The following is a 72,089-nucleotide window of genomic DNA, read 5'->3' as shown; positions in this document are numbered from 1 at the left end:
TTCTTTACTTATAACATCAAAAGCTGATATGACCCATCTTTATAGGCACCATAGAAAGTGTCTCTTACGACCCTTTCTTCACTTATAATATCATCTGCTGATATGACCCCTTCCTAAAGGCACCATAGAAAGTGTCTCTATCGACCCATTCTTTATTTATAACATCACCTGCCGATATGACCCCTCCCTATAGGCACCAAATAAAGTGTCTATATCGACCCATTCTTTACTTATAACATCATCTGCCGATGTGACCCTTCCTTAAAGGCACCAAAGAAAGTCTCTATCGACCCTTTCTTTACTTATAACATAACCTGCCGATATAATACCTCCCTATAGGCGCCAAAGAAAGTGTCAATATCGACCCTTTCTTTACTTATAACATAACCTGCCGATATAATCCCTCCCTATAGGCGCCAAAGAAAGTGTCAATATCGACCCTTTGTTTACTTATAACATCACCTGCCGATATGACCCATCCCTAAAGGCACCAAAGAACGTGTCTCTAAAGATCATTTCTTTACGTATACTGACCTCCAGTCATGCAGTGAGGCTCGGATAAAAAAAGTTTTAAAAAAAAGCCAAATAAAGTACGAAATGCTTTTCATTAGAAAATGTAATAGCTATGGCGCGGAATCAAGGTCATAAATACTGATATTAGTTCATGCTAAATTCAATATTTATAAACTTGACTTTACGCCATATATAGCATATATATACATGTATGTACCTATTATGGCCTGACTACAACATTCCAGGTTGACAACTTGGAAAAAAAAGTAATCCCATTTAAAACAAAAATAGATGAAAAAAATTAGTGTTAAAATTAACCTGATTGATATAAACAACTACAGAAAATAGACTGGGTACATGTACGGACTGTAGTAATGCCATAGCGAGATATGATGTAAATCATTTTGAAATGTATTATTTTATTATGTTGTATTGGAATATGCATTTCTGGCAACCATGCTAGAACAACATTTTCAAATTTTATATTTTGTCCGAGGATGTTGCATACCTCTATTTTAGTATTTCTTGTTGCGAAAAATGTAGAATACATAATTTATTTTGTTTGTATTAATTTTTGGGACTGTATACTATAGTTTCTTTTGGTGGAACACAGTTAGTGTCATCTACCTGAGGTTTTGCAGTGAAATAAAGGTTGATATTTATTTTGAACGTGTCTTCAGTCTATTAGTCCCCCCAGACAATAGAAGGGTTGAAGCCCTCGATACCTGTATTGTGATTTGGGTTTCTCACTTCTATTTCATTTGGTATCTGGTGAGGAGTTGTCTCTATGGTACTTATGTCATTTCTTCTTATTGTTATACTGAATACAAATATAAAACAAACTTTGTGAGATTTAATGTGTAAGTTTGGAAGCCAATACATGAGGGTTCCATGGTGGGCCTGGATGGGGTTTACAGAATAGAGAATAATGACAAAAATAATTAATGAGTGGAGAAAAATGAGCGCAAAAAGGGAATAACAGGGTACAAAATAGAAAGAAAAATAAAAGAATAACATTAACCAAATTTTCTGCTTCAGATGCTCATTTCGACAATTAGAGAATACAATAAAATTGAGAATGGAAATGGGGAATGTGTCAAAGAGACAACAACCCGACCATAGAGCAGACAACAGCTGAAGGCCACCAATAGGTCATCAATGCAGCGCGAAACTCCCGCACCCGGAGGTGTCCTTCAGCTGGCCCCTAAACAAAAATGTATACCTGTTCAGTGATAATGGAATGCTTGATACAGAAATTTACGATGTACAGTACAATAAAGAAATCATATATTAATTACAGATAAATTTAATAGTAAATTATTTTCATGAGAATTTTACAGTATAAGTGGTTAAGACAAAGAAAAATACCCCAAAATTGATGGGTATAGAAATGAATAACCCCTCATCCAGACTTCATAAATAATGGGAACATAGCGGTGTTCAGTAGCTACGTTCTATTCGGTCGTAAAAAAAATCAACAAAGATACCAGGATTATAATTTCATACGCCAGACGATTTTCGTCTACAAAAGACTCATCAGTGACGCTCGAATAAAAAAGTAAAAAAAAGTATGAAGAGCTTTTTTAATAGATGTAGTGGCTATGTCATGGATTCAAGGTCTTAAGTACTGATTTTAGTACATACTAAATTCGATATTTATGAACTTGATTTTACGCCATATATAGCATATATCTTGACAGCTTGGAATTTAAAATAATCGCATCTAAAACAAAAATAGATGAAAAAAATTAGTGTTAAAATTAACCTAATTAAGTGTTGTAGTTATGCATATAGAAAACATCGGGTCATGTGTTACATGTATATGGCGTGTTTTAAGTTTATGTTAACACGGTTACCAGTCTATGAAAAGTGCGAATCGAGAAAACCGTTTCTTATGCGCTGTAGCGATATTTTCTGTTTTAAACTAATGCATTATGGAAAAACCGCAGACGAATGTTTACATTTTAAGAACACAAGGAGATATCCTTTACGTTAAAGTTTTTTAAGAAAACGGTATTTCACATCATAAATTTTACGGTAATTTAAATATTGTACTAAAAGCGCAAAAATCACTATGTGATCCGTGTAAACTCATCGAACCTTTAATCAAACTTATTAGTAAAGGTTATCTTATTAATGTAATAAGATATTTGAATATTGTTTACATTGGCACTAACATCGATTTTGTCATCAACAAATTAAAACATAACCAAATTTGTATTCTTTTCGAATGGTTTTGGGATGTATAAATACACATCCACGTTTATTTTCTATTTATAGATTGCTTTATCTATATGGTACATATTTATTATACGGTTAAATCCTTACTATCCTATTGCCTGTCGATACTTTTATTTTGGCATTGCAGAAGTCATGTCTTCTTTGACTGTCCATGGCGTAAAAACACTAAATTCCTGGGATGTGTTTTAATTGATTTTAGTCTCTGATGCATGATTTTTTTATTATTAATTGTTTTTGGCTTTTAGGTAGCTTTCAGTAACTGCGAGTACTCTCAAATCGTACTTTCTTGTTAATTTTACCTGTTGACAACAGTTTGTAATGTATTTCTGTTATTCAATGTTTACTTATTTTGTGTTATATCTCGTCTTACTATTTTTAATATGTACCACTTTTTGATAAGTATTTAGTATGACGATAAATTTACACTTATGTACTCGTACTGTGAACAACACATTTATTTATTTTGTAAAAAATGTTTCCGTACTCCTAACAACAAAATTATCATATTTCAATTTACCTGTGTACGTTATTTTATTTAACGACATTTTGTCCCAGGTTAGAGTTATCTTGTTCATTAATATTGTATCTATATTGTGTCATAGATCTTATATTATTCGTTCAGTGTATGTTTACTTGTTTTTGCTTATATGTCTTTTTGATCGAGTTAAGCCATTTCAATTGATATTTTATAGTGTATTTGTTTTCAGGTTAGGGTGAAGGTTGGCGTCTGTTAAAACGTTTAAGCCCGCTGCATTTTAAGGCACATGTCCTAAGTCAGGAGCCTGTTGTTCAGTGGTTGTCGTTTGTTGGTGTGGTTCATAAGTGTTTCTCGTTTCTCGTTTTTTATATAGATTAGACCGTTGGTTTTCCTGTTTGAATTGTTTTACACCAGACATTTTTGGACCCTTTATAGTTTGCTGTTCGGTGTGAGCCAAGGCTCCGTGTTGAAGGCCGTACTTTGACCTATAATTGTTTACTTTTTATACATTGTGACTTGGATGGAGAGTTGTCTCATTGGCACTCATACCACATCTTCTTATTTATAAATAGTTTGACACACATATAGCTATGACTGTGGAATACCATAGGCGGATTTAGGGGAGGGCAGGGGACCCAGCATAGACTGTTTACTTGTCCCATTCCAACCATTGCCTAGTTTGCTCTCCCTTTTTCAAAATCCTTGATCCGCACTGAAAACATATTCAATGTGTTTGATTACATATACGCCAAAAGCACGTGTAAAAGAATGATAATGGTATATTTTCTTATATGAGTGCGATATTTTTAATAGAATAGCGATGTAATTTTTTGTCATGAAAAACTTATTAAATTGCTATATTTTTCTCATAGAAATTCGATATTTTTTTCATGTGAATTTTCGTTTTTTTTTTAAATAAGATGTGGTATGATTGCCAATAAGGCAACTATCCAACAGAGTTGAAAAGACGTGGATTTAATGAATTATAGGTGAAAGTACGACCTCCAAATGTGATCAAAACCTACTCCGTATATAGTCAGCTATGAAAGGCCCCGATTCCACATGACAACAAGTGATTCAATTAAAGCAAAGACAAATAAAGGCATGCTTTATGACAAAACATTAAAATAAAAACAGATGTAATAGACAGCAACCAACAATTCCACTGCATAATAGACACACAGATTGTGCGGGGTTAATTATGTTTGTGAGCGCTCAACTATCCCTAACCTGGGACAATGGAGTAACGGCACAGCATAAAAATATAAACTGTGACAATCCCGGTTAGAAATAGCTTGACTCATCAGGTCGGTACGAAGCACAAAAAACAACTAACATGAAGACAAGTATGTTATCTAAGAATTGAATGCTTCTTTTTGTAAATTTATTGGGGTATAAAAGCGTTGACCGAAGTACATTTTGTATGAAACGCGGAAGCTTTTACAACCCTATAAAATTACTAAAAGAAGCATTCAATACTTATAATTACAGTTTTTTGCTATAGGATTATGAAAACACGATTTCTATCAAGTTTTTCTTTTATTTACCTGTGCACTTTATTGTGGAAGCAATTTCATTTAGAAATGAAGGTTAATTTCAAAATGACGCGAGATTGCTGTTAGCCAATCAAAATAACGTATTACAATGAAACATACATGTAATGTAATTATGAAGTAGTAAACACAATGTAGAAGCTCCATGTGTGTCGATAAATTTTGTTTTCCCCTATCAACATTGTACAGTATTTACCATCCTCCAAATCCATACTACACGTTCTCAGGTTATACTGAATAATTCTATTATCAGTGATGGTACTTTGACGCAATTTTTTTTACCTCGGTTTTTGACCAATCCACTAAGTCTAAATGAGTAACAATGCACGATGGACTACTATGTGTTTACGTTCAACCGAGAACTATGCACGTGCCATTTACTGAAATACAACACATTTTTCATGCATTGCGGGATAATCAATTTCGCTTAGTTTATCATCTTTTTTATCTACATTTAGTTCATGCTCAGATCAACGAATACTAAGTCTTGTTTCTATGCGAAAAAACGAGTGTTTGAATTACCCGAAATATAGCCATTAATCTTATTGATGATTAAACGAAGATTTCAGATATTCGTCCACAAGACAGCAACGAAACAACAGTGAAAAACATGATTACCCTAAGATGAACTTTCATTCACATAGTTAAAATAAGGGATCCTGGTATTTTGAGTGGGTGAGATTCGTAAAAGGGGGACGACTTAGAGTGTGTCAAATATCTGTTTGGGTCACTAAAATGTCCCAACTTTTCACATAATTGATGAAATGATTTTGCACCTACTTGTATGATTAAAAGGGTCATTTAAATCGAGGAAGGGTACTATGTATTTATTACTTTGTCTGTAAGAAACAAACACAAACACCTTTCAGAAAGATTGGTTTTCCATTATTTTGAAAAGAGATATTTACTATAGAATTCTGTGTAACATTTATATATTTATAATTTAACAGGTACAGTACATGTATAAAACCTGTATCAACTTTGATCATAATTCATCGAAACTTTTCAAGACATTTCTCAATTCTTGTCTGACAATGTTAACAAAATCTATAAGAATTGATACTTTGTCACATGTCATTTTTGGGATTTTTTTCTATCTCAAACTGTTCCCTTTGTTGTAAAGGGAATGAAGCAATATTGTCTCTGATCATTGCAAGAAGCTGTAGTTTCGTGTTGTTTTTGTCTTTGCAAAGATTGGATTTTTTTTATACATAGCCAGAAATTAGTAGTACTTTTGCTAACTAATATTCATAATATGTAAATGAGAATTGTACCACGTGATAATAGTTTGAACTGGACTGGCTTGATATCATTAAAATCTTTAAAACACGGATATTATAAGTTGCCCGTCACAGAGTCCTTGTTTATAGTCACTCTGATATTTTCCGTAAAGATGTCAGGCGGTCAAAATCAAAACAATTATGAACGCAAATTTAGTGATTTTTTTGTGTTTTCGTGAGTTTATTCTTCTTGAAATAGGGGCATTTTAACTTTACGTGGGAACCTAGAGTTCAACGACTACACATACAAGGTTTGGACTTGCTTATTCTTTGGACATTCAAGTTTCAAGTTTCATCCCCGCAACCTGTTTTTGTAATGACCTTGTTAGCAAATTTTCAACACGAAGTTTGCAAATTTGACGTTTCAGCCATTTTAGCCTGTATTTTATACTGCAATGTTAAAAGCCTCTCGCTTCGATTTTTGAAATAGCTCAGGAACCTTGATTTTTGCAACGACAGTCATTATGTTTCGTTAAAATGGTGTATAATGTTGTGTATATTTATTTTCTGTCCCCGCAACCTGTCTATCACTTAAATTAAAGTTAAAACAGCCATTTTTTTTCATAATTCCCTATCATTTCAATATAATTTCCGTGACCCGTATCCGATTTCTTTAGTATATAAATATTCAAATAAGCAAAGTGGCGTTGATTTCTGGATATGATTTTTAACGGACTCGGATATTTGCCAATCTTGATAAAATCATTTATGATCCATGTTTATGTGCGACAAGGACGTGAACTTTGATATGTTTTGTGAATATTGCAGCGTTGAGTCTAACCTAGTATATGTCTTTCATTTATTGGATACAGATATTTGTTTTTCTTAATTCTGCTCGAAACAGGCCCCTTTCGGATTTGAATTCCTGTATTTGTCTCGGTTGCTTTATATATCCCATTCTTCCAAGTAAGGAGTTAATGTTCTCCGTCAAAATTTCAAGATTATCGTAATGCTTAGTTAATGTTTCCCACTTTATACTGTTATCCTCCACAGCAGGGGCGTGTTTTTTTTTTTTGTTCTTCGGTAGTGAGCCAGAATAGGTCCATTTCTGCTTTGTTGCATTTGGAAAATCATCTGTCTCTCTTCTACCTCTTCCTTTTAAATAGTTAGTTTAGACGACAGAGGCATATAACAAACATGGCGTCGTTTAGTCTAAGTAAATTTATGAATGCAGATATAATAGAATGTGAGCTGTACGTGTGATAAACGTTTTTATGGTATAACAGCCTTATTAGGACATTCCTGTCGGGACGATAAGCTGAATAAATATAAGAACTATTCGGACAATAACAGTAATGGAACGACTATTTGATATTCTGGGAAAGGGGGGGGGGGGGTGCAGGAGGATTTTTTGCGGATTTATTATTCATTTTAATCTGTCGCTAAGCATGCCTTTACCAGGCCACTATATTCATAATCAAAATCCTCCTGTCCCCCCAAAAAAAAATATCAAATGGTTATTCCCTTATTTAACACGAGTTAAAATTGAAAGATTTTTGGTTGCATATTTTATCGTTCAGTGACAAATATTTCATGCATGTTCAGGAAAACACGAGTAAAAAAGTCAAGTATATAATAAAAAAAAATAAGGAGATGTGGTATGATTGCGAATGAGGCAACTATTCACCGGAGTTCAAATGAAGCGGATGTAATGAATTATAGGCAACCATACGGCCTTCAACAATGACAAAAACCCATACCATATATAGTCGGCTATAAAAGGCCCCGACATGAACAATGTGAAACCATTCAAACGAAAAAAACTAACGACCTAATTATATATAACAAAACAATTTACAAAAATCATATCATGAACCAACGACAACCACTGAACTGCAGGCTCCTGACTTGAGACGGGCACATAAAGAATGTGGTAGGGTTAAACATGTTTGTGAGCGCTCAACCTTCCCCTAAACTAGGAGAGTGGTGTAACAAGATACAAGATACAAACTGTACAAAATCAGTTGCAGTTGGATTAACCCAAAGATCGATACGAGACACAAAAACAACTAACATAAAAACAATAGACACAAAGCACCAACATAAGAGTATTTGCAGTTACCTAAAGTTTGTTCAAAGCCAATTACAACTGACAAATAAATCTTGATCTCCTAGACTAAAGTATTAATCAGTACATAACCAACGGTTTTATTCCTAAACAGTCTACGAAACGCCATGACCTTGTATGCTTTGTATACATATACAGTTAAGGTTCTGGAAACGTAGTGGTCCGAAGGTTTTGACCATCGAAATTTTGCAATAGAAATAGTGAGGAACAGCAGAAGTAGATGTAAGAAGATGTGGTATGATTTCCAATGAGAAACTCTCCATCAAAGTCACAATTTGTAAAAGTAAACAATTATAGGTCAAAGTACGGCCTTCAACACTGAGCCTTGGCGCACACCGAACAGCAAGCTTTAAAGGGCCCCAAAAATGACTAGTGTAAAACCATTCAAACAGGAAAACCATATATAATCTATATATAAAACGAGAAACGAGAAACACTTATGAACCACATCAACAAACGACAACCACTGAACATCAGGTTCTTGACCTAGGACAAGTGCAAACAAATGCAGAGGGTTTAAATGTTTTAATAGGCGCCAACCTTCACCTGTACTAAACAATAGTGTAACATCACAACATAGAAAGACGCACTATAAAATATCAATTGAAATGGCTTAACTCAATCAAAAGACATATTAAATAAAACAAGTGAACATACATCGAACGAATAAATTTGATCTATGACATAATGTCAATACAAAATTAATAAAACAAGGGGATTAGATGTTTAACAATATCAGAAAGACAACCATAACATTGGAAAAAATGCAGCCAAATAAAATAACGTACACAGGTGAATAAAAATAAGGACCACCAGGAAAAAAAGATTTTGAGAACACTGCGATATCTTTAATATACAAAAATCATCCAGTTTGGTTACTTGAAAAAAATTTGGTAGACAAAATGTCCTTTTCGATCAGACAAACATTTACAAATTCCTGTACAGTTTAAGATTATTTCTGAAAATCAAATGGTCAAAGCTTTAAGCCGGATTTGTTTTTCAAAATTGAGTTAGGAAAGCACAAAGAAAAATTGTCAAGAACACAGCGATATCTTCCAATCAATTTTCTTTGTTTTTACACTTTTTGTATAATTACTTCAATGCCAAAACAGAGCACACTATTACAGTCATGTCTACCGAATGAACTGACGTATCTTAATTTTCTAATAAATCATCATAAACTTCATTTATGTCATCCAACATAAAACATTCTGCTATATTCGACGGCAAATTTAATTCTTGTTTTATTGCTTCTTCTACAGGATATCTCCAGAAGAGGTGCAGTTTCATTTTTTGTTTTGGACTCTTCATCAGAAGACATCCTGGAGATGTACAGAAGAGACCAATAAAAAACGCCCCAGATATATGATTTTTAATGTTACGATTATATCCCTCTAATATGAAATCTAAACCCTGATGAGCATTGATGAGACCACTAAAAGGTCTCGTGTATTTAAACAATTTCGAATTCCTGGTGGCATGAGGAATCTATCGCAGTGATTTTTATACTGAACAATTATGGTTACTTCATTGGAAATTTCACTGTTTCACATGAAATAAATGCACCTGTACAATGCACAACAATGGACAAAACCTGTTCAACTACTTTTACAAAGAGAAAAAGAAGGTCAAATCGTCTAGCCAGTACACCACATTTTTAAATCTGTGCAGGCAAATCGAAGAGTATGTTATATATTTTATTTTTAATACAGTGGCTGAACAAAAATATTTATTATGAGAGTCGTAGACACTATATAAGTTGACTGTTTTTCCACTAATTCCATGTGTTTTAAGTGGTAGTAAACTCGTAGAAGCCCATAATGCATTATAATTCATTGAGTCGATCGGTCAGTTGACATGGTCATGTGTACCTTCTTTTTTGGGAAATAATTACGCAAGTATATACTGACGTCAGGAAATCTAGTGGTTCTGACCTGTTAAAAGGCAGGTAACAATCGATTTCAGACTCGATTAAAAATAATTCATAAAACTCTCCTATTTGTCGCGTGAAGTAATTCCGGGCTTATTAACGTATATTTTTTATTAAACATATTCTATTTGCCAATCATATTTTTCTGATGGAATGTATGCAAAATTATAATTACAATTTCATAATGGAAAATAACGTTACTCCACAATCTTTTTCTCGATTCGCACTTTCCATAGACTAGTTACACATTTTTTAAAGGCATTTGTACATGTAACCATTCCATTGGTCATGCGTTCAGCCTGACATTTCAGCTTTCATTAACGTCAACTACATGCACTGACATTTTAGCTTTCATATATAAAGCAACGGTTTATACGACAGTTGTATTCGGAAATTTTATAAAAATGATTTTTTTATCATCAGTTAAAATTCTTGTACTATCGATTTGTTTTTTAAATGAAGGTAAGATTTTCTTTCGTATGGTATACAAACTATTTCTGCAAGTTAAGTTACATAATTAAATTACTTTGATGTGAAACACATTCAGCGAAATGCCATGATTTACTAAATTTAGCTGCAGAAATAGATACACAATTGCTTTGACATTTGTCAACTCGGACACATTATTTTGACTACGAACCGACCAGTCTCTGTTCTTCTCCTACATGCCGCCTGCTTAGCGGAGAAGCAACAATTACCAATTTTCAAGACTTTGGTTTGACCCGCCTGGTGATCAAACTCACGACTTACTACATTCGAGATAAGTTGGCTTTGCTAATCACTTACAACAACTATATTGTCAGATCGATGTCTAGAAATAGTAATTCTAATGATCTTAAAAGAAATTAAAGTATTTTGTGTGATTAAGGGATATTGTTTTAGCAGTAGCTGATTTCAGTTCATTCGTTTTCCGAAGCGAAATTTATAAATATATATATATATATATATATATAAGTCTAAATTGAAAACAACGTTCAAACCTATGATTGCGTTGGATAAAACCCGTATTTTTTTTACGTGTGCATGCGAAACAAATTTCTTGGTAGAGGGGTCTAAATACAGCACAAACAACATTTTCCAAAAGACCAAAAAAGTGAAAAAGTATATTTTAACAAAACGCATTTGACTAACAGGTCGAACAACGAATGTTCTTAAACCCTGCTGACTGCCATTGGCAATTGCCAAATAAACGGATCACAAGATGTTACAAAATGGATCTGTATCATTAAATTAATACCAAACAGAAAATGTCGTACTGTTTCACCAATGTCTCAGGTTTGCGGGAGGGTTTGGCGCCAACAAAACATAGTTAACCCCGCCACATTCTGTATGTGTCTGTCCCAAGTAAGGAGCCTGTACTTCAGTGCTTGTCGTTTGTTGCTGTATATTTCATTTGTTTTTCGTTTAATGTTTTTTTACATAAATCAAGCCATCATTTTTCTCGTTTGATTTGTTTTACATTTGTCGTTTTGGGGCTTTTTATAGCTTGCTATGCGGTTAGGAGAATGCTCATTGTTGAAGGCCGTATGATTACCTATAGTTGTTAACTTCTTCGTCAGTTGATCTTTGGTGGAGAGTTGTCTCATTCGCAATCATACCACATCTACTTAATTTTATATCTGTATTATTTAGAGTCTAGAGGATACATGTACACTCAATTATATAATAGTTTTGCTTTCTTTCACTTTGGATTTCATGTCATTTTGAGATTTAAAGTTACTGAATTTCCTGGTATCATCAAACTTATCATGAGAATTAATTTTGTTTTCAGGCAGCAATTAAAAAAAACAGTATCTCTGCCTATTTTGGTAAATTTATGGTGTACGAGTGCTGTCTTTTTAACGATTACGTTTATCAAATTATTTTTGTTATGATGATAGGATTTGGCATTCTTCAAAGAAAATACAAAAACAATAGACGTCACAAAACAGTTTCCGGTAAAACAGAAACAGAAAAACAATCCAAGCATGCGCCAAGATCTCAGTTTGTGTCCGATTCCATAGAGGGACATTATAGATTCGCTGCAGTGGCATCTGATGCTGGACCTCCATGTGCAAGGATCGGAACGTAAGATTATATATTTACATTTGATCGGAACGTAAGATTATATATTTACATGTGATCGGAACGTAAGATTATATATTTACATTTGATCGGAACGTAAGATTATATATTTACATTTGATCGGAACGTAAGATTACATATTTACATTTGATCGGAACGTAAGATTATATATTTACATTTGATCGAAACGTAAGAATTTATATTTACATTTGATCGGAACGTAAGATTATATATTTACATTTCAAGAATTAAAACAAAGAAGTCGCATGGTAAGGCCCGTTATTTTACCTCCAGATCACATAAACATAAACTAGCACTTTGGAAATGTAACTTAAGGGCCTATCATAGCTTACTATACGATATTGGTTTTGTCTCTTAGTTGAAGACCGTACGATGGCCCATTGTTGTCCACATCCCGTGACGTCATTTGGTTGCAGGTAGATAGGTGTATGATTGGTTATCATTCAAATTTACCACATCTTTTTTATAATGAATTCACGAATGTGCAAAGCGCATGAGTTGATTTTCAGTGTTGTTCGGACACCAATGTAATAACATGAAATAATACTTTAACATAATACTTATCAAAGATTAATAAACTACTAGTATATTAAAAGTTTACAAACCGAAGAAAATCAAGTTTAATTGTATTGTAGCCATATCATGAGAAGACGGCATGGGTCAGCTGTAGATGCAGCCATTGCCACTCTACTATGCCAGTGTATTTCTAACTTTCAAAGCTGTGGCATAGGAGGTGGCTTCTTCATGACAGTTTATAATAAGTAGGTATTTGTAATAAACTAAAACAGATCGAAAAATCAGCTAACACTTAAAATTGAAGCTTTATAATACGAACAATAAAACAAACAAACAAACACACAGAAAACAAAAACAAACAAACAAACAAACAGAAAACAAAAACAAACAAAGAAAATCTATAATACCAGAAATCGGGATTGCTATCACGTGTTTTATAAGGATAAACATGTTTGTGGTGCTCGTGTAGCACTGGTTGTACTGTCCGGAAGTCCATAAACTACGGCTTCCGGTAATGAGTCATATCTGGCTTGTGAACAAGGAACATTATATGAATATGCCAGTCTCCAGTCATTTGTACAATAAAAAAATATTTAGAAAATGCATCAAAAAGCAATTAAGTTGGTTATTATACAAATATAATGTGATAGAGGTCAGTTTTTAAAGTCAACTCAATAATAAGTAAACGTTTAGTGTTTTATTGCAAATACATTGTCAAATTTAATTCGAGACGGTCTATCAAAGCAGGAATTGAAAATCATCCTTTCAACAGTTTTGTACATACAAGTTAACGCAATCCGTCGGGGAATCGGTTCACATTTATTATTGCCACTAACTTTTGTATGAGAAAATGTATAGAAGAGTTAACTTATCGCAGACAACATCTTGATTTCAGGGAGAGAAGATCTGCATACACGATCATAGCTCGTGAAACGGCTCCTGGTGAAGCTAATGAGACCATGTTTGTTGACAGATCATCTACAGAAGGTACCAACACTTGGAGAACTTATGTTGCTTTACCATAATGGCATTAGTTTAATGAAAAGAATGTATTCATATTTAAATTGAATTTGGATCGTTTTCTAGAAGTGCAATTAACCATTTACTTTGTAAACCCGTTTTGTAGATATCGACAAAAAACCAAAACGAATATTCCTTTAATAGAAATTTAAAGGGCGATACTAGTAATTGCGGCGGACGACATTTTAGCGCGAAAGTATAGCCCATTTTAGCGCCAGATTTTTTACCTACTTTAGCGAAAAGTGAAATTATCAATGCCCATTTTAGCGAAAGTAATTCATTCATTGTAGAATAATTAGCTCTAATAGTATCAAGACCGCATACTATAAAAATATGTCCATAAAAATACATCACTTAAAGTCTAAAAAGTTAACTTAACTTAAATGTTTAACTGTCAATTTATGTACACACTTTGTACCAATGAACCTACGTAACTGTCTCTTGATATACCTATTGTACTAGATTGTTCATAAAATTGCGATAAGATCTGTTCCTCTTCTTCACATCTTGTATAGATTGAAGAGCAGATGCATTGATACTTCTAAATAGAAGTTGTTGTTTGTAATTTGATGATAGTATCCAAAAAACGAAAAAGGCTAAGTGACGTCAGCAATCACATGTTACACTTTTATTTCTTCTGTTTGTTTCAACAACAATTATTTCCATGATTATCCAAATTGTATATGCAAACAACTTAAACATTAACCCAGCATAAATTACTGTTCACGGTTTATAGAATGGCGAGTTTCATTCAACCAGGTAAGTTGGGCTACCGAAAATACAGATGAACGGATTAATTTGGCGCTAAAATGGGCTAACATGTCTGCGCTAAAATGGCCCCTAGTTGTTTAAAAGTTTTCGCTAAAATGTCTTGCACCCAGTAGTTGAGTATTGGTATAACTAGGGTTTTTTTCCCCGCAATATTTGTGGAGAGTCTAGTCTCGTCCGTGCTTGTACCTTGTTGTATCTTTATCTTTGGTCTGTCTTTCGTGGAATTAAGTGTCAATATTTGATATTATCAGGTTATTATTACATCTAATTATAAGTGTCGGGTCACGATTTGCTTCAAACGATTTCTTTTGAAATTAAAAATAAATATATATATTTTTTTTTTTTTTTTTTATTCTGTTAGTAATACGCATAGAAATAAATAAAAGTGCATCAAGATGTTTTTGATTTTAGGTGGATTGGCTGTTGGTATTCCTGGTGAGATACGTGGTCTTTGGTTAGCTCATCAGATTGGAGGCAAACTTCCATGGAAAGACTTATTTCAGCCGTCAATCAAATTATGTCGGGAGGGTGTTGTGGTAGGAAACCCCACCGCCTTTGCTATATCTCGTCAAACTGAAAATATTAAAAAATTCCAGGGGTTAAAGTGAGTATATTGTTGCCAGCATATCTGATATTTATTGGATCTCCGCTGTTTGCACTGCGTTTAAAAATACCAAACACCTGATTAAAGAGAGCATGCGTAGTTGTAATGTAAACCATCTGTTTCCATGTCAAGATTGCGACGATTTATTGTCTGCAATTGTTTGACAAATGGTCTATCAAGCTCAATTTTACTCGCGGAAGCTTAAACTCAATTAATCTTTAGTTACCTTTGGAAAGAAAGATAAAGATTGAATTCCCCAACAAATTATTCAAATTATTCCATCATTGTTTGTATTCATTTCTACCGAAATACTTATAAGATTATTAGAAATAATTATCACTATTTACATTTTCTTGAACAAAATGTACTAAAATACAATGTAGATCAAGCAACGTTCAATCTGGTAAAATTAATTAATTTAAATATAATTATGTGATACAAATAATGTTTTGTCTCCTCTGGGATTCAATAAAAAAAAATTATTCAAAAGAGACATATTTTTATTAAATATTTGGACTTCTAAATACACTTTCTTTGAAATCGTTTATATTTTTGCAGAGATTTAGTAGTAAACCCAGAAACAGGGCTTTTGTATGAGGCTGGGGATAAAATAAAAAGGCCAAAATTAGCCAGAACTTTAAAAATCATTGCTAATGAAGGTGTGGATGCATTCTATAATGGCAGATTGAGTAAAGATATAGTGGCGGACATACAGGATGCGGGTGAGATGTAGCAGAGTCGTATACAACCCGTGATGATGGAAACTTTGCATTACTGCTTAGGCCAAAAATATAGTTCTGATTCCTACCTCCCTAACTGTCTTATGATGTAATGCCTACCTTTAAAATATATTATAGACATATTTGTTTATGCACCGTTAAAGTCCAGACTTCTTTGGTTAATCATCGTTTAGGTGTTAAACATTTCCGTATGTAATCTGTGCAAATTATTTTAAAACAAAATTATTTTACCTACCTTACCTATTTTGCTCTGACAAGGGACAGGAAACAAGCATATACATTCCCCCCTTATAAACCTTTTGTGTGAGGTTTCAAAGCATACATTGATAATAATCTGAAATAAAATGGGTAGTAGTTTCCTGTAAATAATAATAAGAAATGATGTGGTTATTGTTGAACATGTCGAAGTTTCTCTGTACTGTGTATACATCATATCTAGGGAAAGGCTTTGTTATATCATGCGTTTCCACAAGTTTACAAAGGATTTTTCCTCTTGGTGTTGTTTTGTAAAAACAAACAAAAATTTTGTACATAGGAAAACTTACTTAAAATGATAGCTTCTCTTTGTAGTTTTATTAAGGTGTTGTAAAGGACGTTGACCGAAACACTTTGTAATAAACGCGGGTGCGAAAAACGTGCGCACGGTCAATGCTTTTACAATTATATAAACTATTAAGAAACATTCAATTCTTATCGTTTCATTTTGATGCAGAAATAGGATAATTTATTAATTTACCTGTTCAATCAATCGTTTAATCAGTTTCAAATGAAATGCTGTGAAGATGTTTTGGATAGCGTAATGAAAGGTGCGTTCTATTTAGACAAAATATCACTTCAAAACTACCATTCTGTTATTTGCCTCCAATCAAAACGAACCCCTATGAAACATTTATGCTATTTCGCTATGTGAAAATTAAAGCAGCACACACTGGGTTAGACTGGTACCCGGCTGTTATTTGCAAGCTTGACAATACCGTTGTATATTCCGAAGGCATACTGAATATTTTACGGAGGGAACCAACCTAACACTGGATACAATTGTTGCAGTTGTTTCTGTGTACTACGTCATTGGCATTTCGTGTTTATATCAAATCTTGCATGGGTGGACATCTCTGTTGTTATGAGCGAGTCTGATTATGGTTAATAGAATAGAGAATAATGGGGCAAAAAGTGCAGAATAAAGGGCTAAGATAATAAAGAACAGAGAAATAGGCAAAAAAAAAGAAGAAAAAATAGAGAATAACGAGGTGCTAAACTATAAAGAATAGAGAATAATGGACACAAAATATAAAACATAGATAATATTAACATTAAAAATAATAAAAAAAAACAACAGAAATGAAGGATCCCCATCAAGACCCTCATGTATAACTTATCTAGATTCGTTAGCGATTTTGTGCAATCGTAACTACTCGGCATTTCTCGTACAATAACGTTATTGTAGGCGTAAGCAGAATGGTTGAGCAGTGCGATTAACAGCTTTTCATTTATTAAGTCGTGTTTCTGTTTTACAGGAGGTATCATAACTGAGGACGACCTTGCTGGTTACACGGCACTACGAAAGAATCCTGTGGTAGTTAAACTAAACACAGACAAAACTGTGTATTCCCCTCCACCGCCGTCCAGCGGAGCAATTGTACAGTTCATATTGAAAATACTGGACGGTTTGTAGTAGAACTTATAGGGGTTTACGACTCTTTAAAAGATGAGGTATTTTCAAATTTAATAGTGTTATGCGCTGCGTTTGAGAATACTGTTAAAATATTTTTAGTAGATGGAAAGTATGGAACAATAACTACTTTTAGAAACAGCATACACAAAATATATAAACTAAAGTTAAGGAATAAATAGAGGCACAAAGTTCGTGAATTTAGAAAGTATGCTTCTGAGCACGATCTTGCTGGATACACACAACACAGCAGTACGGAAAAGAAATAGTGTCTCCTTTAGTGCTAAAGTTTCCCCACTCTTATTAATGATATATGCATTTATAGAAGAAAAAATAAACAAATGAATTTAAAAACATATTTATTTTAAGGATGTTAAAAATGTATGCTGCAGATAAATAGTGTTTTATGCTTTATTCATTATAAAACATGAATAAAAGACGATGTAGGGAATAAAAGACGATGTAGGGAATACTTCAAAGAGACAGCAACACAACGACACAAATAACCAAAAAAAAACCATCTAGATAGATAATTAACATGCTGTCTTTAAAAAAATACATCATAATCTACTCAAGTCTAAAAGGTTTTGAATAATCTAAACAGAGACAAATGAAACATCTCCAATAAAAAAAAAACATTAAGATTTGAAAAAGACAACAACTTTCACACAGTTTTAATATTTATTATAAAAATATCGAAAAATAAAATTTGCCATCGATTACATTTGAACATGTTCATCATGTTTTTAAAATAACACCGAACGTTCCTTATCTCAGTACTTTTTCTCCCCAAAGTCAGATCGTATTAAAGGGGTCTTAAAATAAAGCGGAATATACCAATGGACAATCAAAATCATAAAGAGACAACGTGAAGCAAAAAGTCGAAAAGGCAAATAACAGTATACAAAACACTGCATAGAAAACTGACCGAGAAACATGAACCCCTATGGAAACCGGGGATGAACTCAGATGCACCAGAAGGGTATGAACACTGATGAAGTTCCATATATCTCGGATATTTTACCCGAAGGATGAACATTCAATGGTATTTTCAAACGCGATGTAGGAACGACCTCTGATTAACCTTCAGTAATCTGTAAACGAGATGTCTTTATTTTTTACATCGTATTGTAGGATATAACATGAACGAGAAAAGTCTTTCTTGTAAACAAAAAGAAATAGTGTTATGGCATAGAATCATAGAAGCGTTTAAGTTTGGTTTTGCTACAAGAACGAACCTTGGCGATGGAGATGTTGAAAACGAGGCTTTTAGAGAAAAATTAAACGAGGTAAGTACAGATCATACAAAAGTAATGTAAATTAAGTGAAAGTAGAAAAGTCACTATTAGAAGACAGAAAACATTCAACGTCGGAAGTCATGTTAAGAAGACAGATTATATGATTGTCACCTGCTTAAAAATAACATGTCCGGTTCGTTCGTTCTGCGAAAACAATTTTTTGAAGTACGTAGGAATTTAATGGAAATTTGAAAACAACGAGATTGTGCATATTGCAAGATTCCGACATGCTTAAATAAACTGCATTTTTATCGCTTAAAACAAACAAAATCTGCATTCAGATTCTTCACTTAATTTTAAAGTCCGATGTTGTGTGGTAAATGTTTAACGGCATTGATTCAATTTCGACAAATTTACCTCTTATATTCCGTTAACAATGAATTATAGATGTTAGAACATGCTTCAAAATGCTTTTTTAACTGGGGTTTCCGAAGGAAAATAACAGTTATTAATTTGGTGAGTTCATGAGTTATGGTTCTTGATAGATTGAAAAATGACACTTTATGTCGTTTCTGTGCAATTACTTATAAACCACTTGACCAATGCTTTTAAAATTTTAATATGTTGTTACTGATAAAAAATGGAGGTCAAGTTAGATATTCATGATTTTCACTTTTTCCTTCCAGTAGATTTGGTTCTTGATAGATTGAAAAATGGCACTTTATGTCGTCTCTGTGGAATTACTTATGAACCGTTAAACCAATTAATGCTCTTGAAATTTTAATATGCTGTTACTGATGATAAAATGGTGGTCAAGTTTGATAATGACGATTTTCATTTTTGCCATTAAGGAGTTATGGTCCTTCATATATTGGAAATTTACACTTCATGTTGTTTACGTGCAATTACTTATGAACCGTTCAGGCAACGCTCTTAAAATTTTAATATGCTGTTACTGATGACAAAATGGTGGTCAAGTTTGATATTGAATATTTTCTATTTTGCCGTTCATGAGTTATGGTCTTTGATAGATTGGAAAATAGGCATAGAATGCGGCAGGTCAAAAAAGTTTGAAAGCGCCTTTCAGATATAGAAAACCCAGTTGCTGTCAATTTGACAGCTCGTTGTTTATTTGCGTGTGTATAAATGCCGCTTTCAGCACTATTGGCTATTTCGTGGCGGTCAGTTTGTATAAGCGGAGGAAGCCGGACTGCCCGGAGAGAACCACCGACCTTCGGCAGGTAAACTGGCAATCCTAGTCAATTAAGATTGGAATCGAACGCACCTGCCTCGTGCGTAGCTCGAATTCAAAACATCAGTGCTGACAGGCTAGTGGTACAGTAGTTGAAATTCTTATACCAATCGACCAGCAAGGTCCCTTTCAAAATGCTAACCAATTTTCATACAATTTGAGTTTGACATTTTTCAACACCACATAGTACAAATTTAAGTAACATAAAATAAGATTTTGTTAAAAAGGTTTTATATTATAGTAATAGTGCTTTCCATATACATTTTAATAAATACATCTCCCCCACAAAAAAAAATTATAAAGCTGTTAATTCCTATTACGTATTTCTGTATCTATTAACTAAACTTTTAAACCAAAAAACTTTATTATTTTTATTATAGTTTCTATGCACTTTAACGTCCGAGGAGTTTGTAGATGAAATACGTTCTCAGATTTCGGATAGTCAAACTTTTGGAACAGACTACTACGGACCAACTTTTTTTGATAGAGTAAATTCGTCAGGAACTTCACACTTGTCTGTACTAGCTCCGAATGGAGATGCTGTATCAGTGACCAGTACCATCAATTTTTTGTGAGTGATTGCAGTAACATAAATGTTAAGATACCATTGCTACTCCGCATACAACGTAATAATAGACACATGACGCCTTTGGACTTAACCTATTGTGTACAGACATCAGAGTCTATTGTTGAAGACCAAAAATCTTTTGATTTTTTTTGGTCGTTTGGTAGCTGTCTCATTTATAAATATCCCTCATCTCCTTTTATCCATACTTAAATGAAAACGTTGTTTAGTTCAACTTATATACAGAGGTTAAAAAATATAACAGCTGGTATGGTGCTCTAAGGGGAGAATGAAAGGCAGCGTCGAACGGTAAAAAGCAATAAACCTACATATTTATGCAAATGGTTCACTTGACTCTTATTATCTGACATAGTAGAAAACTTAACCAACCACAATCATATCACACAAAAACACAACGATCTGTTAAGATTGATTGAAGTATAAAAGGACGCATATTTTATTATTCATGACCATTAAAAATGTCTATTGATTAATATTTATATTTCAGTTTCGGATCTAAAGTTGTTGGAAGTCGGACTGGTATAATATTTAACAACCAGATGGACGATTTCTCTACACCAAACGCTATTGTTCCTGAATCACCAGCAAATTTTATTAAACCTGGGAAACGCCCACTTTCCTCAATGTCTCCTAGTATCATAGTTGGTCCTGACGGCTTGGTAAATCTAATCGTTGGAGCCTCGGGTGGTACAAAGATAATTACATCCTCAGTACTGGTGAGTTACACTGCGTTTAATAATACCACTGACGGATTTTAAACATTAGATGCTGTGCATATCACATGTTTTTTCTGAGGTCTAGATAAGCTAGTTAGTCATTTGACAGCTTTTCTACCTGCTCTTTTCACATGGAACACCTTTCACCTGGAATACCTTCCAGCTGGAATACCTTTCACCTGGAATACCTTTTTCCTGGAACACCTCTCAGCAGTTTTGGACATCAGGAAGTCTTTTGAACTTTAGTTGTTATGAGGACAGATTACTAAGGGTACAAAACATTTGAAATCAGTTTTAAAATCTCTTAATTTCTACAAGGAACTGTAAGGAGAACTGTTCTAGAACAATCACTAGAACATTACTAAGACTTCTCTAATTTTCATGCTTTTTTCACATTTCTCGATCGGTGAGAGAAAAATATCTATCATCTCTAGAGAAAACTTTGTTCTCGGCAAATAATTGGTCGAAATTTGAATATGATGTCAAATTTTCTTGGTTTCTTCTGAATTACCCATTGTGACGCCATGAAAAAGAACGACCATGTCTGATGACGTCATATATAAAGAACACAACTTTCTGACAATCTTTGAAAAGGAAGGATACACTTTAAACGATATCGTCTAAAAATCGTCTAGAGAAACATATTCCACCACTATAACTCGTGTATTACGATATTTCTCAACTCTCAACGGTTAAATTTTAATTATTTCAAAAGCTCGGCAAGCCTCGCGCTTTAAATATTAAAATTCAACTGTCTCAAATGGAGAAATATCATAACACACTTGATACAGTGGTGAAATCTATATCTTTAGAACAGATTCTGACAGAAGCTGTTATATACCCGGGAACTGTTTTGGATATTTATACCCTAGAATAGATTCTGACAGTTTTACATCAGAATTAATTTGGACAGTTTTAACTTATAACCGATTTTGACAGTTTTCACTTATAGCCGATTTGGACAGTTTTAACTTATAACCGATTTGGACAGTTTTACCCTAGAACAATTTTTGACAGTTTAACAGTAACAAACAAATTGACAGTTCTACGCTAGAACAGTTTTTGACAGTTATAACCAAGATCATTTCTGAAAGAAATACCATAGAACAATTTTGAACAGTTCTTCCATGGAACATTATTGACAGTTCTACCCTTGAATATAGCTTGACAGTTCTACCCTAGCAGAGTTTTGGACAGTTCTACCATAAAACAGATCCTGACATTTTTACGGTAAACATTTTTTGATATTTATATCATAGACCATGTTCTAACAGATATACTAGTACCCTAGAACAGTTTTGGACAGTTCTTCTCTGGAACAGGAACCGATTCTCACAGTTATACTCTAGACTAGAGCATAGTGTGACAGTTCTCCCCTAGCAAAGTTCTTGGCAGTTTGGTCTCATTACAGATCCTGACAGTTTGGTCACTTTTCATGCTTTTTAAACCTGTAGTTAAATAACAGATAAAACCCTGTTGGCGGTGGTATCCTTATTGGTATTGCCTGTTTATAAGACCGCTTTCATGGCTTTAATGTTCTCAGTTTCATATTTTTGGCTTTCAAATATTTTGGTCTCGATAATAAATAATGACGGTTGTTCCAGAAACACGTGTTACGCATACATAAATCATTTTTTTGGAGGCACCGTGACAGGTTCGTTCTTAATGTGAGAACGTATGGCAAAGGTACGATCTTTTATGTTAGTGTTTTAAAATACTATGGAATTTAATGTTATTTTGTTTAAAATACAAGAAAAAATAAATTGATATTCCTGGTATAAAACAAACATGTGCGTGAAAATATAATGTCACAACGGAGTGTCTAGGGACACAGAGGTGTATCAACAGGATAAACGTCACCTGTTATACATATATCATCCATCCATAAATCGAGGTTCTTTTCGTTAGATCTTTAATGTAATGCACAACCACATTTTCACATACACAGAAAACGAATCAATGTTATTAGCTCTATATATAATTAATGTCATATAAATACAAATACATAATGGTAATTTTCAGGTTACAGTTTTAACACAATGGTTAGGTTTTAGTATTAAGGAAGCTATTGACCACAGAAGATTACACCATCGCTTACTTCCGCCTATTGTTGATGTAGAACGAGGATTTCCAAAAGTAAGTATAATCTATTGAACATAGATGTTACAAATTTAGTTACCTCCGCCTAATATTTGTGTAGACATTTAAATAATATCTAATAAAGCCTCATTGTTAACTATGACATTCAGTTTCAAACATTAACAATACAGTGGGTGCCACTAGTTAAGCAGGAACTGCTGACCCTTCAGGAGTGTAAAGAACAGTTGAAAAGGCTTGATTCACATATATCGGATAGTTTCCAATCTCTCTGTTGAAAATCGTGGTACCAAGGAAATCCACTGCGCTTCGCTGAAAAGCCAAAATACCTCATTGACATGACATGAATATCAAATCATCATAGTACCATTTTAATTTAGTGAACCATCGCAATGAGATGAATACAGTAGCATAAAATTGATTGCGTGTCGATGCAGCTAATTATCATTATAACTATAAAAATATTAAGATGTGGTATGATTGCAATTGAGTCATTGAACAACTAGAGACAAAATGGCTTGGATGCAAGCTAATACATGTCATTAGTACGGCCTTCAACAATGAGCAAAACCCATACCGTATAGCCGGCTATAAAAGGCTGTAAAATGTCAAAATATTAAACAATTCAAACGAGAAAAACCAACGTTCTGATTCATGACAAAGCAATTAATGAAAAAAAACAGATATGACCGACAGCAAATCAACGACAATAACTGAATTGTAGTCTCCTGACCTGGGACATGCGGCCTGATTTGTGACAAAGCAATTAACGAAAAACAGATATGACCGACAGTAAACCAACGACAATAACTGAAATGCAGTCTCTTGACCTGGGACACGCCATAAGAAATGTGTATGGGAATAAACGTGTTTGTGAGCTCTCAATGATATCCTACCCTGGGTCTGCATGATTGTTTGTTTCTTAGCACTCGCATATTACACGCGAGTCTTTGACTGACCTTTTTCACAGCAAATTCAATTGTATTCAATGATATCCTACCCGGGTCTGAATGATTGTTTGTTTCTTAGCACTCGCATATTACACGCGAGTCTTTGACTGACCTTTTTCACTTTTACTGTATATAATGCATTTTTTCTTATAATTAGCTCATGTCACAGGACAAAATGATATATCATTATAATCTTCTTATATCTTAGTTCATTCTGGATGGATTAGCTCTACGTGGACATAATATAACAGTACAAGACAGTGCAGGGTCTGTTGTACAAGGTGTTCTTCAACGACGAGAAGGTTGTGTTACTGCTAACTCGGACTTCCGCAAGGAGGGATTGCCCGATGGATTCTAATAAAACAGACACTACAATTTTGTTGTTTTTGTATATGCCCAATAGACGATGAATATAGATGACCCATTGATAAATATAAATAAATATATATATTAGTCAAATGCGTATTGTTAAAATAGACTTTTTCACTTTTTTTGGTCTTTTTGAAATTGTTGTTGGTGCTGTATTTAGACCCCTCTACCAAGAAATTTGTTTTACATGCACAGGTATAAAAATGGCGGTTTTTATCCAACGCAATCATAGGTTTGAACGTTGTTTTCAATTTAGACTTTTATATATATATATATACGTCTAAACATGTTACAACTTAAAAAAGACATTTTCCGTCGGATAACCCGAGGTTATTCAGGGCTTACACCATAATTTATATATATTTTATCTCAAATTTAGCTCAACAATGTTAGATCTAGATATAGAATATAGGTTTCTTTAGTCGAGTAATGCCTTCCTTGTCACAGTACATGATGTATAGTGGCAAGTAGAGGTGGTACCTTTCAGATCAGCTATGCTTGTCATAAAGGATGATAATGTTACTTACTATGCCGTCACAGCAAATTTAATTGTATATACGTCTAAATATGTGACAACTTTACGACAAACGTTCTTCGTCGGATAATCCTTGGTTATACAAGGCTAACACCATAATTTATATATACTTTGCGACAAACACATATTTAACCCAACCATGTTAGCAAATGTTTGTTCTTCTCTCAGCGGGATTCGAACCATGCTTCTATATTTTATACAACCGAATTAGTCTAGTGGTCTAGGGTGCTAGACCTATCGCAGGCGGTGTTACGACAATGTCACAGAAGCAGGGATTCAAAAATAAGGATTTTTTTTTATCTAAAGGCTTTGGTTCTTTCCTGGATTTTTGTCTTGAAATGGAAAGAGACGAATGACTCAAAACTTCTTTTTTTTCAACAGGTATATGTATGACGATTTCCGTTTACCCTTTTCAACTTTGCATTTGTTTTAATAAAATACTCTCTGTTCAATGTTCAATATTTCCCATCGTATGGCGAATTCCTGTCTCAATTGATATTTTAAACGAGTGCATTGTTCATCTTAAAAGAATTTTGTTAACCAAATGTGCTCCTGACGCAGGAACTACTGAGAGGGGAACGTTCGAAAGCGACACTTCACAGGTTTTAGAAGTCACAAGGATCACACGGGGTTTCGCCGATACGATTTGAACATTTGACGACTAAAGAAAGACTTTATGTTGTGGTTTTATGTCTGAACATATCATAATATTTGATTACTATGTGAGTTTATCGATTGTTTCAATCCCCTTTCGGGGCATTTTGTTTAAGGTTTTTTTAAGGGTGATGCTTTTGCTTGATATGTCATACCGCATTTAGTTTATCATGATTTGTATGTTTTAAATGAATAAACAATATTTGATCATCCGTAGAAAAAACGCAACAGATACTAAAGGAACATTAGAAAATCACCAGTCGAAGAAAAATAAACCATATACCATGGACAAAAAGAAAAACAAAGAAAAGACCAACAATTGTCAACAAAACACAAGTAAACTAAAGACTGAGCAACATTAACCCCTTCAAAGCTTTGACTCTGCAAATGGATATCATGGCAAGTAAAAATTCGATGAAGGAACTTTGATTTAATTTGATATCGTATTCATGATGTATATCATTTTCAAGAAAGTACAAGGCCTTGAACAAACCGTCATCATCGCAACGATATATCGATCCGTGTCAATAATGTGATTTTTTGTTGAAGATCGACGCTGTCCGAACGAACAGTTTTTGAAAATGCAAGGCTTGATAGGTAAATTGTACCGATGTATTCTATTGCACTTTCTTTCTGTTTATTTGACAAAAAAAATATAAGAAAGAAAGAACAAGCGCCTTTTCGTTGTTCAGAAACGGTAAAAAAAGTGTTTAAACTTATAATTATACAAGGAATATGAACCATATATACATTTTGTAGTTAATACCTACACTAACTAAATTGAATGTAAAAGCGATAAACATACAGAAACTGATCCAGATTAAGTTAAAGCAAAGTATTGTTAAGATTAACTTGTTAGCTTTAAAGCAACGAAAACAAATCACGATAAGCTGAATTTAAGTTAGCAAATAAATTTCTCGTTTAAAGTTGCAACATTTTAAAGATGGTGTAATAGTCAGGAGTTCTACTGAGAACTCTCAAATTTGAAAGCTCACTATCCATGTTAATTTCCATTATTTCCTATTAATTCATACATCTTTCTGCATTACAACATGCACCATCGGTTATTCCCCTTTCCCTATCGAACCAAACACGATATTGCATTATTTTGTGTGTTCCTTAAGATAACATACATAGATAGTAGTTACAATTAGACAATTTTCGTTAAACAAGAACACACAGTACCAAAAATTAACCAGATTGCCCATTGACCATCGAATGACGCACCATTATAACTAATTTACACTTTTCCTTAATGTAGCAAACACCATCTTATATCAAAACATACCCGTTTTAACAGGAAGTGTGCACCGTCACGGCCTATGTAATTCAACATTATGTACCTGAAGTTATATGTTGCTAGCTTCAAGTGATTGAATGTCTATTACCACTAGATATATATTGTTTACGTCGATTGCTATAATTCTCCTTGGTTTCCTCGATATTTTTAAAAATTTAAATACGATTCTTGTAACATATTGGCAAATGGCTGAAAAGTTCCTTTTTCAATTAAGAAGTAAAATCACAAAAATACTGAACTCCGAGGAAAATTCAAAAAGGAAAGTCCCTAATCAAATGGCAAAAATTCAAAAAGGAAAGTCCCTAATCAAATGGCAAAAGCTCAAACACATCAAACGAATGGATACCAACTGTCATATTCCTGACTTGGTACAGGCATTTTCTTATGTAGAAAATGGTGGATTGAACCTGGTTTTATAGCTAGCTAAACCTCTCACTTGTATGACAGTCGCATCAAATTCCATTATATTGACAACGATGCGTGAACAAAACAAACAGACACAATAGGTAAAAATGTCAAAAATAGGGGTCGTGTCAACATTGTCTTATCATCTTAATCACTATAAAAACAAACAAATGTAACAAAGAAGCACAAAAGGACATACATCAAATTTCACATCCTCATTTTGCTTAATAGTTCGAAGAAATAATGTCAGAATGTTTCCCTTATAGGTGTAAATGAGTACGTAATAAACTTGGGCGACGATGGTTGCTATGTAATGTGTATTGTAATTTAGAATGACCATTGCCATTGGGAATGTTTTATGGTGCGGTGGCATGTCATAGCTTCATTTGAACTCTGTAGGATAGTTGTCTCATTAGCAATCATACCACATCTCTTTATTTTTATATAAGAAGATATTAATAACATTTACCAAATAAATCAGAAGGAAAGATTTAAAGTTAAATTCTTGACATGTTTGACTTGATAACTAATTTCAAAATTAAAAACTAGGCGGGAATTACTAGAAACAGTTAAATGTCTGTCATACCTCAACGATATTATTAGTGTTTATATACAGGTGTTTTATACTGGTATATATGTCCGCACTGTGAAATATTCTTGGTACTGCATATATTAAGTTATGATAATGCAACACTCGTTAAAGTAAGCACAACAATTTAAATCCAGCTTTCGTAATGATTTTATGAAGAATAATAAAAAAAAAAAAAAAAACTTCACATAGCTTGGTAGCATGTCGAGCATGATATTGCTTCAACGAAAAGGTGTTGTTAGATGGTCGAATTATATCATACGTCTGTAAAAGTATTCCCTAGAGTTATTGTTTGAACTAAAATTATTCTGCTTCATTGCAAGTGTTTTCTATAAATTTCCCACACATTAGTTTGTCGTTATCTTCAATGTTAAAGTCAGTTTACATATATAGAGCACTACTTGTTCAGATTGGAAGACTATTACATTTATTTATGTACCTGTTCAAAATCAATACCCCGATAATAAAGGTTTCTCTGTTGTTGCCATCTGCCAATATTTTTATTCTGATCATCGTTTTATCATATAACAGGCCATTGGTTTTCTCGTTTGAATTGTATAGCATTTTGTAACGACGGGGCCTTGTCTCCATCACTACAAGATAATCGTGTGCTCATTGTAATAGACCGTAAGGTGATCTGTAATTTCATACATCAATATCCTTTGAACCCTCATGGAAAACTGTCTTATTCACGCTCATACATGTACCACACCTACTTTCCTTTATATGAACACGGAAAGAACCACTGACATTCGGCTGAATAACTTTGCAATCCTAGTCAATTAATTTTTGAGTCGAATGCACCTTGTCACGATAGGAGTTCGAACTCACTATCACATAATTGACAACGTTGACAAATTGTCGTTTGTTGATGTATTTAATATTTGTTTTTCCCTTATTATATTTTACATCAGGACGTTACTTTTTTCGTTTCAATTGTTTAATATTTGCTATGTCATGGCCATTTATCGCTTGCTATGCGGCATGGGTTTTGCTCATTGTTGAATTCCGAACGGTGACTTATAGTTGTTAACTTCTATTTCATTTGATATCTGGTGGAAAGTTGTCGCATTGGCAATCATACCACATCTTATTTTTATGAATTATAAATGTTTTCTTTTATTGATCGGGGGAAGAGAAAGGCAGACGACGATGGTGATAAGGAAAATTCTAGGCCAAATAAGTCAACTAAAACGGATAGTTGTATTGAAATTGTTGAAATTGAAAAAAAAAAACATCAAAACAACGGAAAAGGCACGCAAGCGAAGATAAATATGAACAGGACTTTAAATGGCTAATCGTCACAGAGGAAGGATATTACTGTTCTGTGTGCCAAAAATACAGCACTAAAGCGAGGAACTGGACAGAAACTTGGATCGATAGGCCATGCATTCGCAGGAGGAAGGAGTCCTGCAAAAGCCATTATTGAAAAAAATCAAATCAAAGAAGAATATTTGACAGTTTATGTGACTACATCTATTTATTTTTGTTCAATTCCATTAAATGTTAACACAATACTAATCCTTCTTTTTGTGACCCCCACCAACAGTAAAAAGAACCCGGTTGGAAATGTTATAAAAAAAACAAAACACCCGGTTGCAAGTGTTTTTTTTCAAAAAACCCACCTTACGTTAGTGAAAAAAGGAGAACACTGATAATGCTAGTGGTCACTGTATAGACGATTAACATAGACTACTCGGTTATCTTCATGCTTATACTCTATTTACTTTTCACATGTAAAAAAGCACGTATGAATTTGTATTGTTATAGTTTGTCTCGTCGGCATTTGATTATGTCATGCCTATAAAATGAGATGAATGAAATATAAGGACTATATGGAAACTGTTGCCAAATTAATCGGTGAAGTCAACTTTACCCGAGGGAGTTGAAACCTTAGTTTCTTTATAATTTCTAAATTAATAAACAGACAATTTTAAAAAGGCTTGTTGTAAATAATGTCAGTACTGAAGTACTGATACTTAGTTGATGATACCCTCGGGTACTGATAGTTCACCATCAGCAGTTTCGACCTAGTGCTGTTACAACGAAAATAACTATCTATAACTTTTATGCACCCGAAACGCATTTTTAGATTTACCTCCATCAGGAATGCCAAAAGTCGATAGATTGAAAGTCAAGGATTAATAAGAACTAAAACATTTAAAGAGCTATATGATCAAACAGCAAATACAACTACTAGTGAGGTCAATTGAAGGTCAACTTTGCCTGAAGGAGTTAAAACCCTGGTTTTCTAAAGAATTTCTAAATTTAACAATTAGGACAATTTAAGAAATGTTTTTTTTTTTTAAATCATGTCCGAACCGCAGTTGTGACTACTGAGAGGAGTGTTGCAGGCTTCTTTATCACCTTATTTAGCTGTACTGAACGATTTTGCGAAACAGTTTTTCCAACGCATAGCCAATAAACATATATACACACTCACATTAACACATGTTTGTAAAATTCAGTATTTTAAGTTTAACAGATATCAATAGAATAAAAATTATATGTTTAAGACAAAATACTGTATAGTAGCAAGTTATGTATTAATTCAAACAACATCAAATTAAAAGAATTTCTACTGCGGATGCCAATGTTTTGCATGGGTGCATGATGGTTTGTACAACATATTCAATGATGTTTAACTCGACAATGAACAATATCATTGTATAGTTCGGTATAAATATAGGCGATTCTGGTTGCTGTAGATTTTACTAAAGGTGTAACCTAAAAAAATCAAGAAGAAAAAACAAGAAGTAATTACAATTCAATTTCGTGCATATCAACGCCTATATATTCTAAATTATGGTAGGCTTACTTTCAAAAGTATGTCTCGATTAAATGAAATATGTAATACATCTGACTTTGCAGTTAATTCTATCGAGTTTCTATTTAGCAAGAAATGTAATAAATGACCTCTATAATGTTTTAAAAAGGAGGGAACATTTACCATGGAGACAGTTACAAATCACATTCTGAATAAAAACAGACAAAATATCGCAAAACGGAATTACGGCAAAAAGACAATTAACAGTCAACTAACCCTTCAAACTGACAACTACAGCTTGATTGAGAGAAAACCATCTCAAAACTCAAGAGCTCCGGATAAGGGAATCGAATTCCGTGTCAACTTTTAGCATTCTTTAAGCGTACTCATTGCATATCGAAGGGATAAGCCGAATTTCGGTGATGACATATGCGCGAAATAATATAATTCAATAATACAAATAATATGATATTACAACAAGATATGTCACGGACATTTTATAGCGATTAACATTTAGTTGATAATACAACCCAATGAAATACTATACACCATAGAAGACTTATTAATGTAGATCAGATAAAATCAAGTATGAAAGTATAACAAAAATACTGAGCTCCAAGGCAAATTCAATAAGGAGAAGTCCATAAAAATTGACAAAATCAAACGTTATCAATCAACGGGACAAAGGAAAAACAACTGCTATATTTCTTACTTGGTACAGGCATTTTCCGAAAAACAATAAGCATAGTCAAGTTTGTAGTAAGTCTGGAATATATTCAACACCTGATGATGAGTTACTGCACGAGCAAGTCGACGGATGTGATGTATTTACAAGTCTAGCACAAACAACAAGAACAGCAAAGAGAAAACTTCTCCCAAACTTGTTTTTATTACGTTCCATAACTGAATATCAAACAAATAATAAATCATAAGCGTTTAAATGATTAATCATATCACATGTTGCAGCTCACATGTTGTATGCCTGAATATATGTATGTTTCTATGAAAACTGAACTTGCATATGACTATTTCTCAAAACCAATTCAAAAGAAGAACCTTAATATTTTTTAATCATAAGTATTTGTTTTGGAGAATAACATTGACCTAATTTCATTTTAATCACAGTTTTCCACAATTCTATTAAGTAAAGCATTTTGCTGTGAGTAGGCAAAACAATGGTATGATTTCCAGACAAAAAGGAAATGTATCCATTTAACACAATTTCTTTTGACACTAAATATCTTCTAAATTGAATTTGTGATTAAAACATATAAACTGGTACATGTATGTGTTTGTTGACGTTTAACTGTACTATGAAACTTTCAGTCTCGCCTTACTTTATACTTGTTAACATTCCCAAGTCATTCTGAAATTTTTTTAAAGAAGTATATCATATAAGTCAAGGTTACTATGAATAGGTTAACAAGATATGGAGCTGTAAGTATATAATTATTTTATTTTTCTTCACACAAAAATGACACATCTTTAAATTTAATTTTTTTTATTGGACTTGATATATGTGAACAAGTTTGACAAAGTTTTCTTTGATAACCAGCAATATTCATTATCTCTGTCTTATTCCAAGTGTTTTTTTCTTAATTAGTATTTGGTGCCGAACTATTTGAAATTGACAATCTTACATAAACATGCTAAACGCTGATATAACCAGATAGGACATGATATATATACGGTGTATTCAGCAATTGTAAATGGTTTCCTATGTGAAATCAATATATACACATTTGATTAACACAATATACATATTTCTAGGTCATTTTCGAAATACTGAATGTTTGAAAGGTGGTATCCTCTCAGACTCACCGCCCGTCAGCTGAGGTTTCGACCAACTAATATTGATAATACTTAAAGATACCAATTTGAATGAGAGAATCGGTTCTTTTGTTGAAACGTTTAGAATAACATTCAGTTTATGTTCATGTTATCATCTGTTTATTCTCGACGACGAAACTCCGACACCGGTTATTGGTTTATCTGACCAAAAAGATACCAAGGCAATTCATCAAAAAGAAGAAGTTATTGCATACGGTTGGATGCAGACCAAGAATAAGATAAACTTAACGCACATTAACGCAGAGATGTCTTCTGTTTTCTCCAATTTCCGCGTTTTCTATGTTTACTTTAACGCGGACATATTTAATATGTATACCAGAGTATACTCACGTTAAGTATGTGCGTTTATTCAATACTTAACGGGCGTTTACTACAGATGCTGAACCTTTTCCTTTCCGTATATTTGACGGCACCTCAATGCTTATAACAACCACAGGTCGTATAATACATAACACTGTATTAATTTTGTGCGAACGAAGCTCTTTGATCGATTCACCTTCAGCACAATTGTTCAATATTGGGAAGGAAAGGGTATATAAATACCAATGTTACTGCACCAGCTGCCCATTTCGACAATTAATTATAATGTATTGTCAGTGATACTCGAGGCTAAAATATTTCAAATCAAAACCTATAATACTATCGTTGAAGAGCTGATAAAACTAAAAAGGGCCTATAGTTTAGTTAAATCCATATGGGGAGTCAGAGCTTTGCTTAAAATGATTATAAAGTGAAACATCTCTAACAAGTGACTTAATTGTAAAAATCAAACTGAAAAAGTAATTTGTCAAATCCAGAAAAGGAGTGAATTAGCATCAATTCAAAACCAAGTAACTACTTAATATCTTAGTCTTAACGATACTTTTATCGGTCAGGGAAATATCTTAGAACAGGCATCCAGCAATAAAAATTATAAATCTTTAAGAAAGTTAAGTATGACGACGAGCATTTCATGGTGGTAATTATAAAAGATATCAAATGTAATCAACGTAGATCGGAGGTTAATTAAGCTGCCATGAAGACTAGTTGTATGAACAATAGTCGACACGTTCATTATCTCACTCTGTTCCATAACCAATGTGCAGTTATCTTAACAAAAAGACATCTGACGCCTTCAGATAAGAGCACATTTTCAAAATATATGTTTTTGATCATAAATTAAATCAAATGCTAAAAAATTTACGTAAAAAATCTGACAATTTCGAAAATCTACGAATCGTACTTGTCTCTAAACAAATATACATATATACCGTTAATTAACCAGTAAAGAAAGTTTCTCCCTATCTAATATAGGTTTCAAGATAAAAGGCAAAAAAAAATAAATGGTAAATTCATCATTAAAGGGCAATTACTCCTATAAGAAGTCATCTGATTGTTTTGACTTGAAAGGACAATAAATTCAAAATTTTCTCATTTTATAGCAGTATCAAAATAATAGACAAAACTTGGATATTATTCCTATGTTCTATTTTTAGCAATGTCGGCCATCTTGGTTGGGACTCAGGTTCATCGGACACATTTTTTTAACTATATACCCCAATCATGATTGTGGCCAAGTTTGGTTAAATTTGGTCCCGCAGTTTCAGAGGAGATGATTTTTTAAAAAATTAACAGACAACGATGGACAACAGATGCCAATTGATTAGAAAAAGTAACAAGAGTGCACACGCTGAAATGTCTCGCCTACTATACTGACCATTGATTTTATGTTGATAGTCCTTAATATAAAGTTTTACTACAAGTATCACATTAACATTTATGATCTAAGAAAATGAGGTCAAGGTCAGATAAACCAAGGCAGAAATACATGTACACCTTTAATACAATCATTCCATACACAGAATATAGATGACCTATTGCTTATAGTATAAAAGAAACAGACCAAACCATGGAAACTCCATATTGACCAATGAACAATGAAAATGAAGTCAAGGTCAGATGAACCCTACCAGACAGACATGTACACCTTAAAATCATTCCATGCTTCAAATATAGTTGACCTATTGCTTATAGCATCTAAGAAACAAAGTCAACCAGGAAAACTGAACATTAACCAATGAACCATGAAAATGAGGTGAAGGTCAGATGATACCTGCCAGCCGACATATACACCTTAAAATCATTCCATACACCAAATATAGTTGACCTATTGCTTAAAGTTTAAGAAAAATAGACCAAAACACAAAACCTTATCATAAGCAATGAACCATGAAAACGATGTCAAGGTCAAATAAAACCTGCCAGACTGACATGTACATCGTAAAATATTTCAATACACCAAATATAGTTGACCTATTGCATACAGTATTAGAAAAACAGACCAACACACAAAAACTTAATATTGAGCAATGAACCGTGAAAATGAGGTCAAGTTCAAATAAAACCAGCCAGACTGACACGTACATCATAAAATATTTCCATTCACCAAATAAAGTTGACCTACTGCATACAGTATTAGAAATACAGACCAAAACACAAAAACTTAACATTGAGCAATGAACCATGAAAATGAGGTCATAGTCAAATAAAACCTGCCAGACTAAAAATGTACATCGTAAAATATTTCAATACACCAAATGTAGTTGACCTATTGCATATGGTATTAGAAGAACAGACCAAAACACAAACACTTTACTTTGAGCAATGAACTGTGAAAATGAGGTCAAGGTCAAATAAAACCTGCCAGACTGACATGTACATCGTAAAATATTTCCATACACCAAATATAGTTGACCTACTACATACAGTATTAGAAAAACAGACCAAAAAAAACTTAACATTGAGCAATGAACCGTGAAAATGAGTTTACACCTTAATATCATTACATACACCAAATATAGTAGACATATTACTTATAGTATCTAAGATGTGGACTTGACCACAAAAACTTCACCTTTTTCACTGATCCATGAAATGAGGTCGAGGTGAAGTGAAAAATGTCTGACAGGCATGAGGACCTTGCAAGGTACGCACATACTAAATATAGTTATCCTATTACTCATAATAAGAGAGAAATTAACATTACAAAAAATCTTAACTTTTTTTTCAAGGATTCACTGAACTATGAAAATGAGGTCAAGGACAATGGACATATGACAGACAGAAACTTCATATCATAAGGCATCTATATACGAAGTATGAAGCATCTTGGTCTTCTACCTTCTGAAATATTAAGCTTTTAAGAAGTAAGTTAACGCAGATGCAGCCGCCAGATCACTATCCCTATGTCGAGCTTTCTGCCACTAAAAGGCGCAGGCTCGACAAAAATCAGTTAGAAAAGGCTCGAATATGTCTGGCATTTTAAAGCATTTATAACAAGCAAGACAAACACTAACATTTTTGGTTATTACATGAAAGTATATTTATTGTAACATGAATTCACAATCATATTTCACAAATTGTTCTTCACTTCACTTCATTGGCAATGGATTATCACAAATATCAATAATAAATTAAATTTACACTTTTACTCCTTTGTTTGTCTGCAGTGCCTGGAAATGAAAAATGTTATGTTTGTCAATAGTGCTAGTTAGTTTTAGGTTTTATCTTAGTGGTTTATTCAAATTTGTTCAGATATGCAGTCAATCATGCACTTTTCAGTCTCTTTTCATATATCAGTTTTTTCTGATTTGTACAAGTAAATAAGAAGGAAAAGTACTGAATAAACTGCAAGGCTCCATCTGAAAAATTGACTGAGAGACTGAAAATGACATACATCTTTATTGTTCAGTATTTTAAGATAAATTCAGAATATATTTATAGGATACCCTTTAAGACAGTTTAGAATAAATCCAAAAATAAAACTATGAAAAAAATATATGTCTCAGTTTGATGCTAGCAGTTACTCAAACATAAGATTTGATGAATGACAATAAAACTTTCAGCCTCATTTCATACTTATGGTAGTAAAAAGAGGTTTGACGCTTAACAATCAAGGCTCTTCCGACCCTCATTCATTAGTGTATGGTACACCTTTTAATCCTTAAAATCTAACATTATCTTTGCTGTATGGGATTTACATGTTTAATGAAAAACAAACTCCAGTAAGTCAATATACACCATAAAAGACTAAAAACATATATATATATATATATCACAAGTTTAACCTCTAGCTCTAGGGCAAAAGATAGCCATTGTTTCAGTTGATATCAGTTATCTGTTCCAGAAAAAAATACATTTACTTTTCAAGAAAAAAGATATTATTTATATTTTATTCCTCAAGCTACATATAATTCTTTAATAACAACATTGGATAAATTGCCAGCAAAAATGAATAGCTGTACACATCCTCTACACTTTTTTTTCATTTTATAACCTGAGTTGTACAAAGTCAAAATAAGCAAACAAACTCTTATCATTTTAAATTGCAGGAAAAAATGAAAAAAACAAATATTTTCGCATTTACCTTTGGTGCAGTATATACAAATGATTTATATAATTATTGTTGTGTTAATATTTTTTACTACATTCGTCTGTTGATTAATCAAAATGCCTATTTCCAAACATTGAGGAAAACCAAAAAGGGTCATCCTAGCAAAAATATATATTAGATCTGATGTTTAGCAGTTTGTTATTTTGTATCTTGACTGTAAGCTGCCTTCAGAGTATGGTCTTTGTTTTATTTCTTTAAACTCAAACTGTCTGCATGGTTATGACAATGAAATCAACAAAAGAAAAAGCAACAAATACCTGCTTATCTACCTTTAGTTTGTCCACTGATCACAGATAACAAGGGCGGGTGGGGAGGGGGGGGGGGGGGAAACTATTTAAAAAAACACATATTCATGTGTATGTCATGGTTAGTTGCCTACTTTCATACCTTAGTTCGTTTTTAGTGTTTTGTTGGGTTGGTTTTTTTTTTTTGGGGGGGGGGGGGGGGGGGGAATTTGGTGTTGATTGTGGATTTTTAAACTTCCTGCTGAATTAACTTTCTTTAACATTGGATGGTTTATAGCTTTATATATTGACTATACACCTGTGTATTGACCACTTGTAACTTTTGGTTATTTGTGTCTTTAGATTGCTGTCTTAAATCAATAATTATTCAAAAGAATCTATAATGGTATTGTATAATGGTAAAATATTATCCTTTGCATGTTAAAATTAAATAATAACTACAGAAGATGAACAGTGAAAGATGGTTTAACTCTAAATATAAAGGAAAAAACATGGTTACTTATAAAAAATAAAAATCTGAAAAAAAAGTTATATTCTCTTATATACATATATATAAATATACATGTAACACAAAACACAAAAACTCAACAACCACATGTCCCTCCTGAATTAGTAGATTGTGCCGTCTGCTTTTTGGGAGAGTCCACTTTCATCCCAGGGGAAGAACTAGTTGGTCTTAATGAATTGTCTTGTAGGTCTATTGTATGAAGTCCACTGTTTGGTGAAGTTTCATAAAGTTTTATTAACTGTTGTGCTACTTGTAAAAATGCATCATCGATTCCTACAATAATAAAATCAAAAATAATTTACTTCTAGTGTCAGATTTCCAAAATCTGGAATATTAGCTGAAAATATTAAATATATTAGATGGCAACAATTTTTAGAAAAAGTGGATTCTCATAAAATTATTGTTATCTACTAAACTATCAATCAAACACACATGAAATATGATAGTTTGTATTTCTAGTTTCAGGTACAATACTTCTTATGATCTGATAAATGAGATAATATCAATGATATGTAGATAACTTTTGCATAATCAATATCTCGTCCTGAACATGCATGAAATATTTGCCAGTGGACATTAAGCAATCAATCAATCAATCATAATCAATATCATACCTGACTCTTCTAAAGCTTGTTATAATTGTGAATTTTATACTGTTTAAGGTGGTACCTAACACTACAGGGAGATAACTCTGTAAAAATCAGCTAAATGTTTTAATTACGTTGTATTGTTAAGGAAATATTAAGCTTCTCAATGATCAAAATTAGTGTTTGTCAAACTGCTATATAACCAATGAAATTTTTCTGATAAAGTGGTTGGTTCAAATTTTTTGAAATTTTTATATTTTTGTCAAAGGGTCAAAGTAAACATTTTGTCAAAATTTTATGAAAATTAAACGAGCCAAATTAAAATTAGTCAAGGTGTTGGGTACCACCTTAAGATTCTATTTATCTGAGTTTCCATGTATAATTAAGAGAGAATGATTCGGCCCATATCGATGTATCATACTTTCCTTGAGTTCAATTATCCATATTTTAACCCATACTTAGATTTGTTTCAATCCTGATTTAGGAGTCCGAGTTATTACTTAGCACTCCCTTTAAACAGCAAATTATTCTTCTGGTATCTTTGAGAAAATTTTTCTTTTGTAAAATAGACAGGGGTGTGGACGATAGAGTACAATAAGCACCATGTTTGTTATTGAAATTACTCTCTTACCATTTTCAAAACTAATAATTTTACCTAATCCATATTAATATGTAATTTTTATTCAATATCAAATATAAACAGTTAAATTTCAAAATTAAATGCTTCTTTACAAATTTCTCGTTTCTTTTCACTGCATTGCTTAAAATAAACTGGAATCTGTGTGAAATTCAACGATACGAAAAAAAGTGTAGAAGTCAACCAGGAACCAGCTTATGCATAATGATGTATAAACTACAAAACGTAATCGGTTATTTGTTCCATTTTGGTGTTACATACTGACGAATGTGTTTTGTTTTAGCTTAAGATCCTTCCAACATTAATGTGATATATATGTTAAACATTATGTTATTCAAGGATGGAATTGTTTTACTTTCAAAGTCGTATTCTAGTGATGTCTATTAAGTACGGATTTTCCGTACACTCTCACCGTATTTATTTTCGTTTACACATGATATTCAGACTTCCAGTTTAAACATACACAAGTTTCTAAATTTTGACTTATTTTAACACTTGTGAAGTGTTCTAGAATCATTTACAAGCATTTTCAACTTCTATTTGATGGAGTTCATTAGACATTTTCTAAGTTACAAAATGTTTTTTTTCCTGAATTCTTGTGTCCAGAAGGGGGGTGCGGACAATGTACCAGTGCGAACTATACAAGGCCGGTTACGGTAGTTTATTCTACACGCTGCAGCCAGCAAGAGAAAAAGTGGTGTATTCATGTCTACCTGTATTTTTTAGTGCCGATGTTTCACAATACAAAGCACCGATAGATGAGGCATATTCCATAGCATCTTCTGTGGAGACTTCTCTTACATCACTAAGATCATTCTTATTACCAACCAAACACATCACTGTAAACAAAGAATACAATGTAAACAATTATCTAAAAATGTACACTAAATACAGGACTTTTGTATGAGTTAAAGGGGCACTAGCTACGAGATATATAAAAAATGTAAAGTATGATTTTTTTTGTTCAATCATTAATGAAAGTAAAATAGTGAAATAATAATTCGGTTTTAGCAGCCAGTATGGCTCAATTTTGTCAAATTAAGCTAAGAAACATTGATGATGAATTATTCACTTGCAAGTGAATGATTCTACCTCATTGAATCTGTATTCGTGTGAACTTCAGTTTAACCCCTTAGCTAGAGATGGATAACGCATGAATTGTGTGTGTTTGGTTATTTAAAGGAAAAGAATGTCAACATTGAAAGTGAAAAAAAAGTAAATCATTTGATTGACCGATTTGATCCACAGAAAATCATTCTTATACAGGTAAAAACGATGATTAACATATATTTTTAATCTATAATATGAAATTAAACAGACCTAGAAAAATCCAATTGCACGAGTTTGCTTTCTATTTATATCTATATTTATGTTTATATCGCTTATATGACCATCGGAGGTGTTCGGAGGTCAACTCGATAGTTAATTAGATAGCTTCAAGACTAAAATATACACGAAACGAAGCTACATATTATCGAGCCCATACTCTGTAAATTGTTTATTTTAGACTTTTTAAAATTTGGATAAATGTTTAACATGGTTATAAATCAAATATAAGAATTTGAGTCAAATCGGTGAACATGAATTTGACAGCTAGTGCCCCTTTAAACAACTGCATCAATTATTCATTACATACATGTATTGCATTTTAAGGGTTAAAAATTTGTGAGAAAAAAAAATGTGCCTGGTCCTAGGGTAGAGCAGAATGTTCAGACAACAGTAACTGTTTGATTCCTGAGATGGTCTAATTAACATGTCAAAGGGTTGGCATTTTACAATCGTTCTTCTTCATGACATTTGTTTATATTATTCTTTTGTTTATCTGTACTTAATCTAATTTAACATGTTTAAGTGAAAGATGTTATTACATAAGCTCTTATATCATGTGTCTTTTTAATATCTGAGAGCTCTTTTCAACAGCCAGTAATTATGATATCCATCATCTCAAATAGGGCTGTTCCAGAATTAAATGCAAGGGCGGCATAAGAATCACATTTTTAGATCATTTTACTTATTGTTTTAATAAAATTCAATTAAAGGAAAATGCAACAACCGAAACTAATTAATTTGAGTACCTCTCATCCCCCAACCCCTAGACATGAATAATTTTAGAACAGCCCTCAGCTAGTTTGGGTTAATCTGACATGTTATACAATGGAACCATTACAAGTCTACTTTATCAGTGTAAACATTTTGTTATCTTACCAATAGGTGTATCAATATTCTTCTTTAGTTCTGGAAAACACAATAATCAAAATTTCAATTTATCTATTAAGGTGGTACCTAACACTACAGGGAGATAACTCTGTAAAAATCAGCTAAACGTTTTAATTACGTTGTATTGTTAAGGAAATATTAAGCTTCTCAATGACCAAAATTAGTGTTTGTCAAACTGCTATATAACCAATGAAATTTTTCTGATAAAGTGGTTGGTTCAAATTTTTTGAAATTTTTATATTTTTGTCAAAGGGTCAAAGTAAACATTTTGTCAAAATTTTATGAAAATTAAACCAGCCAAATTAATATTAGTCAAGGTGTTGGGTACCACCTTAAAACGTGAACATCAGATATGACAAAGGTTCCAAACAAAAAACTTGAATAAAGGTAAAAAAAGTAACATACAAACAATCTTTCAAATTTAATGTTTATGAAATTGACACTGAAAATATTTAGGATTTGAAATTCAAGGTTTGTCTGGGAGGTCAGTGAAGTCACAATCAGGTCAAGATTATTTATGATTTTAAAATGGACATGAATTTTGTGCCTCATTGAAGTTGGATGATTGTATTTTAGTTCTTTCAGAGATTTTAGAAATATTGCTATAACTAAATTGGAATACTGTAAATTCAGAAATTATTACGATGTTGAATTTACAGTATTAAAATCCATGCATGATTTATATCTTGTAATACTCAAATATAGTGCAATTAAAAAGTGCCTATGAATTAAATAACCTTTTTTTTTTAAAATGTCATTTTCAAATTTCTTTAAAGAAGATTTCTTGTTACATTTTTGTATGTTTTATTTAATCTAATTTTATATATTCCATGTACAGGTATTTCAATATTCACTTTTATAGCACCTCCAGTAAATTAGTGAAAATGTGATTGGTCAGTAGATTTCATATGGGTATCATGACTTCACCTCTCCTATATCATCATTGTATTTCATTGTTTATTTTTATACAAAACTTGGCAGGAAACTTCCTGTGTGAAATAAATTCTTTAAATGGTTCGCAACTTATGCCCTATGGATCCATAAAGGATTATTTAAATCCATAGGGATAATCTGTAGGGTGTCAATAGAAAACCATATAAATTATAGTGTCAACCTACATGATCTATTCAAAATTATTTCTTTATACAATCATAAGAGTTGAAGCATGAAATGCAAATCTTTTCATCGGGTGACTAAACTCATGAACTCAATATCTGATTTCTTATCTTTTAAAAGTACCTTTCATACATACAGAAAGAAATGAAAAAGAAGGCTATAAGAACCATTGAAAAGTACCTACCACTAACCCAGTCTTTAATATCATAGAAACTATCAGCTGATGTCATATCATATATCAGCATGGCTGCATTAGCTTTTCTGTAATACATTGGTGCCTGAAAATTGTGGAAGCAAATTATTATTCTTCTATAAACAGTTCTCCTTCTGATTCAATATCAACACTGACCCGAATTGAAAGGGGGTTTGTTAAATTTTTTTTTTTTAAATAACCATTTTAACTCAACCCACTGTCATGTGCCTGTCCCAAGTCAGGAACCTTCTCAGTGGTTGTCTAATGTCATATCTTAATGTTTTTTTTAATATTTGGATGATACTGTGGATTCATTATTATTCGATGGATACCAATTTTCGTGGGTTTCGTGGAAACAGGTGAACAACGAATTCAAATGTTGAACGAATTACAATTTTGCAATAGGCTTTGTATGCAGAGGCTGGCAAAACCACGAAATCAAATATCCACGAAAATGCAAGTTTTACTCAATCCACGAAAATTGATACCCACGAAAATAAATGAATCCACAGTATGGTAAATAAAGGAAGATCTTTGATAGCTTCTATTTTTTTATATTCATTCACAACTTTTATAGACTGGATGATTTAGTGCTTTGCACATTAAATATATGTTGTCTTCTGTTTGTTTGTTACCCTCTAAATCAGAGTTCTTGAAAAGTGGTGGTCTGAAGGTCCTGACCACAAAATTTTTCCAAAGGACCGAAAAGGACCAACACAATTTTGATATTTTAGAATAGAAACAATAGTGAGGACCAGCAGATTTTCTTCAAGGACCACCAGGATAATAAAGATTTCGAGAACTCTGTCTCAATGTTTTTCTGAACCTCAAATTAAAGGTCACCTCTAGATCTTGTAACATCAAATTTTTTCCTACACCCTGACCTCTATTTACCTGTTTGACTGTATTATCAGGTTTTCAGCATACAGATATAGTAAAATATCACATTTCGGTCACAATATGAATCTTTTCCTGTTTTGCTGACTATCGAGCTGCATCTATATATGAAAAATTTGATACTTTGTTTATCAGATTGTATTTGTGTTACTTTCATTATCTGAACAATATTTTTTCTGTGTTTTACCAGGTAACAGTTGAAATTCTTACTGTCCTCATCATGAATCTTGCTGACAAAATTTTACCATAGATCTAAATCTCTCCTGCTCGGCTGTATCCCAAACTTACAATTGATCTGAATGTCTTCTCCTGCTGTATCCCAAACTTACCATAGATCTGAATCTCTCATGGGCCGCTGTATCCCAAACTTACCATAGATCTGAATCTCTCATGGCCCGCTGTATCCCAAACTTAACATAGATCTGAATCTCTCCTGGCCCGCTGTATCCCAAACTTACCATAGATCTGAATCTCTCATGGCCCGCTGTATTCCAAACTTACCATAGATCTGAATCTCTCCTGGCCTGCTGTATCCCAAACTTGTAACTTAATCCTATAGTTGTCTAATGTCCTACAATCATAATTGGTGTATGTATTATATACACCTTGAGGCCATTTTCAATGCTACATTATTTTAGCATATATATCATACATATATATATGGTTTGTAATTCACAAACACATTTTCTCAATTCATATTATATGCTGACACTTTCTTTTGAATTTAAGACAAGTGTTTACTTTCTAAAATTCTGTAGTCTAGTGGTTGTCGTTAAATGTCATCATATTTATTTTTCATGTAATGTTATAACTTTAATCTAGATCATCCACATCAATGGCGTAATTTTTCATTGCTACATTATTTAAGAAAATATGGTCTGTAATTAACCAACAGTTTTTCTCAGTTGATGTTATAAAATAATTATACCCTTTTGGATCAGTGAATAAAAAGTTTAGCTGAAATTGGACTAAGAATCTATTGACTTTTTAAATGTAGACAAAACCAAACATATACCTTTTCACAAGGTTACAGGAGATGCTTCAGGGGAGAATCAAGGATTTTAGTTATGAAAAAATCTACATGCCATTTCATTTCTTTCAGCATAAGAACTTAACTGGCCTTATGTTGGAAAATCAGTCAATAATATAAGAAATGTAAGGTTTATAACTACATGTACACAGGGTTTTTCTAATTTTAAAGGCTGTACGGTAACCTATAATTGCTTACTTCCACATCATTTGAATTCAGGTGGATAGTTGTCTCATTGGCTATACCCCATATCCTTATTTTCATATTAAATTTCTGTAGGCAGACATGGGCTGTTCACGATGAGAGGTGGAAATAACAAAATCTATGTGAGATGTACCGTACTTCAATCTGATCATAATTAAATTAAAAAGTAAAAAGAACCAAGGGTCATAATTATAACCAAATGAACTTACATCTTATATGTAAAGAATGATGCACCAATGGTTGGACTAACAGCTTTACTGAACATACCACCCACATATCTGATAACTACACTGGTTTTGCCTACACCTGAAAAATAAATTTGTTTGTTTATTAATATTATTATATAGACATTTAATATCATGTATTTTGGGAAATCAAATACCTTTTATTGTAATAAGAGACCATATGTTGACATCTGGATACCTTTTGGATTGTTGTTCTGCTGATATCTCTTTGACATATACCCTACATCTCTTTTTATTCATACCTATGATAATAAAACATATTTCCATTTTCGTGAAAATAAAAAAAATAATAAATGGGGAATGTGTCCATGCGACACAGATGATGCCCCCGCTTGCATATAACGTTATAAAGGGACATAACTCAAGAATAAGTAACGCTACCCAAGTTCAAACTTGATCTGAGTTTTGTGGTAATAAGCATTGTGTATAAATTCCATAACATTTGGTTGAGGCAAACTTAAGTCAGAGAACGGAAATGAAAAATTCAGCAATATTTCAATTAGTAAAGGGCATAACTCTAGAAAGGTAAAAGTGCCACCACCAAAATTCAAACTTGATCTGTGTTTTGTGGTAATAAGCATTGTGTATAAGATTCATAACATTGGTTGAGGCAAATTTAAGTAAGAGAACGGAAATGAATAAAATTCAGCGTTTTTTTTTCCATTTGTAAAGGGGCATAACTCTAGAACAATAAAAGTGACACCACCAAAATTCAAACTTGATCTGTGTTTTGTTGTATTAAGCATTGTGTATAAGTTTCATAACATTTGGTTGAGGCAAACTAAAGTTAGAGAACGGAAACGAAAAAATCCAGAAATTTTTCCATTTGTAAAGGCGCATAACTCTAGAACGATAAAAGTGACGCCACCAAATATCAAACTGAATCTGTGTTTTGTGGCAATGAGCATGGTGTATAAGTTTCATAACATTTGGTTGAGGCAAACTAAAGTTAGAGAACGGAAACCAATTTTGGGACGTACGGACAGACGGAAGTACATACAGACGGACAAGGGTAAAACTTGATGCCCCCTCCCCTACAGCGGGGGCATAAAAATCAGGGATTTCTAAATAAACTATGTTTCATAATGAATTCATTACAGTTTTCGTCCATCAGTTAATTACGTTTTTGTCATGATACTACGGTAAACATTGCAAATTGCGATCATATGATAAATTGACTAAAATTGTAATGCCGACTGACTGATTCTATTTACAAATTGATAAATTTTGAGGATCATTATGACCCATCAGATAAGCAGATTACCTGAAACAACAGATTATGACACCTGTTGCGACCGTTGATTGACTTGGGGTTGTAAACTTGTCATAAATATGTCGCCAGGTAAACTTATAGATTTATAGAAATTGATCAGAAAAATTTCAAAATCAGTAACCAACAATTTTTTCGGGTAGAATTTGCAGGGCCTAATCTATGATTTTGGAGAGGGAGAAGTGACTTCTCCTTCCATGACAGAGTAGGGACAAGTGGTCAATTTCTTGGAGAAGTGAAATTCCATTACCATTTTGGTTGCATAGTGTTTTCGTGCTTATCACTAATGCAATTGATTGTTTTATATATGCAATAAAAAATATACTTGCAGTTTTTTTCATATGATATTGTACAAAATGTATATATTGAAAATTCTTAATAAAAAGATTTAGACAATATAGTTGTTATTTATTTATTCATACCATTTGTACTGTCAACTTGAATTTAAGTTTAAATAAAATTTGTTGCTAGGGACATGAGGGAGTAGCCTTGTAATATTATGATGCATTAAATTCATGTGCATCTGCCTCAATTTATTTTTTAAAAGTCCAAAAAAATATGACTCCCAGTTTATCTGCTGAATTTTACATGGCTGGGCAATTTAATGTATATCACCACTTGTCATTATTTTGTAAAACATTATTGAATGTCCAGGACGTCATGTCAGTTGTAAATTGAGATTCTCGTGAAAGATTGTAAGCCTATAAATGAAGATATCTGTCAATCACATATTAGTTTTTTTATATAAAAGATATCTTCCTTATCTGCTTATTAACGAATTTGTCATGAACAAAATCCACTGCTGATCACAAGCTGGCCATGCCATGTGTCGTACATTTGCAATCACATTATCCATCAGTTGTCTTTCTACCTGTTATATTTCAATTTTTATTCAATGAATATAAAAAATCTATCGTTATTTCCCACCGAATAGTACAAAAGAATTTAAAAAAAAACAAATCAGCTGAGTGATTACGCAACATCCTCAGGTGAAAATCATCGTAAAATGATAACTCAATCAGACGCTCAGTTTCCTGTTTGAATAGTTTTAAATGTTAATTCCGAGGATGTTCAAAGTCGCTGTTGTATTTATTTCATTTAATTGTTGACAGTATTAGTCCTCAGTCGTTTCAAAAAATCTTGATTTTCCTTGTCAGTGCCATTTTTGTTTACCTGTTTACCCTTCTACTGATTTTGATAGCGATTTGACTTCGCTATGAAGTCAGTCAGCCGGCGATATTTTAAAAAAAATTTTGACCACTTAAATTGTCATTTCGCCGGCATGATTATGGCCTGGACTTTGTGAAAATCTAGATTTTGACTTGTTTTACTATCCTGATATCGTGATTCAGGTTGAGGCATGAAAATCGGGATGATACCGCCAAAATCAGGATAGTTGGCAGGTCTGGATGTCTTCTTCTTCTTCTTAAGTTATACAACATTCCCTGACTTCAGATGATTACATACTTTGCATACATGGACTTATTATTGAATTTTACCCCAAATTAAGCAGGAAATATCTGTATTTGAATACATTCTACCCTGTATCCTAACACTCTTTCGGTGTTCAGGGTTGGGAATTTTTCCTTGTAGGGTTGAACATAGGTTAGTGAAATGTCTTCATTAATCTCTTTAGGGAGTGCACATGGATACCACTGTATCTTTGCAGCTTTCAAGGGGAGCTCCAAATAATTGAGGTATCTACCACTACCAGTACATACATGGGTAACACGAATGACCGAATAACACTGTTAATATCAAAATAACACTTGTAATGACCGAATTACACTGTTATTATCCAAATAACACTTGTAATGACCGAATAACACTTGAAATTTTAATATTAGTACATATTGGTGACTTTTAAACATTGATTATTAAATAATATTATATTATAAGTGTATTTTATAACTTAAAAATGATTAACAGAAAGCAGGTAAGTTTATAAAGATCGTTTTAAATTTAGTGTGTACATCCAACATGGCGACCATTGTGATTTCCTTGGTCACCATGTTGGATGTACACACTATATTTAAATTAATCTTTATGAACTTACCTGCTTTCTGTAAATCATTTTTAAGTTTATTAATATACTATTATTTATTATTCAATATTTAAAAGTCACTAAAATGTGCTAATATTAAAATTTCAAGTGTTATTCGGTCATCACAAGTGTTATTCTGATAATAACGGTGTTATTTGGTCATAGAGGTACCAGTACATACATTCCATTGAAGGTAGAAATGAAGGTGAAACATGTGCAAGGAGGGGAGGGTCAGACCCCTCTATAAAATAAGTGACTTCGGCAAAATATATAAAAAAATACCATAACTTCGGAAAAATATATAAAAAATACCATACTATTTAACATGTTGAAAGTGGGAAATAAATAGCAGAAGAGAAAGATTTGGACTAACATGACTCATACATCATCTGTGAATATTTTCATCCTGGATAAAAAAAATCAAGAAAACAAGTGTGAATAAAATACCCTGAGATCCTAAAACTACAACTTTAGCTTCAATGGATTTCATTTCTCCTATAGTTTTGACAACTTTCCCCCTAAGTGTGATACATTTGTTTAATGTTGTTGATTCGTATATCGAAACTTGCAAAAGTTTACGTCCACCATTTTAACATCACGTGACAGCTGCGTAAAATAACTGACTTTGGAAAACAATCCCGATCTTTTATTCAATTTAAAAAAAAAGTTCTGCTAAATAATGTGTTCTTATGTTGTATTTCACAAAACATTTAATTAATATATATTGTTCGAAAATAAATAAACGGAGTCGACTTTTAATTTGAATCAATCTGATTACCAAAAATAATTATGGACACGAAATCTCTGAAAAAATAATACTGTCATTATATTGCTAAGACAGGAGTTAAAACGTCTGCTTAACAGTTGTTTTATAAAATACAATCACAAATTTCTTATCTATTTTTCGCATTTTTTATCAGATATTCCAATCGAAAACAAAACTTTAATCTGTCGACCAATATCATCATATATGGCTTGTTTTTTCCAATTTTTACAAGACCAGCATATTCATAATCAAAATCCTCTTGTACTCCCCCCCAAAAAAAATAATTAAACTGTTTGTCCCCTCGTTTTGTGTCGTACAATTGATTTGCATTATTTTCTTGAAAGGTATTATATATCTGTCAAAAATTTTATTTGATCTCCGAGTCAGAATAAACTCGATCAGTTCTGTTTTATGTTTAGAGGAGTCTGAGACTGTGTTATAGTAGTCTCAAGAGGAGTGCATTAATTGAAATAGTTTGAGTGTAACAATTGCACTATCCAATCTCACCGTTGACTACTTGTCATATGCAAACGAAAGATTATTATAGGAGTAGCTTAGACCAGTGTATTTGCTTTCTTCTCAGAAGTTGTCATTGCACTGTCTGGATCCGCCTTCTTGTACTAGTAAATAATGAATGAATAAAACAAATGTAATACTAGTACCGGTATATCAATAACAATAATATTTTCCTATCAATTAAAATATAATGCATACACAACTTTTTTTTTTAAATTGAAATAATGATTTGAAGAGGACAGGAGCTTCAAAGTAACTCTAACCCACACCCAACCCTACTAAACTAGAGAAGAATAGGTCACGCATACCGAAAATTATTGTTAAAGGGAGACCATATCCTCACTTTCAAAACAAGGCTGCCCAGTGTATTAAAGTAGAAACTGGAATTTTGGTTGAATACCTGTTTTTATCGTATCAGAATACATATGTTGCAAAAATAAATCACTGGATGTTCAGTAATTTCTTCTACTTTACAAAGGCCTATCTTTGTGAATTGACCATGCTTCAGATATGTGTCCTTGGGCCTCACACAATCAACAGCAAATCAATTAAAAATCGATCCTTTTTCTTGCTGTTTGGGAAAAAGAATACTTTCACAGTTGGTTTAAAATGTTCACAAAACTACTTATAAACATGATTGGCAAAGTGCATTTTATCAAGCACTTGCAATTCTCACATACAGCAGCAAAAAAATCGAATATTGCATTGGCTTGTATTTATCCTTACTGGTTTGGTAATACATTAAGTGACAAACGTCATCATACATAAAAAAAAACAAACAAATGGAAACATTAGCAAATATATGAATTATCATACACAAAAAAATATACTCGAGTTAAATTTTCACAAGCATAAAATTCTCTCATTCCATTAATCAGAGAACTATATCATAATTAGATTGCCTTTCCTGCAGTTTTGAATTAATTCGAACGCTCTTAATCCTTTAAAATGTTGCATTCTGTTTTATCTCGTTATACAATACAACACGATATTGTCAACATCGCCACAATGTCGACGATGTAATCGCAATGGTGACGATTGGGAATACAAACTAAACACGATACCGTATTGACTATTTTAGATATTGTTACAATTGTGATGTAAACGATGTTAATTCAAGTATACAATATAAAAACGATGTTGATAGAATATCGAGGACGTGGACGATGTAAACACGAATGTAGGCTTTGTAATTTGTATACATTATAAAAACGATGTTGGCACGATATAAATGCAAGGGTAAAGATTATGTATACAATATATAAGCACTATGCCTTGTGTGGAGAGAGTATCAAGCTCTCAGCACTCTTAAAACAACTCTTAGGGTGGAACGTACATGTAGTTGGCTTGGTACAAGCAAAAATATTTTTCCCTATCTAACGCACACTCATTTTCCAGTATATTCGTAATTTCCCACCCTTTATCTCGGTCGACCCCAATCACAGATCCTGCCTATTGTATTTATTGATAATCTGTTCTCTTCCTGAACATTCACGAAAAAGTTGCCACTGGACTCAAAGCAAACAACAACCAACCAATCAATCACAAGGGTGTTAGATTTTGTATACAATATACACAAGATGTTGACACGACATTGTCATGATGGGGTTAAAGCAATTTTGCTAGACGTGGAACTCGATATGTAGAATCGACGTGTATACGATATAGTCGATATTATATATGCTGATGACAATATTTACAAAACATACCTCTCTTAAGGTAAATAATATCGTTCACAGTTCACAGTACATTATGAGTTTGAATTTATTTGTTCCTTTATATAAAGTAAATACAATATAATTTATTTATCAATTTACAAATGTATCTGTCTTCGGTATGCTTATTCATCTATTATTCATCTTTTTATTTATCAATTTATTATTATTATTTTAGATTGGACTTTGATCGTGTTATTTTATTCCATTTAAATTCAGTTATCATATATTGATAAAAATATGTATTTCTAAGAATCCCAATTCGGCTTGATACAATGTATCAGTTTATGTACAGATGTTGCATGTCATGCACGCACTTGTTCAAATACAACAGTTTGACTACTTGATACTTGTGAAAGGGTTTTCCAAGTCGCATGTTTTTTCGAAATGCAATTCAAAACACTCCTCTTGTTTCTAATTACAACAGTTTGTCAAGCTGATCAAGAAAATGAAGCGAGAGATTTATCTACTGGAGCAAATGATAATTCTATTCTTGCAATAATCTTGAGATAACTATTTAGAATAGAAGCAAAACAAAATGGTTCCCCATGACTTACAGATACTTTAGTTCAGACGATCAACGAAAACAAGAAGTTGTATAAAGTATTGCGAAAGCAGGTGACCGACAACAAAGACGAGACTAGCAAACTATCTTCTACAATTAACCTTTTGAAAACAAATTTACAGTCGCAAAAGGCTGAGTTTAATAGGCAAATTTCAGTACTACGAAAACATTATGGTAAGAGATTTTTTTTTATATAAATAACATATAGAATGGGGTGAACGTCAAAGGGAAAACAACCCATCACAATGAAACAGATAGCTAGAAAGAATGGGGTGAACATCACAGGGGACAACAACCCAACACAATATAACAGACAGCTAGAAAGAATGGGGTGAACGTCAAAGAACAATAATCCAACACAATAAAACAGACAGCTAGAGGTTAACATAATTTGTATGGTCTTCATCAACAGAATAAAAGATTTATCGTATACCATTGAAAGAAGTAGATGTACTAGCTAAAATAACAAGTCAATTTCTCAAGACTTATAAAACACTTTCTGAATACAGTTGATGACCTTTGTAAAGGTACAGAACCACTAATTCAGGCACAGTCGGAAAGAACATACAAGAAAGTAGTACATATTTGAAACAAAATAGCTCCTACGCATAGCTGTATCTTTTTCAATAGGTGAAATATTATGGTAGTTTTTGTATCAAATGAAAGCTTAGGGACTTTGAATCAATGTAGAACCCTTATTGAAAGTTTCTTTTGAATGATAAAGATGTATATTAAATTATAATAGGAGGGAACATTTGCCCTGTTGTTCAGATCAGAAGTACCGGTTTGCGGACTATCAAACTTCCGGGCACCAGTACGCTCTAATATGCAATTAAAGGTATGTTGAATTTTTCAGCACAAGTTAGGATAAGGTATAGTTTTGACATGAAATGACTGCCACTTTATTTGAATTTAAGACTAAGTAACCTTTAGTGCTTGAAATTTCAGAATTTAACATAGAAAGCAATGGGGATATGAATTAGTGGTTTTATACCTTAACGGACAGTTGAAGTGTACAGCAAGTCATTAATTTTCTCATTTCAGAAAAAATACCAACATTCACTGCTACCTTAAGCAATCATGGATATATGCCATTGGCCCGTGGACAGATATTGAAATTCGATAAAGTTCATTTCAACAATGGCGGCGGATATGACCCGACCACGGGATACTTTACTGCTAAGAAGACCGGAATTTACTTAATGGCATGCACGGTCCGTGCTACAGGTAACCATTTACATGTAACACTTTGGCGAAATAGTCAACGAATTATGCTTTCTTATGGAGTAAATTGGAACACGGGGAGCTTTAGTATTGCCGTTGATGTAACAATGGGCGATAAACTTTATATCAAACACGAAGATAGGGACAACGAAGTTGTTCAAGGTGGACCAACATCATTCTTTTCTGCTGTATTTATATCTGGATAATAAAGATTTAGCCTTTGATAACACAATCAGATTAAAACTTATTTTTTTAATATTCGGATTTAACTGACAAAACCGTCGTTTTTTATTATTTAAATCGATCCTTTTTTACTTGGCACTGGCTATAGTTACATTAAAATGTAACAATCATAAAAAAAAATATTGTTACATTGGAGACTATAGCTAATTGCAGGGTTGGGTAAGGAACCGATTAATTACGAATGTAACAATAATATTTTTATTCCAATTAAAGGGCCCATGAAGAGCAGTAATTTATTACAATGATTTAGATAATTGACTTAATAATTCTGATAATCTTATATAAATATTGATATAATCATCTCAATTCTAAGATCTTAAACCATTGCCAGATCAGAGCCATACACATATTTATAAAAAAAAAAGCATAACAATTATATACTATATTTAATATTAACAGGCAAATATTCGCAATGGGCTATATATAAACATACCAGAACTATATTGATAGTTTTCTGAGTTCAAAACATTTATTAATATAAATTGCAATAATTTTCAGTACCTCTAGGTTTTCTTGAATAAAAAGTCAATTAAACTTGGCACCTGTGTTTAACATTTCGTCCTTATTCAGACATAACAGCAAAATTACTTGCTTTTCAGTTAACCCCAAGAATATGTTTCATGAATTTTGAGTGCAATTTTTCAGATATGTCTTTTGAATAAACCTTTTCTAAAATGTAACATGCAACTGAAAAGGTTGAAAACATTCCCCATATTTCACTGCCATACATTAAAATAGGACTAATTGTATGGTCATAAATAAGGTGCATTAAAGTTGAGACACAAGGATTTGATGATGCTAGGCATTGTTTTTCTTCTTAACATTGAACCATTCAAATATATTTTTCGCCTTAGGCACTACTAAACTGTAGTAGTATCTTGAAGAACTTTAAAAAAATTAATACTTAAAACTATTTAAACACTATTTGTTGAATAATAATAATAATAATAATAATAATAATAAAAATAATAATAATATTATTATTATTATTACTATTACATATCGAAGAATTAAGCAACAAAACTATAGAAGGTTAAAGTTTAATAAATCTAACAACGTAACCGTAGACACGAATATTATTGTTACGTTTGTAATTAATCAGTTCCTTACCCAACCCTTCATTCCGACAATTAGTCTCCAATGTAACAACTTTTTTATTATTGTTACATTTCAATGTAACCGTTGCCAGTGCCTTTTTACTTTGTGGTTTAGCGTTTCTACACTATACGTACTCTGACACTTAAACTGATAAAGATGAATTTCATAAAAAGAGATACATGATTTTAAATACAATAATATCAAACTGCGATTGAAAGATGGGTTATTTGTCCCTTTATTTATTACTGTATTCATCTTGCTCGTCCGTTCGTTCGTCAGTAACAACTTTTGTTACAAATTACTCAGCTTATGAACTGTCTGTTTGGAGATGCTTTGTATTTAGACCATTTTGAACCCAAATTTACTTGTCCATGCGTTTGCAATAAATAAAGGCAACAGTAGTATACCGGTGTTCAAAATTCATAAATCGATTGAGAGAAAACAAATCCGGGTTACAAACCAAAACCGAGGGAAACACATCAACTATAAGAGGAAAACAAAGGAACAACAGGAAAACCGAAATGCAAAATTGAGGATTAATGCGCCCCATAGTATGCTTATTTAAGATTTCCAGAAAACCAGGGGTTATTTAAGTAGTAGTTGCCTCCCGAAGGATCACGTTTCACTTCAAGACTTTAAACATTGGTTGAAAATTGGCATGTAGAAAGGTGATACATGTTCAATTGAGGATATACCTGGTTTCTGTGAAGTTAAACATATAAGGTAATATATTTAGAGAGCTGTGAAAATTGAAAAAAATTGGTTGTCACCTATACCCATAGTATTGCACGTGATAAGTGAAAAGAACGCATTGCTTCAACAACCATTATTTCCAATATGCAAAATCAAAAAAAATTTAAGTACTCGAGAAAGGACAAATCGTAAGATTACAAATATATACTCGACACGAAATAATCAAATCAAAAACGGTTGAAAATTGTATTTTTGTTTTATCATTTTTCTAAACCCAACAGGAAAAACTTCAATTAAAATTGATCAATAAATTAAGAAAATATGGTTACGGAAAGTCCTTTACCATAATCAAATATCAAAGAAAATTTATATTTCAGTTAAGAAGAGAGCATTTTGTCAAATTGGAGACTGCAAAATTTTTGATTTTCACCAATTATCTTCAATTAATTTTATACTATTTTTTATAAGCATCAATTAGCTTTAAAAAAAATGTTAGATTCAGATTCAAGATTCAATATCTTATTTAAGTCTCACCATGCACTTGTAATACATATAATACAATCATCATAATATATACATTGTATAAATCAGCAATTTTATAAGTTAAAATACCAAAAAGTGCTATTCTAAAAAGAATTATGAGAGGCTATAGAAATTCCAATAAATTATAACTATTTATTTATCATGTCTACAAAATATTTCAGCTCTATAAAAACATATAACTATATTTTTCATGTCTATAAAATATTTCAGTTCTAAAAACACATATAACTATGTTATCATATCTATAAAATATTTCAGTTCTGTATAAACATAACTATATCAATCAAGCATATAAAAAACTATTTTTTCTACTTAAAATATCAAAGCAGGTCTTGGTAACCTTATCATAACAATGAGTTCTTTTAAAAAGATAAACAATGTATAAACTTATCATCAGATAAAAATATTAAAATCGACATTACTTAAACTCTTTTAACTTCGTACTTGTTGACATTTTTTTTTATTAGTTTTCTCGTCTTAATAATGGACGTAATTGTACTTAAATGATCAATATTGCTTCTACTTTTACGAAAACCATTTCGTTCATCATGTAAAATTTTTCATGGTTCTAACCAAGTTACCTGTCTATTTTTCTAAGCACACTTTGCTAAAGTAATTCCCCGATAAGACAATTGATCCCTGGTATCCGATGTAGAACACTTTGAGATAGGTGTGATGATCCCTTTACACTAACAGATGAAATTTTACCAAATTTAAAACATATATTAAACGATTTATGCAAAACTTGTAATAATATATTATATTTAAACAATTCTACATGTATCAAATCGATCCCTGGCGCTTTGACATTTTTAGCTTTACGTTAATACTTTAAAAACTTCATCAATACTAATTTCAGAATCTAAATCAACATCCAAAATATTAATACATTTGATGATGTAAATAAGAAGATGTGGTATGATTCCAATGAGACAACTATCCATCCAAGTCACAATGTGTAACAAGTAAACAATTATAGGTCAAAGTACGGCCTTCAACACGAAGCCTTGGCTCACACCGAACAACAGCAAGCTATAAAGGGCCCCAAAATGACTAGTGTACAACAATTCAAACAGGAAAACTAACGGTCTAATCTTTATATATAAAAAACTAGAAACGAGAAACACTTATGAACCACATCAACAAACGACAACCACTGAACTTCAGGCTCCTGACCATGTTATTCAATCATATATATTTTTTTCTTGAACAGTGGAATCAGAGACAAAAATATCATGCACAAATAGTTTAAAATATAAATATAAATGCAAGGTAGAAACATATCAAAATAAAGGAGATTCTGGGATTTATTAATAATTCTATTCTAACAAATTTGCTTTTTCCTGTTAACTTGTTGAGTTAATGATGATACAGGGTGAATTCATTAACACTGAGTGGCAAATTATGCGTATCTAAAAAATTTCAACAGACATTTAAAAAATATTAAGAATCTCTTCTTTATTTAAAATCCATCAATCAATCCCTCCTTGCGGAAGTCCGAGTTAGAAGTAACAAAACCTTCTCGTCGTTGAAGTACACCTTGTACAACAGGTCCTGCACTGTCTTGTACTGTTATATTATGTCCACGTAAAACTAATCCATCAAGAATAAACTAAAACATAAGAAAATTTTTATAATATATCATATTGTCATGTCACATTCGTTAATTACAGGGACGGAGAAGCGCAGTCAGGGGGAAATACGGCAAGAAATGACCGGGTCAACCGAGGAATAGTTTTTAATACCATATTTCCATATTTTCCCATGCATACAATATATTATTAAATCAGCAGCCTCCCACTCACCAGTACAATGTGATTACTAAGAAACATGCTGTCCCCGGTAAGGGTAAGGTTGAGTGCTCACAAACATGTTTAACCCTGTTCTATACATACAATATACTATTAAATCATCAGCCACCCACTCACCAGTACAATGTGATTACTAAGAAACATACTGTCCCCGGTAAGGGTAAGGTTGAGTGCTCACAAACATGTTTAACCCTGTTCTATACATACAATATACTATTAAATCATCAGCCACCCACTCACCAGGACAATGTGATTACTAAGAAACATACTGTCCCCGGTAAGGGTAGGGTTGAGTGCTCACAAACATGTTTAACCCTGTTCTATACATACAATATACTATTAAATCATCAGCCACCCACTCACTAGGACAATGTGATTACTAAGAAACATACTGTCCCCGGTAAGGGTAGGGTTGAGTGCTCACAAACATGTTTAACCCTGTTCTATACATACAATATACCATTAAATCATCAGCCACCCACTCACCAGGACAATGTGATTACTAAGAAACATACTGTCCCCGGTAAGGGTAAGGTTGAGTGCTCACAAACATGTTTAACCCTGTTCTATACATACAATATACTATTAAATCATCAGCCACCCACTCACCAGGACAATGTGATTACTTAGAAACATACTGTCCTCGGTAAGGGTAGGGTTGAGTGCTCACAAACATGTTTAACCCTGTTCTATACATACAATATACTATTAAATCATCAGCCACCCACTCACCAGGACAATGTGATTACTAAGAAACATACTGTCCCAGGTAAGGATAGGGTTGAGTGCTCACAAACATTTTTAACCCTGTTCTATACATACAATATACTATTAAATCATCAGCCACCCACTCACCAGGACAATGTGATTACTAAGAAACATACTGTCCCCGGTAAGGGTAGGGTTGAGTGCTCACAAACATGTTTAACCCTGTTCTATACATACAATATACTATTAAATCATCAGCCACCCACTCACTAGGACAATGTGATTACTAAGAAACATACTGTCCCCGGTAAGGGTAAGGTTGAGTGCTCACAAACATGTTTAACCCTGTTCTATACATACAATATACTATTAAATCATCAGCCACCCACTCACCAGTACAATGTGATTACTAAGAAACATACTGTCCCCGGTAAGGGTAAGGTTGAGTGCTCACAAACATGTTTAACCCTGTTCTATACATACAATATACTATTAAATCATCAGCCACCCACTCACCAGGACAATGTGATTACTAAGAAACATACTGTCCCCGGTAAGGGTAGGGTTGAGTGCTCACAAACATGTTTAACCCTGTTCTATACATACAATATACTATTAAATCATCAGCCACCCACTCACTAGGACAATGTGATTACTAAGAAACATACTGTCCCCGGTAAGGGTAGGGTTGAGTGCTCACAAACATGTTTAACCCTGTTCTATACATACAATATACCATTAAATCATCAGCCACCCACTCACCAGGACAATGTGATTACTAAGAAACATACTGTCCCCGGTAAGGGTAAGGTTGAGTGCTCACAAACATGTTTAACCCTGTTCTATACATACAATATACTATTAAATCATCAGCCACCCACTCACCAGGACAATGTGATTACTTAGAAACATACTGTCCTCGGTAAGGGTAGGGTTGAGTGCTCACAAACATGTTTAACCCTGTTCTATACATACAATATACTATTAAATCATCAGCCACCCACTCACCAGGACAATGTGATTACTAAGAAACATACTGTCCCAGGTAAGGATAGGGTTGAGTGCTCACAAACATTTTTAACCCTGTTCTATACATACAATATACTATTAAATCATCAGCCACCCACTCACCAGGACAATGTGATTACTACGAAACATGCTGTCCCCGGTAAGGGTAAGGTTGAGTGCTCACAAACATGTTTAACCCTGTTCTATACATACAATATATTATTAAATCATCAGCCACCCACTCACCAGTACAATGTGATTACTAAGAAACATGCTGTCCCCGGTAAGGGTAAGGTTGAGCACTCACAAACATGTTTAACCCTGTTCTTTCTTTGAATGTCCCAGGTCATGAGTGAAATTCCGTGGTTGTCGTTGGTTTTCTGTCTGTCATGTCTGTTTGTCGTTAATTGCTTTGTAATAAATCAGGCCGTTGGGTTTCTCGTTTGAATTGTCTATCTTTTTTTTTATTTTGAAGCCTTTTGATGCTGATATGCGTATTGGTTTTGGTCAATGTTGGAGACCGTACAGTGACATGTAGTTGCTTTCATCCACGTCATTTCGTCTCTGGTTGATAGTTGTCCAATTTGGCAATCATACCACATATCATTATTTTTACACTGTTTGAAATATTATTAGTTACCTCGACACCCAATTTAGTTTTATGGTCCATTATTTCTCTCATGGCAATTGTGCACCTACTTAAAATGTTCCTATAAAGTTTTCATATTCATGTCCATGATAAATGAGGTATTTCAGTCTTTCTGCGAAGTTCAGTGAATTGTCTGGGTATCCTAATTTCCGACGCTAAGATTGGACAATCATATATTGAGTTCTTGTCTTTTTGTTTTAGTTTTGTGTGTTCTTGGTGTCTATCTGATTAGTTTTTCAACTGATTTTTGCAGTTTCTTCTTATGTTGTGTTTTACACCACTATCTCAGGTGCCCCAGAAGGGTAAGCAGTTCTAGTGACATTCATCATATTGTCAATGGGATAACCTGATATGTTATAATTGGCAATAAGGCTTTCATGTATAGTATTTAAATGCCCAACGAAGGCAGAAAGTTCCTAAATTTAGCCGTATATAACACTTAATCTGTTAACTTAAAAAAAATCAATACTCTGTCGATGTTATTTGTAAAAGGAAAGAATTATAGCAAGGAAAACCAAGTACCAAAGATCTAATTATTCAAGGTTGTGGAATACATGCTATATCACAGAATGGATTTATTGATATGGAATAACAGATGACGACGGATATGTTCAAATTTGTCGTCACCACAATCACATCTTCTCGTCCTGGAATGTGACATTAATGAATTTGACTTATCATCTAATTTGTACTCACTTGAGCAACACGACTGATGCCACATGTGGACCAGGATCACCCTGGTTCGTGTTGCTCGGTCTTTTGTTCTTTAGTGTTTTATGTTGTTTTTTGTAGACTGTTGTTTAAATGTTTTTCGCTTCCTTTTGCCGTGCCGTTGTCAGTTTTTCTTCCACTTAAAAGTTTGAATATTCCTTTAGTATACCTCCCGTATCTCTTTTGTTTATTTCATAACTATTTATTTAGTTGATACTAGTTGATCATGCGCATCTAACACTTCCGGCTCGAGTTTTGTTGTTTAGTCTTTATACATATTATTTTGTGGACGGTTCTTTGTCTTTTCGTCATTATTATTTTAGCTATGGTGTTTATCAATCTTCTAATGTCGATTTCAAATAAAACCTCTGAATATCTTCTTTTGTTAGAAGTCAAATTAAACAAATAAAATTAACCATATAAAACTATTCTTTCACACGCTTTCTCGTGTCAGTAGTTAGGATATCTTTCAGGTTTATTTGGGGAACATGACTCTCTAACGTTAATAGTCAAACTTCAACATCGGTTATGAGTCACTTTTACTTACGCGTGGAAATTTCCGTTCTACAGCAATACAGCAATATAAGGAAGAAATAATTAACTTTGTAACCTTTTGTAATCAATTGCCTGCAATTACTTGTGGAAATCATCTTTCTTCATCAATTTTTGGAGGAAGTAACTGATGGTGTAACCTTTTGTAATCAATTACCTATACTAACTTGTGGAAATCATCTTTCTACATCAACATTTGGAGGAAGTAACTGATGGTGTAACCTTTTGTAATCAATTGCCTATACTTACTTGTGGAAATCCTCTTTCTTCATCAACATTTGGAGGAAGTAACTGATGGTGTAACCTTTTGTAATCAATTGCCTATACTTACTTGTGGAAATCCTCTTTCTACATCAACATTTGGAGGAAGTAACTGATGGTGTAACCTTTTGTAATCAATTGCCTATACCTTTTTGTGGAAATCCTCTTTCTACATCAATATTTGGAGGAAGTAACTGATGATGTAATCTTCTGTGGTCAATAGCTTCCTTTATACTAAAACCTAACCATTGTGTTAAAACTGTAACCTGAAAATTACAGTTTTGTTTTTCATTAGATGATACTGATTACATTTTTTAGTGTTATGTGTACATGAAAATGTGTTCTTTGATAGAACTGTCAGATAAGTATGTCCCATATGACTGAACTGTCCAAATAGGTTCTTAAGTAAAACTTCAGAAAATGTTCTACGTAGGGTATAACTGTCAAACACTGTTCTATAGGGTATAACTGTCAAACATTGTTATATAGGGTATAACTGTCAAACATTGTTCTATAATGTATAACTGTCAAACATTGTTCTATTGGGTATAACTGTCAAACATTGTTCTATTGGGTATAACTGTCAAACATTGTTCTATAGGGTATAACTGTCAAACATTGTTATATAGGGTATTACTGTCAAAAACATTGTTCTATAGGGTATTACTGTCAAACATTGTTCTATAGGGTATAACTGTCAAACACTGTTCGATAGGGTATAACTGTCAAACATTGTTCTATAGGGTATAACTGTCAAAAATTGTTCTATAATGTATAACTGTCAAACATTGTTCTATTGGGTATAACTGTCAAACATTGTTCTATTGGGTATAACTGTCAAACATTGTTCTATAGGGTATAACTGTCAAACATTGTTCTATAGGGTATTACCTGTCAAACATTGTTCTATAGGGTATTACTGTCAAACATTGTTCTATAGGGTATAACTGTCAAACACTGTTCTATAGGGTATAATTGTCAAACATTGTTCTATAGGGTATAACTGTCAAACACTGTTCTATAGGATGTTACTGTCAAACATTGTTCTACGTAGGATATAACTGCCAAACACTGTTCTATAGGGTATAACTGTCAAACATTGTTCTATAGGGTATTACTGCCAAACATTGTTCTATAGGGTATAACTGTCAAACATTGTTCTATAGGGTATAACTGTCAAACATTGTTCTATAGGGTATAACTGTCAAACATTGTTCTATTGGGTATAACTGTCAAACACTGTTCTATAGGATGTAACTGTCAAACACTGTTCTACGTAGGGTATAACTGTCATACACTGTTTTATAGGGTATAACTGTCAAACATTGTTCTATAGGTTATAACTGTCAAACATTGTTCTATAGGGTATAACTGTCAAACATTCATCTATTGGGTATAACTGTCAAACACTGTTCTATAGGATGTAACTGTCAAACACTGTTCTACGTAGGATATAACTGTCATACACTGTTCTATAGGGTATAACTGTCAAACATTGTTCTATAGGGTATAACTGTCAAACATTGTTCTATAGGGTATAACTGTCAAACATTATTCTATTGGGTATAACTGTCAAACACTGTTCTATGGGATGTTACTGTCAAACACTGTTCTACGTAGGATATAACTGCCAAACACTGTTCTATAGGGTATAACTGTCAAACATTGTTCTATAGGGTATAACCGTCAAACATTGTTCTATAGAGTATAACTGCCAAGCACTGCTCTATAGGATGTAACTGTCAAACACTGTTCTACAGGGTATAACTGTCAAACACTGTTCTATATATATTGGGTATAACTGTCAAACATCGTTCTATAGAATATAACTGTCAAGTACTGCTCTATAGGATGTAACTGTCAAACACTGTTCTATAGGGTATAATTGTTAAATACTGTTCTATAGGATGTAACTGTCAAACACTTTTCTATAGGGTATAACTGTCAAACATTGTTCTATAGGGTATAACTTTCAAACACCGTTACATAGGATTATATCTGTCAAATACTGTTCCATAGGGTATAACTGTCAAACACTGTTCCATAGGGTATAACTGTCAAACACTGGTCTATAGGGTATAACTGTCAAACAGTGTTCTAAAGGATAAGAGTAATCACGATCTATCCAAGTTTAGAACTGTCAATTAACTGCTTTATAAGGTAGGGTTGTGTCAATCTATCCAAGTTTAAAACTGTCAATAAACTGTTCTATAGGATAGAGTTGTCACGATCTATCCAAGTTTAGAACTGTCAATTAACTGCTTTATAGGGTAGGGTTGTCACAATCTATCCAAGTTAAGAACTGTCAGTAAATTGTTCTATAGAGTAGAGTTGTCACGATCTATCCAAGTTTAAAACTGTCAATAAACTGTTCTATAGGATAGAGTTGTCACGATCTATCCAAGTTTAGAACTGTTCAAAAACTGTTCTATAGGCATAATAGATGTGTCACGACCTATCAAAATTTTGAACTGTCAATAAACTGTTCTATAGGGTCGAGTTGTCTATCCAAGTTTTGAACTGTCCAAAAACTGTTCTAATGCAAACTGTCAGAATATGATTTAGTGTATAACTATTCAAAACTTTTTTATGATAGAACTTTCAGGGTCTGTTATAGGATATAACTGCCAAAAATTTGCTAGGGAAGAACTGTCAAACTATGTTCTAGAGTAGAAGTGTTAGAATTGTTTCCAGGGAAGAACTGTCCAAAACTGTTCTTGGGTATATCTATTAGAAAATGGTCATGTGTAGAACTGTCAAAAAAACTGGTCCAGGGTAGAATTCTCAGGACTTGTTATAGAGTATTACTGCCCAAAACTTTTCTACGGTAGAACTTTTATAATCTGTTTAATTGAGTAGAACTGTCCAAACTGGTTCTAGGTTAAAACTGTCCAAATCAGTTCTCAGGTAATTGTCCAAATCGGTTCTCGGGTAAAACTGCCAGAATCTGTTCTAGGGTATAATTGCCCAAAACTGTTCAGGATCTGCCAGAATCTGTTCTAACGTTGTCAGTTATGGTCTTGTGATTGTTCTGGAATAGTTCCCCTGGCAGTTCCTGATAGAAGTTAAAAGTTATAAGAACTGATTTCAACTGTATTGTACCCTGTATTTAATCAAACCGTTAGTCGTCTGTCCCCATAATTACTAAAGATTTAAATTACCTGGTGTCCATAACTGTTTAATGTTGTTCCAGGTGAAAAGTATTTCAGGTGAAAGCTTAAGGTGATCGAGGTGAAAAGGCAGGTAAAACATCTACCAAATGACTAACTTACTTACTTAGACCTCAGAAAAACATGTGATATGCACAACAACTATTGTGTAAAATCCGTCAGTGTTATTATTACCTTACAATTACTGAGGTTGTAATTATCTTTGTACCACCCGAGGCTCCAACGATTAGATTTACCACGCCGTCAGGAACAACTATAATACTAGGAGACATTGAGGAAAGAGGGCGTTTCCCGGGTTTAAAGAAATTTGCTGGTGATGCAGGAACACCAGAATAATTAACTGTGTAGAGAAATCGTCCATATTGTTGTTAAATATTACACCAGTCCGACTTCCAACAACTTTAGATCCGAAACTGAAATACATTATATATATTAATCGATAAAAGAGGGTCTGGATGGGGGTTTACAGAATAGAGAATAATGGGCAAAAAAATAAAGAATGGAGAAAAATTAACCAAAAAAAATAAAGAATAGAGAATAACGGGGTGCTAAAATATAAAGAATAGAGAAAAATGGACCAAAAATATGAAGAATAGAGAAAAATTATCTAAAAAAATAAAGAATACAGAAATGAAAGACCGCCCATCCAGACCCTCATATTTAATGGTCAAGGTCAATGACAGTTTGCTTTCTGTTGTGTTGTATACTTAAATCTTTATAGTTCATTGTGTTTTCGTGTAATAATATATTTGTAGCTCTCCTTTGAATAATGAATACGTTTTCCACTATGCCAATCGTTCTATAAGTCATGTAAACCATTTGCATGATTAGTATGTAGGTTTATTGCTTTTTAACAGTTGACGCATATTAATAAAATCCTTTCGAGCACCGCTGACTAGATATAAATATTTATGTCAGCTGTCAACCTCTTGGTTTCTTCCGTTTCATTTTTGAACCTCTAGTACGATCTTATTTTGGGGATACTTCTAAGATACTAAGGTACTAAGATAAGAAACGTTAAGTGTTATTTTCAAAACATGATGTAAATGTTCAACTAAAATGTAATAGCTGGCAAATTAATTTTTTTTGTATTTTTATCAGAAATATGAAACATCAAAACTTTGTGAAATAAAGTTTTCCGAAACCTCGTCAGTTGTAATATTTTTCAAAACTTCATAATGTTGTTTTTCGTTTTTATATATTTATACTCCGACACGAGGGTCTGGACAGGGGTCCTTCATTCTTTATTCACTAACTTTTAGGCCCGTTTACTCCACTGTATTCTTTATTTTTTTTGCTCTATTCTTTATAATTCAGCACCCCATTATTCTATAATTTGTTTGCCTATTTTCATTTTCTTTATTTTTTTAGCCCTTTATTATGCAACTTTTGCCCACTAATCTCTATTCTGTAAATTCCATCCAGACCTTCCCACATGACCTTTAATTTATAGTTATAAAGCACAGACCTCTCTGTGTGCACCAGAAATTGTTAATTTCATTGCAACACATATTTTTTTATGTTAATTTCTTAACTTTTCTTTCAATATTAAACATGCATAAAGGTATGGAAATTGAAGCTTTAAAGGAGACGAAGAGCTTTGTATCCAACGATATCTTTATCAGTAAAACAGAAATTTACTTTGTATCACAATTTGCTACTTATTTTTTGGAGAGACATTTTGTAAAAGCTGTTACTAAAAGCATACTTCCCGACTGTCAATAAGAATAGTGATCTGAAAAGACTGTAGCTTTCAAAGAGTCATCAATTTAAATTTTAATTCTACTACAAACCGTCCAATATATTCAATATGAACTGTACAATTGCTCCGCTGGAAGGCGGTGGAGGGGAAGACACAGTTTTGTCTTTGTTAAGTTTAACTACCACAGGATCCTTTCGTAGTGCCGTGTAACCAGCAAGGTCGTCCTCAGTTATGATACCTCCTGTAAAATAGAAATATAACTTAAACTAAGTGGAAATATATTTTCTAATTTGTTATAGCTCGCAATCGGAACTACTGAACCATTCTCGATACGCCTACAATAACGTAAAATAAGATAATTTACACAGACTACAAAGGAAAATGTTCCAGACTTAAACTTTTTATAAAAGATGTCTGGACCTCACGAGATGCAACAACAAATATTTCACTTGTATAAAATATTTAAAGGTAGGCATTACAATTAAAGGCAGGTAGGGAGGCAGGAAACAGAACTTTATGTTTTGCCTATGCAGTAATGCAGAGTTTCCATCATTTAGGGTCTTATATGACTCTGCTACAACTCACCCGCATCTTGTATGTCCGCCACTATATCTGTACTCAATCTGCCATTATAGAATGCATCTACACCTTCATTAGCGATGATTTCCAAAGTTCTGGCTAATTTTGGCCTTTTTACAGTATCACCAGCCTCATAAAAACGCCCTGTTTCTGGGTTTACTACTAAATCTCTGTAAAAAAATAAATGATTACAAAGAAAGTGTTTTTAAAAGTCCAAATATCTAATCAAAACATGTCTCTTTTGAATAAAAAAAAAATCATTTTATTGAATCACAGAGGAGACCAAACATCATTCGTATCACATAATTAGATTACTTCATTAAATTTACCAGATCTAATCTTGCTTGATCTACTACTTATTTCTAGCAATACTGATTTCTAATAATCTTATACGTATTTCGTTAGAAATTAATTCAAACAGCCATTAAAAAAGTTGTTGAGGTCTTTATTATCTTTCTTTCTTTCCAAAGGTACCTAAAGATTAATTGAGTTTTATCTTCCGTATGAAAAATTGAGCTTGATAAACCATCCGTCAAATGCAAACAATTGCAGACAGTAAATGTTAGCAATCTTGACCTTGAATGGTTTACATTACAACTACGCACGCCCTCTATAATCAGATGTTTGGTATTTTAAACGCAGGAAATCCGATTAAAATCAATTATGATAGAAACTATATACTAACTTTAATCCCTGGAATGTTTTAATATTTTCGGTTTGACGAGACATTGCAAAGGCAAGTGGGTTTCGTACCACAATACCCTCCCGACACAATTTGATTGACGGCTGAAATAAATCTTTCCATGGAAGTTTACCACCAATCTGATGAGCTAACCAAAGACCACGTACCTGACCAGGAATACCAACAGCAAATCCACCTAAAGACAAGAACATCTTTATGAACTTTTATTTATATTCATGTGTATTATTGACTGAACTAAACAAAAACTCATTTATTATAAATTTCAAAAATGTCGTTTGAAGCAACCATAACCTGACAGTTATGATTAGATGAAACCGATTATATCAACGATCAACACTTAATTTCATAAAATACAGGCCAAAGATTAATATAAGATAAAAATAAAGACAACTATTGACAAGACGACGTTCTCCACAAAAGACTGTCACGTGAACATGTCGGGGTAAAACTAGATGTACCAACACTCTGTTATCTCCATTTATATTTCTATCAAAGGAATGATCGTTTTGGCCTTTTGTCGACATCTGCAAAACAGTCAACATAATAAATGGTTAATTACACTTTCCAAACACGATCCAAATCAAATTTAAAGATTGCTTATTCTTTTCCTTAAATTTATGGTATAGAAAAACAGCTTCTTCAAATGTTGGTAGTGATACGTACCCTCTTCGATGATCCACCAACAAACATGGTCTCATTAGCGTCACCGGGAGCCATTTCACGAGCTATGATCGTGTATGCAGATCTATTCTCCCTGAAATCAAGACGTTGTTTGTAATAAGTAATCTTTTTCTGTACATTTTCTTATAAAAAGATAGTGTCAATTATAAATGTGAAACCGCTAGTCGACGGATTAGGATGCTAATAGAGGTCGGTCAATTTAAAACGTATCCAAAGTATCCGATACGTTGACGTATACGCATCTGGGAGAATATGCTAAAATAATTACCACGATCGCGAGTATTACCATATATACTATTTTCAAAGAATAACGGGAAACTATCTTTTTGGCCATAACTGGTTAATTTACATCTGTTTATGTTTGAATGACTCATTTAAATATCGAACCATAGAGGTCGGTCAATTTCAAGCGTCTCCTTATCTGGAGATATACTTTCCAAAAACCAACATATTATACCGAGTTTTAAGGTTCATCATAACCTTTTTGCAAATATGGTCTTATTTACAACACAAATTTCACTCTGGGTACATACAAACCTGTGCATCTGGAAAAGTTTTAGAACACAGCTGGATCTAGATATATAAATTTTAAATGCATTTTAAGTTTCAGAATATTAAAAACTTAACTTGATTGTGCCATTCATTTTTTTTCATTCTTGCAGAAGGTGCCAAAATGATAAAGTTGGGAAAGAGGTTTGAAATGCTCCACTCATATGATTAATGTTTCGAGTTGTATTGATTTGAATGGGCAATAGATCGACAATAGACATCAGTAAGCAATAGGTGATTTAAACTGTGTAACTGAGTGGACCGTAGCAAATGAAACTCAAGTGTTTGTTTATTTTTCTATCTTCTACAGACTGAAAAAATGCACATCAAAATCCAGGTACGTTTTAAATTTTCTAGAACATAAACTACATATAACCTTTATATATCTATGTCCAGCCATGCCTCAAACTTTCCTGGATACATCGGTTTGTATGTACTCAGAGTAGATTTTGTGGTGTTAACACGGCCATATTTTTCAATTAATTCCTTTTGATGAACCTTATGGTTTATGACCCTTGTGTAGGCCTGTTTATCACGAAATTTTTCAAATGTACTATATAAAAACAGCAAAAATACTGATTAAAAGAGATGTGCAATTTTGTACTTATACCAAAGGGAAACGTCGTTCACAGATATAATATTTTTTGTAAAATTGCATTTAATAGAAAATATGGATCTTGTGGCAAATCAAACAGACTATCGTTATAAAATTTGAAACCTTGATTACTCACTAGCTTATCCATCTTGTGCACTTGTTTAGTGTTGACAAAAAGTCCTAAACAACCTTTACAATCCAAAAAAATCCTCGTGCTGAGTCAATGAAGTCGAGCACACCCTAGAATTTGTAGTTGTTTTAACTAATATTTTTATTTAAAAACTTGTACAAGAAAAATATATCTAGCACTGCATGCAATCCCCTATCTATTATGTACAGAATTGTCAAATATAAGAGTACATAGAGAAAGGCTGTGGATTTTCTATAAAATTTCCATATATTAAGCATTGATAAAATAAAAGGGTACATAATCCTAAAGACCCTTCTATAGGCCAGTAGAAAACGAAATTTTCAAAGCGCAATAATATAAACCCAGCAAAAATACTTTTAAAAAAAAAGACGTGTCATATTGAACATATACCGAGGGGTAACTCCTGCAGATTGATAATGTCTATTGTTTCGTTGCAATTGATAGAAAATGGGGATTGTGTGGCAAATCAAGCTAAGATTTGCCACTCATACGTACGACACATGACATTGAAACAAACCTATAGCTAGAAATTCAAGTGAGCCATTCAGAAATAAGAAGATGCGAATTGATCAGTTGACTGAGTTGTGGCCACAAAGTTTGATCCCCGTCATTGTTTAAAAATACTACATAGAGTAAAACTCGCAATCGAAGTAATTATTCAATCGTATTCCTTCAGATGCGTATACGTCAACGTATCGGATACTTTGGATACGTTTTAAATTGACCGACCTCTATTAGCATCATAATCCGTCGACTAGCGGTTTCACATTTATAATTGACACTATCTTTTTATAAGAAAATGTACAGAAAAAGATTACTTATTACAAACAACGTCTTGATTTCAGGGAGAATAGATCTGCATACACGATCATACACATTATCATGTGACCAAGGTCATTTATTAGAGACAACTCAGTAACTGTATGATTTGTGAGGTAAGCATTTTTCTTGAATACATTGTTCTATAGCAAAAATTGTCAAATTCAATTTGAGACGATTAATCAAAGCAGGATTTCATTTTCATTATCCTTTCAGCAGTATTGCACATAAAAGTTAAACTCCAACTTACATTTTGATGCATTTTATTGATTGGACAATTACAGAGTGATTTTCGCAAATGACTGATGACTGGTGTATTCATATAATGTTCCTCGTTCACAAGTTAGATATGACTCATTACAGGAAGCCGCAATGCATGGACTTCCGGACAATACAACTAATGCTACACGAGCAGCAAAATATGTCTATCCTTATAGAACATGTGATATCACTCCTGATTCCTGGTATTCAAGCTTTTTTGTTTGTTTTTGTTTTTGTCTTCTCTTCTTTTTTTTTTTTTTTTTGGTTCGTATTGTAAAAGCATTAGTTTGGAGTGTTACAGAGTGTTTCAATCCGTTTTAGTTCATCATAAATACCTACTTATTATAGACAGCCATGCAGAAGCCACCTTCTATGCCACTAGGATTAAAATTATGTACGCCAGACGAGCGTTTCGTCTTCAACAGCATCATCAGTGACGCTCAAATCAAAAAAGTTTTTTAAAAAGCGAAATAAAGTACAAAATTGCAGAGCATTGAGAACCCAGAGTTCCGAAAGTTTTTGCCAAATACTGCTTAGGTATTTTATTCCTTGGGTAAACAATCATTGAATTATTATAGGTATTTAGTTGAATACATGTGCATGTTATATTTGAGTTTTTTTGCGAGTTACAATCAAATCCTGATTAATATCAGTAAAAGAAGATTTGGTGTGATAACCCCATTAAGATAAATTTCCACCTGCAACATGATGACGTGAATGCAAGCAACTATAGGGCACCGTACGGTCGTCAATAATAAGCAAAACCTTAACCGTACAGTAAGCTATAGTTGTAATTGTTGTTTTCAATTTTTTACATCACTGGGTCGATACCTCTGCTGGTGGACTATCAGTCCCCGAGGGTATCATCAGCTCAGTAGTCAGTATTTCGGTACTGACATGATTTATAACAAACCTTTCTAAAATTGTCCGTTTATAAATTTTTAAATTATAAAGAAACTAAGGTTTCAACTCCCTCAGGCAAAGTTGGCCTTACATGAATTTGGCTATTTGTTTTAGGTATTTTTGTCATATAGCTCTTCAACTGTTTCGGTACTTATACATCCCTCGGATTTCAAATGTTTGGCTTTGAGCGTTCCTGATGAAGGTAAATCCAGAAAAGCGCTTCGGACGCATGAAATTATTAAACGTGTTGTTTTCAATTTTTTTCTATAGAATGCACCAAATTTACTTTTCCAAAGCGATTGTTTAAATTACACGTGGGACCATGCCAGGAAATCGCCAACAGTTCAAATGATGATCATTCGTGTGTCTTAATCGTCAGTTTTTAAAGTTGTTCGTCATTTCGGCGTATTTTTCTATTAAATATTGTACTACTCATCGAATAAAAAATTCTTATATATATGTAGGTCGGACGAAATAATTTTGCCAAAATGTGAACTTATACATTTAGAGG

The 72,089-nt window shown here is 32.9% G+C and overlaps 3 protein-coding genes and 1 long non-coding RNA gene across 4 annotated transcripts; 2 read left to right on the top strand and 2 right to left on the bottom strand.

Annotated features, from left to right (window-relative positions):
• The first annotated feature begins 11,936 nt into the window (after positions 1-11,936).
• On the top strand, positions 11,937-24,665 carry LOC127721065 (scoloptoxin SSD14-like). The gene is made up of 11 exons (XM_052227747.1): positions 11,937-12,130; positions 12,784-12,909; positions 13,560-13,651; positions 14,867-15,059; positions 15,618-15,781; positions 17,314-17,463; positions 18,603-18,757; positions 20,339-20,529; positions 21,032-21,260; positions 23,283-23,396; positions 24,516-24,665. Exons 1-11 carry the CDS (start codon positions 11,937-11,939, stop codon positions 24,663-24,665), a joined length of 1,758 nt encoding a protein of 585 aa, XP_052083707.1.
• A 12,981-nt stretch (positions 24,666-37,646) lies between these two features.
• LOC127721804 (ras-related protein Rab-31-like) lies at positions 37,647-49,010 on the bottom strand. Its single transcript, XM_052228613.1, has 7 exons — positions 48,850-49,010; positions 45,053-45,149; positions 44,111-44,180; positions 42,704-42,797; positions 41,392-41,421; positions 39,900-40,025; positions 37,647-38,235 (listed from the first exon to the last, which is right to left on the bottom strand). Exons 1-7 carry the CDS (start codon positions 48,890-48,892, stop codon positions 38,039-38,041), a joined length of 657 nt encoding a protein of 218 aa, XP_052084573.1. The 5' UTR covers positions 48,893-49,010; the 3' UTR covers positions 37,647-38,038.
• Positions 49,011-51,733: 2,723 nt separating this feature from the next.
• LOC127721810 (uncharacterized) lies at positions 51,734-53,420 on the top strand. The gene is made up of 2 exons (XR_007991480.1): positions 51,734-52,138; positions 53,009-53,420. It is a non-coding gene; the product is annotated as an uncharacterized LOC127721810 (long non-coding RNA).
• A 3,807-nt stretch (positions 53,421-57,227) lies between these two features.
• Positions 57,228-67,810, bottom strand: LOC127721064 (glutathione hydrolase 1 proenzyme-like). Its single transcript, XM_052227746.1, is given in 8 exon segments — positions 57,228-57,334; positions 61,614-61,731; positions 64,124-64,129; positions 64,815-64,981; positions 64,984-65,048; positions 66,452-66,578; positions 66,923-67,086; positions 67,602-67,810. Coding segments are annotated over 8 exon segments (963 nt in total).
• Between the last annotated feature and the right edge of the window lie 4,279 nt (positions 67,811-72,089).

The sequence above is a fragment of the Mytilus californianus genome, unplaced genomic scaffold, assembly GCF_021869535.1.
Source record: "Mytilus californianus isolate M0D057914Y unplaced genomic scaffold, xbMytCali1.0.p SCAF_12, whole genome shotgun sequence".
Taxonomy (NCBI): Eukaryota; Metazoa; Mollusca; class Bivalvia; order Mytilida; family Mytilidae; genus Mytilus; species Mytilus californianus.
The sequence above is the reverse complement of the archived record's forward strand: the minus strand, read 5'-3'. Positions and strand labels throughout refer to the sequence as shown.

Excerpts from the sequence above, each read along its gene's own strand:
- LOC127721065 (XM_052227747.1), top strand. The coding sequence starts at position 11,937 with ATGATAGGATTTGGCATTCTTCAAAGAAAATACAAAAACAATAGACGT. Across the intron at positions 20,530-21,031 it reads ACCAGTACCATCAATTTTTT|TTTCGGATCTAAAGTTGTTG; the intron begins GTGAGTGATTGC and ends TTTATATTTCAG. Across the intron at positions 23,397-24,515 it reads TAGAACGAGGATTTCCAAAA|TTCATTCTGGATGGATTAGC; the intron begins GTAAGTATAATC and ends CTTATATCTTAG.
- LOC127721804 (XM_052228613.1), bottom strand. The coding sequence starts at position 48,892 with ATGAAATCCATTGAAGCTAAAGTTGTAGTTTTAGGATCTCAGG. Across the intron at positions 45,150-48,849 it reads TGTAGTTTTAGGATCTCAGG|GTGTAGGCAAAACCAGTGTA; the intron begins GTATTTTATTCA and ends TTTATTTTTCAG. Across the intron at positions 38,236-39,899 it reads ATCGGCACTAAAAAATACAG|GAATCGATGATGCATTTTTA; the intron begins GTAGACATGAAT and ends TTATTATTGTAG.